A 60,948-nucleotide genomic window follows, 5' to 3' on the forward strand; every position below is an offset into this window, starting at 1 on the left:
CGAATATCGAGGGTTAATTAACCCTCGATATTCGACCCTTAGTATCTACATTGGTGGACAGTGGAAAATACATACAGATGGAGTGCTTCTACTTGCGCTCGTGACTCTTGTTCTCCTGCTGGCGCTGCTTACTAATGAGCAATATGTCAGGGCTGACGCTGACAACCTTACTAATATGGCACCTGCGATGCGCACAAAGACAGTTATTACACAAGATTTGACTGAGGTACTGGCATTTTTAATATAGTGTTTTAGGAGGTCTGGCGGGGTACAATAAAAGGAGCATGGTATTGTTTTTTTCCTTTCCTTCTCCTTTAATGTTAATAGCAGGTTTAAGGCAGTAACATACATTGTCTGTTCTATGTTTGTAGTTACTTTTGTTGTATACTGACTATTAACCCTTGTCAGCCATTGCCTTGGCTCTCCAATAGAACTGGGCTTAAAAATATTCACAAACATTAGTCTTCTCATTACTTGATAGCTTTGTGCCTGTAGGGACACTTTGCTCCTGCTTTCTTTAGTTTAGCATTGCAAATCTGCTGTTTCTCTTATATACAACATCTGCAGATTGCATGTGGCTCTTCTCATGTGACCTATTGTCATGTTTTTTGCATACTTCTACAATTCAAATGCTATGTTGGCACACACCTCTGACTTTGGCATTGCAAATGTGTGCTCTTCTCTGTGTGAGGTAGAGTTACATAGTTTGGACTTAATTATGCGCCAGGGACATGGATAAATTTTATTGTCAAATCTTTTAATACATGTTCTACACCATTAAGATTTTGTTTTTCAATCATCTGGTATATCTGTAAGAATATTAACTTTTAGAGTTTTCCTTCTAGAGAATGAAAGATTATTCCTGCAAAAAACAAGACATTTTCATGTTTGAGCAACCAGCTAGTGAGGTATGACTATCTGGCACAGAAAAAAACCATAATGTTAATTTTACAACTTTTAGACAAATGTGATTCCTTACCTGCTACGTTTTTGACTGTAAACAACACCAACTCGGATAGATTCCAAATTCATAGGGGCACCCGTCAGGGATGCCCACTATCGCCCCTCCTCTTTAATGTAGCGCTTGACCCATTGTTAAAACACTTAATACAGCATCAAGACTTGCATGGTATCCAAATAGGCCAATCCAAACTGAAGGTCACGGCGTTTGCCGACGACATTTTAATGTTCCTTGGACGACCTAAGACAGATATCCCTATAATTCTACAATTAATCAAAGGATTTGGCAATATTGCGGGATTTCAGATTAATTTAGATAAAACCGAAACGCTGCAATTACATCATTCGGACCCGGCGGATTGGCTTCCTCACTTCCCCTTTAAAAAAACCACGTACAGCATTAAGTACTTAGGAATTAGTTTGCCATCTCACCACAAAGACACCAATTCCCTAAACATACGGAGGACCATAGATACGATTTTACGGGAAATACATCAATGGAGACATACCAACCTATCATTCCTAGGCAGGATACATTTTATCAAAATGTTCCTTTTTCCCAAAATGTTGTATCCATTGCAGATGTTACCTTATTACATAAAGATATCCGATTATAAGAAGTTGAATCAAGCTTTTCGTCTGTTCATCTGGAACAAAAAACGCTCGAGGATTAGCCTCTTCAAATTACAGCAACCCAAACATTTAGGTGGGGCCAACTTCCCGAACATCAGGGAGTATAATGAAGCGGCGCTCCTTCGTTATGCCGGAGACTGGGTTTTACACAGAGATCTATATACGACAACAACACTTGATTCTTACACAGCAGATAATCACTCCCTTAGCTACGCTCTTCATTCCCCACTTCACAACATCCCGCCTTCCTTACGCGACAATCCCTTATTTATAGACACATACAAAGCTTGGCATGCGGTTAGGAAAAAACAAAAGTTATCTCCGTCTGTTTCTCCATACTTGTCGTGGTTGAACAATGAAAATTTCCCTATAGGTGTACGTAATCCTATTTTGTCACAATGGAGAGATAAAGGGCTCCAAAACTTACATGATGTACTAAATGCAGACAACACTGTCTTCTCCCCTGCTAAACTACTGGACAAATTTCCATTCACGGCGGGCCATGTCTTCCTGACCTTACAACTTCTCCATTTCGCGGCGACTGTGATCAAAAACATGTCGGACGTTGATAAAACAAACCCGTTCAATCTACTCTGGAAAAATAGACGAGTGAGACAAACTACATCAAAACTATATCAAATGATCAGAACACTGATAGACTTAGATGACACCCAAAGGCCGGGCTTTGCTTGGACCTTAGAAATTCCGAATTCTACACCCTCTGCTATCTTTCAACACCACACGAAAATAATGCAGCTACTTCCAGTCAGTAGGTACCAGGAAATGTCTCTACAAATATTGCATAACGTTTACCTGACTCCAATCAGAAGATGCAAAATGGGTTTTCTGCCCTCTGACAACTGCCTTAGATGCCAATCCCCCGAAGCAGATCTATTACATTGTCTGTGGTTTTGCCCCTCTCTCCAATCTTTTTGGAAGGAGGTTGCTAGCTATGGTGCTCAGATAACTGGTACACCCATTCAAGAACATTTGGAATGGGCACTGTTTAGTGATGTTACTACTTTGACACGTCTCTCGAAATCTGATAAGAATTTTATGGGAAAACTAGCTGCTGCAGCCCGAAAAACAATTCTGCAACAATGGCTCAATACTGATTCACCCGCCTTGGCAGTAGTCAAACAAAAATTACACTTTATCTTTCACATGGACTGGTTGGAAACATCAATAAAAAGAGAACAAAACACTGCTAAATTTTTTGCGACCTGGTCAACGTATATTGAATCCTTACCAATATTGCTTAGACACCTTACAATACATACGTTCCGTTATACGACATGGTATGATACAGCGATACTTACGGAACATCCACTGGTTCTGGAGTCGTCCCAGTATCTCAGAGACCAACGTCTAGACCACCTACGTTCAAGTCCGACGTCCCCCGGGACCCATCTCACCAACAGGTTATTAAGTTCTTACTTAACGAACCCTATATAGGGAATTTTCCTTTCCTTTTTTTTTGGTCCTTCTCTCTTTTACCTTTCTCGGTCCTTTGTTTGAGCTATTTGTTTATCTTATGATTACTGTTCTTGATAATTTGTGTTCAATGCATACACATATTGTTACAAAACTATTCTGAACATTTTCTTCCTTGGTTTTGACTTTGTAACTACTATGTGCTGATCTTTAATAAAAACAAGTTTAAAAAAAAAAAAATGTGATTCCTTAACACAATTTTATGCATGTTGTGGCTCTGCTGTCCCTCAATTTAAAATTCTTTAATCACATTAATTCTCATTTGCACCTTTGCCACTAATCCCCCCTTTTTTCACGTTCTCCATCAGCCACACTCCCGAAGTGTGACATCTTTCACGCTAACAGGATTGTTTTTTTTTATTTGAAAAAAATTATATCAACCAATAAAGTATAATAGGGCTTTCCTCCCACCCCCTAAAAATGTTGAAAAATGTTTTTGTATGTTTTCTTAAAGGACTAATGATGTTGTTTGGGTGGAGAAGATATGCCCAAAAAAAAATTGTGGTTTGTTGAATAAATAGGTTGAAGTTACATTAGGATGATCAACAATCCTCATTATTGTTAGTTGCAGTTAGGATTGTAATTCTTTTGGGGTGGCAGGGGCATTTTCAATCCTCATCGCTGTGTCCCTCTAAGTGCTGTTTAGAAAATCATTAAACTGTAAAATCATGCACAACGTATTATGATATTAAACTTTATGATATAAAACTTTATTTCCTCCTTTTTTTTAAAAGAGCAATTTCAATATGCATTCCTGTGTAATTCTTTTTTTTTTTAACAATTTTTTTATTGTACAAGCAGTCATCAAAATAACATTGCTGTTACAATTTACATTGCTTCATATCAAACAGGATTATTAATTTTTATCAAACAAAACATCTAAAGAATCAAAATTGGTGTCTTTGTGTTGCAATTCTTTTCTAGAGAGCAGTACCACCTTTACCCTCAACATCAAATGCGTATATTTCCACAGTATCTAAACCTACAAAATCCAATACTGCCAAAATGGACCATCTAACTTGCACAGTGTCTGTTATTATATGAGATGGGGGGAGAGCCCCAGCCTAATTATTCCTAGTTATTTAGAAGTGCACAGGTGGATCTATGTCTGGGTCATCATCTGTCCACAGGCCCCGTACCTTATTAAATTTCTCTGGGCAACCCCTTCTCATGTAGCGGGGTTTGTACAGCGGTATATATTTTTCTATTTACTGTTCCCACTTCTGCACTGTGGGCCCCTGACTTGACTTCCAGTTCATAGCAATCAGTTTCTTGGCATACATACATAGTATGGACAACAGTGTACGCTGTGCCCTCGTTGGGCATGGTTCAATAACAATACATTTGGTTCCATTGGAAGGAAAACGTCTGGTTTTACCTGAATGAGGAGTGTGACTTCCCACCAAAATGTGGAAAACCCCAGCCAGGGAGTGTGACACCTAGGGCACTCGGGGCTGATTGTGGAGTGAGATATACTCTATGCAGATAATGTATTTGCGTCATCCTATCGTTGCTACTAATTGTAGCATCAAAAGTGGAGTCATGAATATCAACCAAGCTTTCTGCTGTGACACCAGGAATGTCCTGTTGCCACTTAGCTTGTTATTTGTTCAATTAAATGCTACAGGCTTGCAACATCAATGCATATAAGTGTGACAACGATTTACTTAGTATTAGTCTATGTACCCCCTCTTCTAGACTTTTTGGTGTGACTTCTAGTGATTCACAACTAAATTGAGTCTCTAAGGCACGTCTAAGTTGTAGGAACCTGAATAGCATTACATTCGGAAGTGCATTCAATTCTTGGAACCCTAATAATTTGCCGTCTGCAAAGACATCGGCTATATATTTTATATCGTACCTTGCCCAAATTTGTGGGTCTGGGATTCCCTCTAGGTGTTTCAGGTGAGGGTTACACCATAGTGGGGTAAAGCCAGAGCAATGATTTTGTAGTTTGGGATAAAACTTCAGCGCGGATTGCCAAATTGTTACTGCGGCTTTCATCAGTGGGGAAAGTTTGGTCACATAGTTACACCCTCTATAAGGAAGGTTCCTCAGACCTTCAAAGGATCCCACCAGCTTTGCCTCTAAGATTGTTGCTGCATTAGTATTATCTGAGGTAGCCCAGTTTCTCACTGCTTCTTATAAATGCTAATTGATTTTTAATAAATTTTTATTTCTTACCCAAAGGCGTTCTCAGAAAGGTAATTATTACAAAAATTAATGGATTTATTACATTTCTTCATTCCTACTATGCTACATTATTGTATTTTGGTAGCCAGAGATCTGTAGGGTATAATTGAGCTTTATTAGCAGGTTCATGCAGCCATTACTAGCACTTTTAGAAGCCTAGAAAGTACTATGCAGGTACAGTATTAGTATGCACAGTGAGACATACTGGCCATTTGCATAAACACCACAATTATCGATTTTATATGCTCTCAAATATATTCAGTTATGATATTTGAAAACTTTACATAAGTGTTGTATTATATAGAATATTTCACCTATACAAGATACAAAGCTTGTCTTGATAACAATAATATAACATTCATATATTTTTTTTTAAAAGTATGTATGTTACACTACTTTCTGGGGCAGATTTGTCAAAGGTCAAATTTACACTTTTATATAATTAGATTTTTTAAAAATTATGTTTATTATTATTTATTAAGTTTTTGATTTGAATCACAATTTAATTGATCTGATATTTAGTCTACTTTAATTTAATGTCAGCATTATACTTGATGATGAACTGACAGTCTATATTTTTGTAAAATGTATATTTTACAATATGTTAATTAGAATTTAGTTTACCATTTTGATAACATATTTTTGTTTAATTTCTTTTAAAATGAATGTATCTTATCCTTAGTTATCCTACCCTTTCTTATTTCATGACATTGGTTATTATTTAATAATGTGGCCTGTATTTATCATTTCTATTAAAATTGTATAGTATAAAACCATACATTTTCTTTTTTAAAGGATATAACATCTTAGAAGAATGTCTAGAAGATCATTCCACTCCACCTATTCTTACAAAATCATTAGGTAATGTATCTTTAAATTAGTATTAGTACTATAATTAAAAAAAAACATTGAAAGTTTAAAATGATTTATGTTGTTCCTTTTTAACTGCACTGTCATTTTAAAAATGCAGTAGGGATTTACATTTTCTTATCGTCCTTCAGGCAGCACACTTGAGAATAGCTCATATCCAATCCCCTGGTAGGACAGAAAAAATATCACAACCAATTAAAACAGCCTATATTAACCCCCTCCTTACATCTCCCAGTAGTGTTTTTTTCTGTCCTTTCCAGTGTAGGATGTAAAGGGACTTAAGGTCTGAAGATCCAGACAGGTGGCTGTCTGAAGGCCATGTAAATAATCACCTTAGGGTGGATTATTCTGAGGGACTGTTCCCTTTAGGCATACCTGGCGAGTAGTGGAAGCAATCCCTGTATCTCCAGTGGGGATAGAGTTGATGCGCTGTGATGGAGGATTCGGCTCGCCATGGTTCAGCGTGTTCTCGCAATCGCATTGCGTTTAGTGAGCCGGCGCTTGGTGATGACATCATCGGCGGCGCCAAATTCAAATCGGTTGGTGAGTACTGAATATATGGAATTGTGGAGGAAATTAGCAGCGTTTTCATCAAGTACATATACCTGCTGGTAGGCCAGTACTGATTGCTGCTTCCTGTTGTAGTTCCTGCAGATCCGTGCTGTCAGGCTGCAAGCTTGTGTGAGGCTGCATAAGGTACAATAATGCTAACCTGTTCAGCCGGTTCACATGTGGATTTTGACTTTTTTTCATTTAAAGTACATTATCTCCCTTCTTTTTCTTCCAGATGTCTGTTCCTACTGGATCTGGGAAAAGAAGGAGAAAGTCAAAACATGCTCTGTGTGCTCAATGTGAGCAGCCATTACCAGAGGATTATAGGCATGCAAAATGTGAACTATGTTTAAATCCTTGTCCAAAAGAACCTGTGATAGATCACAACTTTGTCTCCTGGTTCAAGAATTTTTTGTCGGACACGTTGTCAGAAATAAAAAGTTCATCTGCAACGACTCCGGTGACCATGAGTGAAAATGTACAGTCATCAGATACTGAGTTACATTCTATTAGTTCAGATGACATGGATTCTTCCTCATCTTCAACCTCAAAAAATAGGAAAGATGAACTTTTTCTTTTTCCTGTGGAGAAAGTCTCAAAGTTGATAGAGGAAGTTAAAAAAGTCGTTGGTCAAAAAGATGCAACGTCTGGAATTGGCCAACAACTTCCTTTTTTTGGGGAGAAAAAGTCTGTGGGGTTTCCAGTACATGACTCAATAAAGAAATTATTGGAACAAGAATGGCAAGGCCCAGGGAAAAAAACAGATTTTTCCAAGAGGTTTAAGCTCATGTTTCCGTCAAAAAATACTACGATTCCGGTCGAGGAGTCAAGAATGAAAGATCAGATGGATCGAAGGGCTGAATGCTCTCTTCGTAGGACTTATGTGACTGGGTCTAACACATGTCAACCTGCGATTGCAGCCATTTCGGTTTCAAGATCGTTAAAATTTTGGCTTAATTCTCTTGAGGAGGAAATAGATGCAGGAACATCAAGGGATGATATTCTTGATATGTTATATCCCATTAAGATGGCATCGGATTTCTTGTGTGATGTGGCTGTTGATGTGTTGAAACTGGGAGCAAGAACTATGTCGCTTTCTACCGCTGGAAGAAGGGCCTTATGGCTGAAGGCATGGGCTGCAGATACAGCTTCAAAGAATAGCCTTATTGCTATGCCTTTTGAACCTGGTCGACTTTTTGGCAGCCAAAAATTGCTGGAATATTTGGAATCAGGAAAAGTGAAAATTCTTCCACAGGATAGACCCAAAAGTCAGAGAAAACATTTTTTTCGTGCCTCATCAAAGAAGTCTCCACCCAGATCATCCTATTTCAGAAGATCTTTCAGATATAATGGCAGACGGAGAGACAGTGGATTCAGAAATAATCCTTTCAGACCCCGTAATGAGTCAAAAGACTCGTTCCAAAAGAAGGATAACTCTCAGAACAAAGGCTCACGTTTCTGACGCCAGAAGTCAAGAAGTGGGCGGGAGAATCGCTTATTTTCTTCCTGTTTGGGAAAACACCACATCGGATTCATGGGTCATTTCGATAGTGAGAGAAGGTTACTATATAGTCTTCCATACTCTGCCAAAACAAAAATTTTGTATAACTCAGAAAAAAAGGGACATTATACAACAAGAAGCCCTAGAAAAGGCCATATCAGATTTCATCGATATGAAAGTCTTAGAGCCAGTTCCACCATCAGAAATTCGGGAAGGAATTTACTCACACGTTTTTCTGGTTCCAAAACCAGGAGGGAAATTCAAGCTTGTGATAGACTTAAAATACCTCAATCAGTATGTGAAGAAAGAAAAATTCAGGATGGAGACAATTCGGTCAACTATCAGTATTCTTCAAGAAAAAGATGTCATGATCTCAATAGATCTAAAAGATGCTTATCTCCATATTCCTGTTCATCCATCCAGCAGAAGATTTCTTCGAATTGCAGTGTATCAGAAATCAATCCTATATCACTTCCAATTCAAAGTTCTTCCATTTGGGATCACTTCAGCTCCGAGAGTCTTCGCAAAAGTGGTGATAGTGTTGGCAGCCACACTCAGAAAACAAGGCATATACCTAGTTCCTTATCTAGATGATTGGCTTGTAAAAGCAGCTTCCAGAGTCTAAGATCTTATTCTTCATCGGGATCTGACATTGAAATTTTTAAAAGACCATGGTTGGATTATAAACGAACAAAAATCAAACTTGCAGCCAACCACCTCAACAAGATTCTTGGGTCTGGTGTTAGACACTGTCAGAATGAAGGTATTTCTTCCTCTGGACAAAGTGAAATCCCTTTATATGTCGATACAGGAACTCAGACATTCTCATATTGTCTCCTTTCGGAAAGCAATGAGAGTTCTGGGCTTGATGACAGCGTCAATAGAAGCCATTCCCTGGGCGAAAGCACATATTAGTCCTCTTCAACAAGAGATTCTACAGAAGTGGGATCGGTCAATATCTTCATTGGACAAAACATTCAAAGTGTCGGTCAACTTGAAGAGGAAACTGAGTTGGTGGTGCAACACCAAGATGCTATCCAAGGGGAAGTCGTTCGGGAATCCAACGTTCATTTCACTAACAACGGATGCATCTGCCTTGGGATGGGGAGCTCATGAAACAGACAAAATTGTACAAGAGAAATGGTCCCTGTGGGAGAGAACTCATTCATCCAATTTCAAAGAGTTGAAGGCTGTCAGACTTGCACTGATGAGATTCAAAAGTCAACTCAGGAACCAGCATGTTTTGGTCCATTCGGACAACAGAGTGGTGGTTTCGTACCTCAACAGACAGGGGGGTACCAGAGTTCCACTGTTAATGAGGGAGTGCCAGAGAATTATGAACTGGGCAGAATGGAATCTTCTCTCCATCAAAGCAGTACACATAAAAGGTGTAGACAATGTGTTGGCAGACTCTCTAAACAGAAAATCCATGAGTCAGGGGGATTAGGAACTCAACGACCAAGTTTTTCATCAGATAGTGAAGAAATGGGGTTGGCCTCAGATAGATCTGATGGCGTCGGCAAAGAACAGGAAACTCCCTCTATTTTGTTCACTGAAAAGGTCGGACAACCCGACGTTTGTGGATGCAATGTCGATTCTGTGGACATTCGACCTGGCATACATATTTCCCCCATTACCCATGATTCAGAGAGTATTACAGAAAGTCAGACAAGACCAGGCATCAGTAATCCTGATAGCTCCATTCTGGCCCAGGAGAGTTTGGTTTCCGGATCTGTTGTACCTTTCCAAAGGGGAATATTGGAGGATTCCATCGAAGGAAGATCTTCTGTTCCAGGCACGGATAAAACATCCGGATCCATCCAGATGGAATGTAACAGCATGGAGGTTGAGAGGGAATTATTGACAGATCAAGGTCTTTCGGCTGAAGTTATAGATACTTTGATTCTTTCTCAAAAACCATCCACAACTCAGGTGTACAGAAGGGTCTGGAGAGTTTTTTCCTTGTGGTGTTCTATGAAGAAAATCCCACCTAAGGATTCTTCTACATCAGCAATTCTTCAATTTTTACAAGATGGCTTTTCAAAGGGGTTAAAACACAATACTTTAAAAGTTCAAGTATCCGCGCTGTCTTATTATTTATCAAAAAATTTGACTCTAGAACCTTTGATCAAGAGATTTTAGAAAGCAGTCTCAAAAATTAGACCAAGAATCCGTTCAACGATTCCTCCATGGGATTTGAACTTGGTTTTATCCTGTTTGGCTGAAGCTCTGTTTGAACCTTTACAGTCTATTACTCTAAAACACTTATCTTGGAAAACTGCTTTTCTTATAGCATTTGCATCTGCAAGGAGGATTAGTGAATTACAAGCTTTGGCGGCAGTCCCCCCTTATACTGTTTTCTTCCAAGATAAAGTAATATTGAAAACTTTACTTTTTTCACTCCAAAAGTGCCTTCCATTTCTAATATGAATGCTCAAATAATTTTACCTGCATTCTGTCAACAACCGGAGAATTCTACCCAGAGAAAACTGAATACTTTAGATGTACACAGATGTCTATCTGAGTACATAGACAAGACAAAGCCATTCAGATCCACAGATCATCTGTTTGTGTTATTTGTACGTAAGAGAAAAGGAGAAAAAGCTGTTAAATCTACCATTGCCTCGTGGGTAAAGAATACAATATCTTTTGCCTATAAGGAAGCAGGAAAAGAACCTCCTTCACAATTAAAGGCTCATTCTACCAGAGCTGTCTCCACATCATGGGCAGAGAAATCATCTCTCAATATCGAGGAGATTTGTCGAGCAGCCTCCTGGAGCAATGTTCATATCTTTATCAAGCATTACAGGTTAGACGTTGCAGCCTCACAAGATACAGCCTTTGGTAGCAGAATATTGGAAGCAGCTGTTCAACCATAGAAATGTTCCCTCCCATGATAGCTTGCTAAGTCTCAAGTGTGCTGCCTGAAGGACGATAAGAAAACTGAAAATTTGTCTTACCTGAAATTTTCCTTTTGAGTCCGTAAGGCAGCACAATTTATCCCTCCCTATTAAAAATTATTGCATCAAATGATTGTGTGCTTGTTCCTTTGGGGTAGCTTGAAAATTAACACTACTGGGAGATGTAAGGAGGGGGTTAATATAGGCTGTTTTAATTGGTTGTGATATTTTTTCTGTCCTACCAGGGGATTGGATATGAGCTATTCTCAAGTGTGCTGCCTTACGGACTCAAGAAAAGGAAAATTTCAGGTAAGACAAATTTTCAGTTTATTGTGGGTGTTCTCTAATACTAAGTATAATAAATAAGTAAATAAGTAATTTTGATGAGCAAATTTGACCAGTTTCACCTTGTCAAAATTGGTGCAAAAAAAAAAAAAAAGCTATTGAATTCTATGGGCGACAGATTTTTTAGGAGCAGGCCAATATAAAGTGTATGGGTTTCTTTTTCTCAATGAAAGCTGGCAAATAATTTTGTTCATCAATACAACACTATAGTCAAAATAAACTTTGTCATCTCAGCAGTATACGAATACACAGTGAGACGAGACGACGTGGCTCCAACTAGTACATATCAGAAAAAGGCACTTTAAATACACAATAATATGTAAACATTTGAAATGTGCAATATATTGGCAGAATTGTGCAAATAAATTAACAGTTCACAAAGTTAAATTCACAGTTCAGGTGTGTCTGGAATGTAGTGGGAGGGCAGGCAGTGAGTTGAGGAGTCTGATCGATTGTGGATAAAAGCTTTTGAGCAGCCTGGTTTTTCGGGCTTTAATACTGCGGAAGCTCATACCGTATAGGAGCAGTATGAACAGTCCGTGTGAGGGGTGTGTGGAGTCCAGTGCAATGCAGGAGGCCTTTATATACATTTAAATAAATAACTTCAATCTAAAATGTTGGAAACATTTATACATGTACAATAGAAGGCCTGGTCTAACTAGCAGAAAAGTTAACTAAGCGTGATAATAAATTGATACTTTACTAATCATACTGTTAAATTTTTTTAAGAATATCTTATATTTTGATGAACAATCATAATATTAATTTTGTCTTTTCTGTGTGTATTGATATTATGCAGCATTCAATCATGTCAGGACTGCCAGAAGTACCCGACGGCGCTGTTTACATTCTCGGCGGTCAGTGAAGATCCAAGATGGCTCCGCCCATGCTGAACACATGGCTGCAGCGTCGCTGCATGATGATGTCATCACTGGTGCCGGGATCTCGTCATAAAAGGGCACCCAAAACACTGTGACGGCGCCCAAGAATAGGATTCAAACCACTATTGATCCTGGGTTCCTGTCCTGCTTGCTCCCAGTCTGTGATTCTTGTTACCTGCCTGTGTTATTGAACTTTGCCTGGACTTTGGACTTTTGCATCTGATCTGCCTGCCCTCGTTAACTCCTGCCTGTGACCACTACTACTGATTCTGCTTAACCCTTCGGATACCACGACCTTGCTCCCACTAGAGGGCTTCCTCCTTGATCCTGACTAACTCCCTGGAGGGAGCTCCCGGGTCCCTGACAAATAACCGGTTGCCATTTGTAGCAGTAGAAAAAATAAAATATTCGGAAAACATAATTCTTGGGAGAGGAAATTATGGTACCGTTTATAAAGGTTACTTTCTTGATACTCCAGCGGCTATAAAAATAATTCAGAGCGTTCAAAGTATCGATCATATTCAAGAGATTAAAGTATGTCTGTAAGTATAACTGAATGAGAAAAATTATATTATTTGTTTTCTGTAATAGAACCGAAATGTTGGATTTAATAAACCTGCTTTGCAATAACTGCTAATCAGAGCATTTTGAGTCTTTCTTAATAATGTTTCTGATTACTTTAAAATTTAGAAAAATGTCACACCCTAACATTGTTAGATTAATGGCAGTCGGAAAAGACAGAACGACATATTACTGGCTAATGCGTTCATTCAGGGCGACAATTTACAGAAAGTAATCCATTCTCCTAAATGCCCAATTAAGGTAATTATCATTTTCAAATATCAGATGATGTTAACTTTTATAATGCCTTGTTACATAGGATACAAAGTAAAGGTGATGGTGGAAAAAACTAGTACAGGTGATTAAAAATAATCCTACCACGTCCTATCATAGAAAACATTATACAATACAATACTCGTTTGAGTTACCTTTAGGGTATCCTAAAGTCTGTATTTTGCTAATGAGCAGAGTGGCCGTTGATAATTAATTTTAATTACCCAATAACTTAATTTAAAGTAATACTGACACTTAGAAATTATTATTAAAATTGAATGTACATCAAAAGTGAACTATAGCTCATGTTTACCTATTTCACTCATAGTTTTGCCAACCGGACTGTGCCTTCTCAATGTGCCCGTTCGTTTCTAATGCTAAAATACTGCTGAAGATCAAATATGGCAGCCCCTTCACAGACAAATATGGGGATGAGATGGTTAAAAGAATCTGCAAATCCTTTTATGGCAAAATTATCGATAGCATGAATAGACAATATTATGATACATGTTAAAAAGGTTCAATTTCTGGTGTCTGTACCTCTTTAACTGTCAAATGAATAACCAAATATGTTGGTGGTTATTCCATGAATTAAAGTTAAAGCTTGATACGTTTGATATGATCTTTGGACAGTCCAAGGGGTATAAATTCACTTTTGGCTTGCTATTATTGCAGTCCGGACACTTCAATAAACTGAATAAATAGATTAAGGACAGATTTATCAGGGGTCAAATTTCAAGTTGATGGGAGTAATTTAAAACTCACATCAACTGGAAATTCAATTAAAAAAAGAACAACCAACATTTGTTATATGATTTTTTTTTACTTTACTTACTTTTAATTTGATCAAAATTTGAATCTATTAATTCAAATTTAAGAAAATTTATTTTTTGTTTTAAATCCACCAAATGACTCCGAAATGGTTCTATGGCGTCCCGCATAGGCGAATAAAAAATTCGGCAGGTTTTAAAAGGTGAATAGTAGAATTTTTATTTGTAGAGAGTACATGATAAATTTAGAAATTTTAATCTGAATATATTTCAAATTGAATTTGTATTTTCCCTAGTCAAATTACAATAAAATAAACGAGAAAATTGAATAAAAAGAATATAAATTTCAATTCAAACCTTGTTAAATCTGTTCCTTAGTAATATTGTCAGTCTCAAGGGGACACAGGAAACTCAAGGGGTTACTCTCTAACCTTAAGGAGGTGGGACATGATTAAAGGGGAGTGGCAGGTTCACTCAGACTTTACCCCTTCACTTTACCCTTTCAAATCTTTTTTCAAGTGTCCTGCTTCTAGTCATCTGAGGTCACAGGACTGACTCCCATGGTGCTACCAGCAGCTGATTTACTGGTCTCAGAGGGTTATCTCTCTATGTTGGAAAGCCTACAGGGGTTATCTGTGGTTTTAATCAAGATTACTTGTGACAAGCCTTACTAGTTAATTTTTCTATTTAGTTTACATAACATGATTATATCTATACATACAGGTAAATATATAAATGACACACATTGTAAATATTTATGATGTTTGACTTGTTTTGTTTTTGAAGCTAACCTTTGAAGAAAAAGCCTTTGTTAACATCGATATGTCTTAAACTATACAGTATATACATGACTAAAAAATTATACACCAAGACATTAAACCAGCAAATGTTATGGTAAGCCAACACAACAGAACAGTGAAATTTTCATGCATATTTATTATTACATTTGTCTTGCCAACAATATTTATTAAAAAGGTTGTTTACTTTCTGGCTCACTTTTTAGTATATGATAGAATGGACATTAATAATCAACTTTTTATCAATTTGAATTATTATTGGCATTCTTTGACTATTTACTGCTTTCCTAAGGGGACTTTACACAAAGAAAAGTTATAGTTCCTGATTATTTCCTGTCCTTCTGTTCCTGTCGTCTTGGGGCTTCCCTGGTTACGCCTGCATAACCCTATCATTGGGAAAGTTTGTGGTCGTGTACCTTGATGACATCCTGATTTTCTCCAAGGACCTAGCAAGCCATCGCTCCCAGGTGAAGGAAGAACTCCCTCTTTGCCAAGCTGGAGAAATGCGTGTTTGAAGTGTCCAAGATTCCTTTTCTGGGCTATATCATCTCCCCAGAGGGTTTCGAGATGGATCCTGTGAAAGTGTCTGCAATCCAAGAGTGGTCCCTACCGCTGAGCACCAAGGCAATCCAGAGATTCATTGGTTTTGCCAATTACTACCAGCAATTCATTAAGGGGTTCTCTTCTTGTACTGCTCCTATCCTGGACCTCTTTCGAAAAGGGGGTAAACCCAGCTCATGGCCCCCGCCTGCTATTGAAGTTTTTCAATCCTTGAAGGATGCCTTCACTTCTGCTTCGGTTCTCCGCCATCCTGATCCGGAGTTACCTTTATTCATCGAGGTGGATGCTTCTGAAGTTTGAGCTGGAGCTATCCTGTCCCAAAGACATCCCTCTGATGGAAAGTTGAATCCATGTGCGTATTTCTCTAAGAAGTTCTATCCTGCTGAACAAAATTATGATGTAGGAAATCGAGAACTCCTGGCTGTCAAGCTTGCCTTAGAAGAGTGGCGTCACCTCCTACACAGATCATAAGAATCTTGAATTCATTCAATCTCTCAAGAGGCTGAATCCCAGACAAGCAAGGTGGGCTCTCTTCTTCTCTCGATTTAACTTTGTCTTGACTTATCGCCCTGGCTCCAAGAATCAGAAAGCCGATGCTCTGTCTCGAAGTTTCACTCCGGTGGATCGTACTCCTGAAAGACAAGAGCCAATTATTCCTGCTGTCAAGATCATCGCTTCTTTGTACCCTCAATTTGCTGATCAAATTCTGGCTGGTCAATCTTCTGCCCCTCCTGATACTCCCATTGGAATGGCATTCGTGCCTCCTGAACTTCGTCTGCCTATCCTGCAACAGACTCATAGCTCCAAGCAAGCGGGACATCCTGGTCCTGCTAAGACTCTAGAACTTTTACGACGTCTAGTCTGTTGGCCGACTATTCGTAAAGATGTCAAAGACTTTGTTGCTGCTTGTACTGTTTGTGTCACTTCCAAGCCTAGCCATTCTCGCCCTAGCGGGTTACTACAGCCATTGCCTGTCCCCTCTCGTCCTTGGACACATTTGGCAATGGACTTCATAGTCGAACTTCCTCCCTCCAGTGGCAACACCGTGATCTGGGTCGTCATAGATCGTTTTAGCAAGATGGCCCACTTCATCCCTTTACGGAAGCTTCCATCTGCAGTGGAGTTGTCGCAGTTGTTTATTCAATTCATTTTCCGCCTGCATGGCTTCCCGGCGGAGATTGTCTCTGACAGAGGTTCCCAGTTCACCGCGAAGTTTTGGTGTTCCTTATGCAAGGTCTTGGGTATTGCTCTCCAGTTCTCCTCTGCCTATCATCCCCAAACGAATGGGGCAGCAGAGCGAGTGAATCAAGCCTTAGAACAATTTCTGAGAAATCATGTCTCCCTCTGCCAAGATGATTGGTCTGACCTTCTCCCGTGGGCGGAATTTGCCCATAACAACGCCTGTCATTCATCCACTGGAAGATCTCCATTCATGTCTGTGTATGGCCAACATCCCCAAGCCTTTCCGCAAGACTTTGTTTTGTCTGATGTCCCAGCTGCTGATGACCATGCGGCCCATATGTCCGCTATTTGGGCTGCAACCAAATCTAATTTGGAGAAGAGTGCTCTTGTGCACAAGACCTTCGCTGATCGGAGAAGTAGGTCCTCTCCTCTCTTCAAGGTTGGTGATAAAGTTTGGCTTTCTTCCCAAAACATTCGTCTGAAGGTGCCATCTCCCAAGTTGGGTCCGAAGTTTGTGGGTCCATTTCCCATCTTGGAGATTATCAATCCTGTGGCTGTCAGACTTCAGCTTCCCCCTGAGATGCGAATCCCCAACGTGTTTCATGTCTCCTTGGTGAAACCTGCTACCTCCAACCGCTTTTCTGTTGACCAGTCTCCCCCTCCTACTATCTCTGTGGATGGTCAACAAGAATATGAGGTGGAAAAGATCCTTGACTCCAGAATCTCCAGGGGTTCTCTTCAGTACCTAATCAAGTGGAAGGGCTTTGGCCCTGAAGAATGCTCCTGGGAAGGACACTCTGATGTTCATGCTCCTCGTCTTGTGAGGGATTTCTACACTAAGTTTCCCCAAAAGCCTTGTCCTGGTGGTCCAGTGGCCCCCCGTGGGGGAGGGGGTACTGTCAGGACTGCCAGAAGTACCCACCTGACGGCGCTGTTTACATTCTCGGCGGTCAGTGAAGATCCAAGATGGCGGCGCCCATGCTGAACACATGGCTGCAGCTTCGCTGCATGATGATGTCATCACTGGTGCCGGGATCTCGTCATAAAAGGGCGCCCAAAACACTGTGACGGCGCCCAAGAATAGGATTCAAACCACTATTGATCCTGGGTTCCTGTCCTGCTTGCTCCCAGCCTTGATTCCTGCTCCCCGTCTGTGATTCTTGTTACCTGCCTGTGTTATTGAACTTTGCCTGGACTTTGGACTTTTGCATCTGATCTGCCTGCCCTCGTTAACTCCTGCCTGTGACCACTACTACTGATTCTGCTTAACCCTTCGGATACCGCGACCTTGCTCCCACTAGAGGGCTTCCTCCTTGATCCTGACTACCTCCCTGGAGGGAGCTCCCTGACAAATCACCGGTTGCCATTTGTAGCAGTAGAAAAAATAAAATATTCGGAAAACAATTCTTGGGAGAGGAAATTATGGTACTTTCTTGATACTCCAGCGGCTATAAAAATAATTCAGAGTGTTCAAAGTATCGATCATATTCAAAAGATTAAAGTATGTCTGTAAGTATAACTGAATGAGAACAATTATAGTATTTGTTTTCTGTAATAGAACCGAAATGTTGGATTTAATAAACTTGCTTTAATTTAGCTTTTTTTGTTTTATTCATCATTCTTGGAGTGCTGTCACTGGAGGACTTGCATATTGCTTACATTAAACAGACTGGCACCCAGACTTTGATTGAACTTTTGGTTGTGCGCTCCACTGTGGGACTATCGATATATCTATGTATATATAGATATATAGATATGAGAGAGATTTATTTGAAAGGTGGTGTTACAAATTGTCTTTGCAATAACTGCTAATCAGAACATTTTGAGTCTTTGTTAATAATGCTTCTGATTCCTTTAAAATTTAGAAAAATGTCACACCCTAACATTGTTAGATTAATGGCGGTCGGAAAAGACAGAACGACATATTACTGGCTAATGAGTTCATTCACGGAGACACCCTACCGAAAGTAATCCATTCTCCTAAATGCCCAATTAAGGTAATCATCATTTTCAAATATCAGATGATGTTAACTGTAATAATGCCTTGTTACATAGGATACAAAGTAAAGGTGATGGTGGAAAAAACTAGTACAGGTGATTAAAAATAATCCTACCATGTCCTATCATAGAAAACATTATACAATACAATACTCGTTGAGTTACCTTTAGAGTATCCTAAAGTCTGTATTTTGATAATGAGCAGATTGGCCCTTAATAATTAATTTTAATTACCCAATAACTTAACTTAAAGTAATACTGACACTAAGAAATTATTATTAAGATTGAATGTACATCAAAAGTGAACTATAGCTCATGTTTACCTATTTCACTCACCAAAATATGTTGGTTATTATGCCATGAATTAAATTAAAGCTTGATAGGTTTGATATGATCTTTGGACAGTCCAAGGGGTATAAATTCACTTTTGGCTTGCTATTATTGCAATCCGGACATTTCAGTGAACTGATTAAATAGATTAAGGACAGATTTATCAGGGGTCAAATTTCAAGTTGATGGGAGTAATTTAAAACTCACATCAACTGGAAATTCAATTAAAAAAAGAACAACCAACATTTGTTATATGATTTTTTTTTACTTTACTTACTTTTAATTTGATCAAAATTTGAATCTATTAATTCAAATTTAAGAAAATTTATTTTTTGTTTTAAATCCACCAAATGACTCCAAAATGGTTCTATGGCGTCCCCCATGGGCGAATAAAAAATTCGGCAGGTTTTAGAAGGTGAATAGTAGAATTTTTATTTGTAGAGAGAACATGATAAATTTAGAAATTTTAATCTGAATATATTTCAAATTGAATTTGTATTATTCCCTAGTCAAATTACAATAAAATAAACGAGAAAATTGAATAAAAAGAATATACATTTCAATTCAAACCTTGTTAAATCTGTTCCTTAGTAATATTGTCAGTCTCAAGGGGACACAGGAAACTCAAGGGGTTACTCTCTAACCTTAAGGAGGTGGGACATGATTAAAGGGGAGTGGCAGGTTCACTCAGACTTTACCCCTTCACTTTACCCTTTCAAATCTTTTTTCAAGTGTCCTGCTTCTAGTCATCTGAGGTCACAGGACTGACTCCCATGGTGCTACCAGCAGCTGATTTACTGGTCTCAGAGGGTTATCTCTCTATGTTGGAAAGCCTACAGGGGTTATCTGTGGTTTTAATCAAGATTACTTGTGACAAGCCTTACTAGTTAATTTTTCTATTTAGTTTACATAACATGATTATATCTATACATACAGGTAAATATATAAATTACACACATTGTAAATATTTATGATGTTTGACTTGTTTTGTTTTTAAAGCTAACCTTTGAAGAAAAAGCCTTTAACATCTATATGTCTTAAACTATACAGTATATACATGACTGAAAAATTATACACCAAGACATTAAACCAGCAAATGTTATGGTAAGCCAACACAACAGAACAGTGAAATTTTCATGCATATTTATTATTACATTTGTAATATTTATTAAAAAGGTTGTTTACTTTCTGGCTCACTTTTTAGTATATGATAGAATGGACATTAATAATCAACTTTTTATCAATTTGAATTATTATTGGCATTCTTTGACTATTTACTGCTTTCCTAAGGGGACTTTACACAAAGAAAAGTTATCGTTCCTGATTATTTCCTGTCCTTCTGTTCCTGTCGTCTTGGGGCTTCCCTGGTTACGCCTGCATAACCCTATCATTGGGAAAGTTTGTGGTCGTGTACCTTGATGACATCCTGATTTTCTCCAAGGACCTAGCAAGCCATCGCTCCCAGGTGAAGGAAGTACTCTCTCGTTTGAGGAAGAACTCCCTCTTTGCCAAGCTGGAGAAATGCGTGTTTGAAGTGTCCAAGATTCCTTTTCTGGGCTATATCATCTCCCCAGAGGGTTTCGAGATGGATCCTGTGAAAGTGTCTGCAATCCAAGAGTGGTCCCTACCGCTGAGCACCAAGGCAATCCAGAGATTCATTGGTTTTGCCAATTACTACCGGCAATTCATTAAGGGGTTCTCTTCTCGTACTGCTCCTATCCTGGCCCTCATCCGAAAAGGGGGTAAACCCAGCTCATGCCCCCCGCCTGCTATTGAAGTTTTTCAATCCTTGAAGGATACCTTCACTTCTGCTTCGGTTCTCCGCCATCCTGATCCGGAGTTACCTTTCTTCATCGAGGTGGATACTTCTGAAGTTTGAGCTGGAGCTATCCTGTCCCAAAGACATCCCTCTGATGGAAAGTTGAACCCATGTGCGTATTTCTCTAAGAAGTTCTATCCTGCTGAACAAAATTATGATGTAGGAAATCGAGAACTCCTGGCTGTCAAGCTTGCCTTAGAAGAGTGGCGTCACCTCCTACACAGATCATAAGAATCTTGAATTCATTCAATCTCTTAAGAGGCTGAATCCCAGACAAGCAAGGTGGGCTCTCTTCTTCTCTCGATTTAACTTTGTCTTGACTTATCGCCCTGGCTCCAAGAATCAGAAAGCCGATACTCTGTCTCGAAGTATCACTCCGGTGGATCGTACTCCTGAAAGACAAGAGCCAATTATTCCTCCTGTCAAGATCATCGCTTCTTTGTACCCTCAATTTGCTGATCAAATTCTGGCTGGTCAATCTTCTGCCCCTCCTGATACTCCCATCGGAATGGCATTCATGCCTCCTGAACTTCGTCTGCCTATCCTGCAACAGACTCATAGCTCCAAGCAAGCGGGACATCCTGGTCCTGCTAAGACTCTAGAACTTTTACGACGTCTAGTCTGGTGGCCGACTATTCGTAAAGATGTCAAAGACGTTGTTGCTGCTTGTACTGTTTGTGCCACTTCCAAGCCTAGCCATTCTCGCCCTAGCGGGTTACTACAGCCATTGCCTGTCCCCTCTCGTCCTTGGACGCATTTGGCAATGGACTTCATAGTCGAACTTCCTCCCTCCAGTGGGAACACCGTGATCTGGGTCGTCATAGATCGTTTTAGCAAGATGGCCCACTTCATCCCTTTACGGAAGCTTCCATCTGCAGTGGAGTTGTCGCAGTTGTTTATTCAATTCATTTTCCGCCTGCATGGCTTCCCGGCGGAGATTGTCTCTGACAGAGGTTCCCAGTTCACCGCGAAGTTTTGGCGTTCCTTATGCAAGGTCTTGGGTATTGCTCTCCAGTTCTCCTCTGCCTCTCATCCCCAAACGAATGGGGCAGCAGAGCGAGTGAATCAAGCCTTAGAACAATTTCTGAGAAATCATGTCTCCCTCTGCCAAGATGATTGGTCTGACCTTCTCCCGTGGGCGGAATTTGCCCATAACAACGCCTGTCATTCATCCACTGGAAGATCTCCATTCATGTCTGTGTATGGCCAACATCCCCAAGCCTTTCCGCAAGACTTTGTTTTGTCTGATGTCCCAGCTGCTGATGACCATGCGGCCCATATGTCCGCTATTTGGGCTGCAACCAAATCTAATTTGGAGAAGAGTGCTCTTGTGCACAAGACCTTCGCTGATCGGAGACGTAGGTCCTCTCCTCTCTTCAAGGTTGGTGATAAAGTTTGGCTTTCTTCCCGAAACATTCGTCTGAAGGTGGCATCTCCCAAGTTGGGTCCGAAGTTTGTGGGTCCATTTCCCATCTTGGAGATTATCAATCCTGTGGCTGTCAGACTTCAGCTTCCCCCTGAGATGCGAATCCCCAACATGTTTCATGTCTCCTTGGTGAAACCTGCTACCTCCAACCGCTTTTCTGTTGACCAGTCTCCCCCTCCTACTACCTCTGTGGATGGTCAACAAGAATATGAGGTGGAAAAGATCCTTGACTCCAGAATCTCCAGGGGTTCTCTTCAGTACCTAATCAAGTGGAAGGGCTTTGGCCCTGAAGAATGCTCCTGGGAAGGACACTCTGATGTTCATGCTCCTCGTCTTGTGAGGGATTTCCACACTAAGTTTCCCCAAAAGCCTTTCTCCTGGTGGTCCAGTGGCCCCCCGTGGGGGAGGGGGTACTGTCAGGACTGCCAGAAGTACCCGACGGCGCTGTTTACATTCTCGGCGGTCAGTGAAGATCCAAGATGGTGGCGCCCATGCTGAACACATGGCTGCAGCTTCGCTGCATGATGATGTCATCACTGGTGCCGGGATCTCGTCATAAAAGAATAGGATTCAAACCACTATTGATCCTGGGTTCCTGTCCTGCTTGCTCCCAGCCTTGATTCCTGCTTGCTCCCAGCCTTGATTCCTGCTCCCAGCCTTGATTCCTGCTCCCCGTCTGTGATTCTTGTTACCTGCTTGTGTTATTGAACTTTGCCTGGACTTTTGCATCTGATCTGCCTGCCCTCGTTAACTCCTGCCTGTGACCACTACTACTGATTCTGCTTAACCCTTCGGATACCGCGACCTTGCTCCCACTAGAGGGCTTCCTCCTTGATCCTGACTACCTCCCTGGAGGGAGCTCCCTGACAAATCACCGGTTGCCATTTGTAGCAGTAGAAAAAATAAAATATTCGGAAAACAGTTCTTGGGAGAGGAAATTATGGTACCGTTTATAAAGGTTACTTTCTTGATACTCCAGCGGCTATAAAAATAATTCAGAGTGTTCAAAGTATCGATCATATTCAAAAGATTAAAGTATGTCTGTAAGTATAACTGAATGAGAACAATTATATTATTTGTTTTCTGTAATAGAACCGAAATGTTGGATTTAATAAACCTGCTTTAATTTAGCTTTTTTTGTTTTATTCATCATTCTTGGAGTGCTGTCACTGGAGGACTTGCATATTGCTTACATTAAACAGACTGGCACCCAGACTTTGATTGAACTTTTGGTTGTGCGCTCCACTGTGGGACTATCTATATATATATATATATATATATATATATATATATATATATATATATATATATATATATATATATATATATATATATATATAGATATGAGAGAGATTTATTTGAAAGGTGGTGTTACAAATTGTCTTTGCAATAACTGCTAATCAGAACATTTTGAGTCTTTGTTAATAATGCTTCTGATTCCTTTAAAATTTAGAAAAATGTCACACCCTAACATTGTTAGATTAATGGCGGTCGGAAAAGACAGAACGACATATTACTGGCTAATGAGTTCATTCATGGAGACACCCTACCGAAAGTAATCCATTCTCCTAAATGCCCAATTAAGGTAATCATCATTTTCAAATATCAGATGATGTTAACTGTTATAATGCCTTGTTACATAGGATACAAAGTAAAGGTGATGGTGGAAAAAACTAGTACAGGTGATTAAAAATAATCCTACCATGTCCTATCATAGAAAACATTATACAATACAATACAATACTCGTTGAGTTACCTTTAGAGTAGCCTAAAGTCTGTATTTTGCTAATGAGCAGATTGGCCCTTAATAATTAATTTTAATTACCCAATAACTTAACTTAAAGTAATACTGACACTAAGAAATTATTATTAAGATTGAATGTACATCAAAAGTGAACTATAGCTCATGTTTACCTATTTCCCTCACCAAAATATGTTGGTTTTCATGCCATGAATTAAAATTAAAGCTTGATACGTTTGATATGATCTTTGGACAGTCCAAGGGGTATAAATTCACTTTTGGCTTGCTATTATTGCAGTCCGGACATTTCAGTGAACTGAAGGACAGATTTATCAGGGGTCAAATTTCAAGTTGATGGGAGTAATTTAAAACTTACATCAACTGAAAATTCAATTAAAAAAACAACCAACATTTGTTATATGATTTTTTTTTACTTTACTTACTTTTAATTTGATCAAAATTTGAATCTATTAATTCAAATTTAAGAAAATTTATTTTTTTGTTTTAAATCCACCAAATTACTCCGAAATGGTTCAATGGCGTCCCCCATAGGCGAATAAAAAATTCGTCATGTTTTAGAATGTGAATAGTAGAATTTTTATTTGTAGAGAGTACATGATAAATTTAGAAATTTTAATCTGAATATATTTCAAATTGAATTTGTATTATTCCCTAGTCAAATTACAATAAAATAAACGAGAAAATTGAATAAAAAGAATATACATTTCAATTCAAACCTTGTTAAATCTGTTCCTTAGTAATATTGTCAGTCTCAAGGGGACACAGGAAACTCAAGGGGTTACTCTCTAACCTTAAGGAGGTGGGACATGATTAAAGGGGAGTGGCAGGTTCACTCAGACTTTACCCCTTCACTTTACCCTTTCAAATCTTTTTCAAGTGTCCTGCTTCTAGTCATCTGTGGTCACAGGACTGACTCCCATGGTGCTACCAGCAGCTGATTTACTGGTCTCAGAGGGTTATCTCTCTATGTTGGAAAGCCTACAGGGGTTATCTGTGGTTTTAATCAAGATTACTTGTGACAAGCCTTACTAGATAATTTTTCTATTTAGTTTACATAACATGATTATATCTATACATACAGGTAAATATATAAATGACACACATTGTAAATATTTATGATGTTTGACTTGTTTTGTTTTTGAAGCTAACCTTTGAAGAAAAAGCCTTTGTTAACATCGATATTGTCTTAAGCTATACAGTATATACATGACTGAAAAATTATACACCAAGACATTAAACCAGCAAATGTTATGGTAAGCCAACACAACAGAACAGTGAAATTTTCATGCATATTTATTATTACATTTGTAATATTTATTAAAAAGGTTGTTTACTTTCTGGCTTACTTTTTAGTATATGATAGAATGGACATTAATAATCAACTTTTTATCAATTTGAATTATTATTGGCATTCTTTGACTATTTACTGCTTTCCTAAGTGGGTTACTGACCCTATCTAAAATGCTCTGTAAGACTGCAAACGTATTATTATTATTACTACTTTTTAGTACACCTCTTTATATTCAGTCCATCTCCCTATTCATAATCCAGAAAAATTAGAAAATGAAAAAACACGAAATATTAAAAAATGAAAAAACAATTGGGAATTGACTTCAATTATCACTATGCTTGAAGAGAGATGAAGATGTTCAGGTAAATAGAAGAATACATTTTTTTTTACATAAAAAAGGAGGTTTATGTACTTAACCATTAAAACCTTTTCTTTTCAGTCGTAAGGGGGACACCGGGACTGTGGGGTAAAAGGTCCCTCCCATCAGGAGGAAGGACACTGAGCAAATTTTCTGAGCTGAAGCCCTCCTGCTCCTCCTTTATCCCCTGTTCATCTGGAAGGGTGCCAGTTTGTAACTGATAACTTAACTGCAAGACAACTCACACAATGTCAGAATAACAGTTGAACTAAAGTTCAGGGGGGGAAGCCTTGTGTCCCCCTTACGACTGGAGAGAAAAGGTTTCCTAAAAGTAGTAATTCCCCTGAATATTCTGAAAGCAAAAGTCCTAACGACACCCTAACACTGAAGTCAGAAGACTTAATTGTGCATCCATTTTACAACACCCTTTTAGGAAATCTTGTTAATTGTAGGAACAATTACAGAAAAAAATGTATCTGCTGGAACTGTAATAAACCAGGGCATTTTTTCAGAGAATGTCGTAAGTATAAACGCAAGTTCAATACTAACTCTAATTCCCACAATTCTCAGTTGCACAATATTTCCAATGCTTAACTTTTCTCACTGCTTTGTAACTTCCTGCCTGCCAATCGGCTGGGTCAGGATCTTTTAACGAAAGCTAATGTTATTTTTGACTTTGCCGTTTCATATTCATCTGTATTTTTGTTTCTGGATCTCCTGACTCTGGAACTTTTGACCCACATGAAGGTAAACGTGATGCAGTTTGGACCCATACTCATCAAGAGGGGAGTATTGTATTGTGGGTTCTGTTGTTACTATTTTTTGAAATAAAGAAAGAGCTGGCAGCACTTGGTTGGATTTACTCCCAGCTGCCCTGTCAATTCTCCGCAAAAATCCTATCAGGTATTGTGGATTTGAATGAACCACAAGAAAACAAACATCCTTCACCCATATCATAAATACACAACCACTTCACATTAGTGACAGTTCATACAGTTTCATTAGAAATCTTTAGCTGGCACACTAGATTACTCAGGTCAGTACTTCAAGAGCACCAGATATTTTCAAACTTTTTCTTTATTTCCAGGTTGGATATCTGATTTACAAGCAAAACTCCATCATTAGCTGTTGAGATTATCCACTATATTCCAATCCTTTTCAGAAAGAACAACTATCATTAATCAAAGCCCTCAGTGAAGGAAATTCTGCTTGCGTACAAAGAGCATTTGGCCATTCATATCTGTGATACTTTTGCCGATCCTAATATTGGATTCATGGACTGATTATGAATTCTTAAGCCTGTACAAGACTACTGCATTAACTGAAAACCAAAGTGACTGTTGAGTATTTCTTCATATGTCTATTCTCAACCATGATGTCTCTCTGATTGGAGTTTTCCTTATAATGAACTGATGGACTGATACTGAAGCTGGTTATTTTTAGTTTTAGATTCATACAGTATTGAATATGATATAGTTAAATTGTGTGAAAGTGACAAAAATGTGATAATGAAGCAGATTCTCTGTATGTTTAGTTATAGATTAGTTATGAAAACAACAAAGGTAAAATTGTTTCTAACTCCCTTAGGATTGGTGTGCCCCTCCACAGAGCAGTTTCTCCTTTTGACCAAAAATGACTGGGATCCAATCAAATCATTGATCCAAAATCTGCAAAAAGTTAATTGAAAGAATTTGTAGGTTATTCCTGAGCTGAAATTAAAAAAAAAAATGAAAGCAAGGAGGTCACTCAAAGCAATAACCCATGCATTCATCTTCCTTCTTGTCATCATCCTTGGTCATCCTGTCAAAGAACAGGTTTCTGGAAGAACAAAGGGCACTAGAAGGGTGAAGAAAGGGAACTATACCTGAAATGTATTCATCAACCCTTCCAGTGAAATCTTATACCCACAGCTCTATCCAAACTCTTCCCAAAATTCCTGCTCTCATGCTTTGTGTCCCCTAGCTTCTACAAAGGTGCCAACTTGCCTAACCCTACCGTAGTACTGAATTCAGAATGCTGGGTAGCAAAATAGAAAGGAAAATACTAAGATAACATACTTATATAAAACATTCCCAAGGTGTAGGGGAGCTGCTAAGGATTCACCCTGCTTTATGCTAATATGCAAAATTTGTTATCTTGAGATATCTTGTCTGCCTGATAAACTATATGGAGAAAATAAGGCAAAAGTCTGTATGCTATACTGTTTGGAGACAATAAGGCAAAACTGATGCTACAGGCCCGGTTGTTACATTCTTATATATATCGCACTGGTTTATAAGTAGTGATGGGCAAATTTATTCGCCAGGCGTGAATTTGTGGCGAATTCCTGCGAATGGATGAAGAGGAGAACTATGAGTACAAGTTGCCTGGAGACATCTTATGCAGATTTACAGACATGCAGTGTCACCTTGTGGTCAATTTATATAATGTTTCATTTGTTTTAATTGCTCCAGAAGATTTATGTGTGAGCTTGAAGCCCTTTAACCAAAGTTCCTCTGAGATGAAAAGATATGGGCGAAAACTATATTGTTCATAATAATAGAATGCACATGTTTTGTGTGTTCCATACACTGTTTGTTACAGGACTTGCACATTTATCTGGATACTAACAACTCTGGCTAGTCTTCCAGCACTTTGTAAGTGTTGTAGATAGAGGAGGTAATCAGTGTTCCTCCCTAATTCATGGACAGGACAACCAGGAGTAAAATGTGTTTAGCTATAGACATTGAGTGCTGTGCTAATGAAGAGAAAGTTATAGTCTGCAGTGATATTTAAAATACTTTGTTTTATAATCTGTTGTGGTCACTGGATATTTTATCCCACTCTGTGTGACAGGTATGGAAATCTCAGTCAACAGAGATCTCCAAATTATATCAAATCATGGTTTCAGCGGTCCTGGTCTACTTCATAAAATGGACACCGCTGATCACTACTGTCAAGACCTGCCAGTAATCAAACTCTGGGCAATGTGATAACTTGACAGCACATTAACTCCTGGAGACACTGGAGATCTTTGGGCTTTAGCTTTGCAACATTAAGGTATTGCGGTCAGTGAAGATCCAAGATGGCGGCGCCCATGCTGAACACATGGCTGCAGCGTCGCTGCATGATGATGTCATCACTGGTGCCGGGATCTCGTCGTAAAAGGGCGCCCAAAACACTGTGACGGCACCCAAGAATAGGATTCAAACCACTATTGATCCTGGGTTCCTGTCCTGCTTGCTCCCAGCCTTGATTCCTGCTCCCAGTCTGTGATTCTTGTTACCTGCCTGTGTTATTGAACTTTGCCTGGACTTTGGACTTTTGCATCTGATCTGCCTGCCCTCGTTAACTCCTGCCTGTGACCACTACTACTGATTCTGCTTAACCCTTCGGATACCGCGACCTTGCTCCCACTAGAGGGCTTCCTACTTGATCCTGACTACCTCCCTGGAGGGAGCTCCCGGCTCCCTGACAAATAACCGGTTGCCATTTGTAGCAGTAGAAAAAATAAAATATTTGGAAAACATAATTCTTGGGAGAGGAAATTATGGTACCGTTTATAAAGGTTACTTTCTTGATACTCCAGCGGCTATATAAATAATTCAGAGCGTTCAAAGTATCGATCATATTCAAGAGATTAAAGTATGTCTGTAAGTATAACTGAATGAGAAAAATTATATTATTTGTTTTGTTTAATAGATCCGAAATGTTGGATTTAATAAACCTGCTTCATAAAATGGACACCGCTGATCACTACTGTCAAGACCTGCCAGTAATCAAACTCTGGGCAATGTGATAACTTGACAGCACATTAACTCCTGGAGACACTGGAGATCTTTGGGCTTTAGCTTTGCAACGTTAAGGTATTGCTGTCTTATGCTCATCTCTGCCTCCCTCATTATCTCCAGGTAGTTTCAATATGTAGTAAAGCAGCTTTTTAAGTCTGCTTCTTGCAACCACAGGAGCTTGATCATTAAAGCCTCATAGCCAGTTCCTGTGATTCCCATGCCTGATTACTACCTGTGTTTCCCGAGTCCATGCCTGGTTCCCTGTTACTGCCTGTGTCCAACCTAGTTCTGTGCTCTGTGTCTATGTTCCTCCTCTCCAGTTCCCCTTGCCTGGTTTCTATTGGATCCCTTGTATTTGACCTTGGCCTAGTTCTCTGGCCATTCTCTGTCTTGCCTGACCTTGGCCTGTTTACCGGACTCTCCTTATTTGCCAACAGTCTTGACCTTCTGCCAGTTAATAGAATTCTTCTGCCTCTGACTATTGGCCTGGTAAATGACTTGTGTATCTCTTTATTATTACATCATAACTGCTTAATATTTATATATGCTTTACAAGTCTTTTTTTAATTACAAATTGGAAGACACTAGGTTCCATTTTAAAAGACAAGAACCTGGGAAGCAGAAAAAACATGGTGGTGATTTACAAAGAACATTAGACAAGAATTTTCGTCAAAAACATTCAATCTATTGAACAAATTGTGGTGCACACCATACAAGTCTGTAGTGTAATAATTGCCAGTTGCGAACTGAATTGTTCTTAATCGTGCATTTATTTTATTTTTACAACCTGTATTACATTTCCCCATAATGTTGTATCTATTCCAACCCACCTACTACCATGTGCACACAGTACATTACAGGAACGCTAACACCAAAAAATGTAAGTGTTTTAAATGGACAGTATTCCCTTTTGGTTTGATTACTAGGGCTTGCCTATTGTTTTAAGTATGAGATATCAATTGTTTTTGTTGTTTCTTGTTCTTAACAGGGAACAAATTTAAAATAAAAGTCACATTCTACTTCCTGATCCCAAAGAGTAGGCAAACAAACCAGCAGCCACTGAGGAAACTCTATATATATATATACCCCATTCCAAATCTTTTGAGGTACAGAGCAGCTCATTATAAATAGGATTTATATTTTAAGGAGAGCCATTGAGGTCCAGTTATAAATGGTTTAAAGAATTTCATTATCGGTTTTCCCATGTCCATTCAGCTCCTTCATTGTCATTCTTTTGTACTTATAGTGTGCATTTGCCCCAAACAGGAGGTAGTGCTGAAAGGTTAAAACACAACATCATAGTTAAACAATGATATAAGAATTATAATAAATAAAAGTGAAGGAACAGGAAATTGCATTGTAACAATTTGAATCTGTATTTCAAGGGGTGGGTTTTACAGGAAGGGTATTTTACACTCTTCAATAACACAGATACTGCCGTTATTTCATATTTCCTTGGGTGTTCAACAATAACAGAAACGTAGATATCATATTTCCTTGGGTGTACAACAATAACAGAAACGTGGATAGATGATGACATTCTTTCTGGTATCCCTGGGCTGATTCATACCAAACAGAGACAGATCTATTTTCTGTAGCCACCATGGTTTATTGGGTTTATTAGATATTCAAAGGGCTTCCATTGTACAATTAAGAGGCTAATAGTTAACTGTCAATGGCTGTTTATGCAGCTGAAAGAAAAACATGTACTGACCTCATATGTTTGCATCACAAAATCAGTGAGTTGTATGTGATCAATTGTGGGTAGTGGGAATCCATTGTTCAAGATCTCTGGAGGAATAAAACATTTGGCTACATGAGGACCATCTATATAAAAAAACATGCATGCTTTGAGTATGATTGAAATACAGAAAACATATATATTGCCCATCATTTCTGGAATTTGTTTAAAAAATAGGGATTTGCATCTGGATTTTGTACTATATTCATAAATGAACCACATTATCTTGCTACATACCATTAACACGAGGAAGAAGGATTTTCGAAGCAAAATAGTTCACAGCCTCACTTATTGCCAAAACCTGGAGAGCAATACAAACAGATTACTATCTCTACAATATGATGGTGCAACATGACTCTCACATGTCTTACTAACCTTGATCGACATGGGGCATTATCTGTGATTAGTAGAAAGCATTTATGCCAAGAGGCAATACACAGCTTTTTCACTAAGATGCGCATGGGCCTCTTTATCAGTACATAGATATTTTGGATAAATTGGTCTCAAATGGATTTGACAGGTAGGTTTAAAACTGACAGTAATTTTGACAACTATTTTAATTGTGGCATACACTATGAGGGGTTATTTACTAAGCTCCGAATACATGAAATTCCCTGAAATCAGAAAAATCACGAAATTTTTATTAAACCCGAGGGCTAAAAAGCCCGAATAGTCCTCGACCATTGATTTTTGGTTATGTCGGGGGTTTCAGGCAATTTCACGTTTTCGGAGATTTCGGGGAAAATTCACGAAAAAATTGTGAAAATCAGAGTTTTTCTCAGGAAAATGTAATAATAAATAAGCGTTAAAAACCCGAGCGGGTTAGATAGGAGTTTGTAGTAGCTGATATTGAGATAAATCCGGACCTTGATAAATAATCCCTATGTTTTAGCCCCCTGGGGAAGGCACATTGCCTAGGTCTTAACACTTCTTGCATTGCTATTAGTATTTTGCAGCTTCTTGGAAATGAAGCAGGGAGGCAAAGTAAACTCTACTGTCTATTTTGAACAACAGAAAAATAATTAAATTGGTCATGCTTTTAATATTGTAAGCATTTGTCGTGTTGCCTTGTCTCAGTTAAAGGAACTTGTCTTGATCTTTTAGCCAAATAATTATGGTTCATGGTTAATAGATCAGCACTCACTGAAAAAGGTCCAACATCAGAGTGAGCAAGAGTTATTTCCACCCTAGAAAACAAAATAAATTAGAATATATAAGAATATTTTTGATAACACAAAGCATTTTGATATGAAAATGATGTATGAAGGCAGGAAGATATCCAGTTTTCATTTCTTTTTGTATTTGCACTGGTAGATGTGGTTTTTACAAGCTCTGATAGATAAGGAGCACCATCATAAATACCTCTGCTTTTATAAAAAATACAGTTTGTCAGTAGAATGTATTTTTGTATTAAACGATTTTGTCATTATTTCAAAAGTTTCATTGAATGTGTAAAGTTATAAATTGAATGTGTATGCCAAAGATATACATGTTGGTATAAAAAATATATATAGTGGAATAATAATTTAACTTGAAAAAAGCTAAAGGGACTTCTCTGCATATCATGCCTATTTTATTCCCTGAATAAATTGTCCTGGGGTGACTACTTTTTAATGTAACCAAAGCCACATCTAGTTCTTTTGCTTGGATCGCCAATCATAGAAGCCCCTGTCTGCCAACAATGCTGCTGACCTTTGATTTTGTTCTGTATACAAGGGTGCAGTAGGAATGTTTACATTCACAATGATGCAGTTGAGGTGGAAACCTAGGGGCTTCCTATTTCCCCCTAAAGAAAATGTTGGTTTTCTTAGTATCTGGAATTTAAGTTGCTGGTGCAAAATGTGTTATTTAAAGTAAAGCAAAGCTAACCACAACCGGTTTTAGTCCAAAATACGGGTGAAAAGGTGCAGTTTTATTGTTCAATTTCTTGAGAGACAGATTTATAAAAGTGTTGTAAATAAAATTCTGTCATAACAAGCACTACTCACAAAAGTTCCAAATTTAGTTCTGAGAAAGTTCAATTAAAAGGGATCCAGGAAATTCTGCACGAAAAGTAGATTTTATAGATTAAATTAAATTTTTTTAATGCAAAATTACTCACTTGGCAGGCTCAAGAAAGCCTACTATTCTCCCAGAATTCACTGCTACCTTTGCCTGGACATTTGTTTTCTGCAGATTAAAGATGTCTGTGTTAGTCAAGGTTTGTGAGCTCATTTGTATCTACAGATTAAGGCTAGAGACACGCAAGGGGGGTTAAGTTTATCAAAGTCCGATTTTATCTCAACATTTTCTGCTACAAACTCCGATCAAATCTGCTCGGTTTTTTATGCTTATTTATTATTACATTTTCCTGAAAATTTGCTTGTCGGGAAAAAAATCTGATTTTCACGATTTTTTCAAATTTTTTACCCGAAAACTCCGATTTCTTATGCTTTTTCCTGAAAACTTCGGGGTATTGCACGAAACACAGCACACAAAATCATTAGGACTTCTCCCATTGACTCAAATCTGAGATGCTGGATTTTCTGATTCAGACTTTTCCATCCTCGGGGTATAATAAATTCCGAAAAATTCATGATTTTTAAAAAGTCTGATTTTATACAAAAAAAATCACCAATTTTTTGGGATTTTTGCATTCAGAGATTAGTAAATAACCCCCAAGGTGTTTTCTCCACCTTCGTCTAACCCACTCCCCATGGATGCAAAAGTATGCATTTTCACGCCTAAAGGTGGCCATACACGGAGATATCCACTCGTTTGGTGATGTCGCCAAACGAACAAATCTCTCTCCGATTTGCCCACCTTGAGGGAAACAAGAAAACAAGCAAAACTCAATTCGGATGTATAATAAGCAGTAATTGATTGAGAAATCTAGTGCTTGATATTTGCCTCTCTCTATCTATAAAACATGTTTTAATAAATATTTTACACTTCAGAAAAAGCAGAAGACTCACCAGCTGTAGGAGAAAAAGAGGAGCCAGGGAGGAGTTGGGCAGAATGGCATAAGCCTGGATGTTTCCCACTGGCAAAAGAGTCAGATTTCCGGGTTTAATATTCAGAGCCGGTGCTGAGGCAGTTGACATCTTTAGCTTCATGAGCATATTTGGGTACATCTTGGAAAGCTTTAGATACATGTATCAAATACTTAGAATATAGTCACTAAAAAGATGTCATTTAAATAGGTAAAAAGGAAGATAGCTTACAGTACCAAGGGTATTAGAATTCCAAATGAGGAAGTGTTTAGGCGCACAATGGATTCCTTAGGGATCTAGAGCAATAAAGAGAAATATATTTGCCTCTTATTATACCAAGCAGTTGAAAGCCGGGTAGACAGATTAATAAAATTGGCAAACTATTACTATAAAGATGCAGAACCTTTAGGTCAATTCAATAAGTTAATTATGTAAGAAAGCTGTTTTTAAAAAAAAAAATGCATGTCTAGCCATAATCATTTTTAGGGTTTAGTTTAGTTACATCTTGATAAATCTTAAGACCAGGTTTCTGATTGATTGAGTTTAGGGGCCAAAGCTTCTCAGAAAGGGTAAGGGTTTTGGGGACTCTTGCAGTAAGGCAGAACAAAAGGCAATGTTAAAGGAACATTCCTTTTATTTCTGCATAATGCAATGGAAAATACTTATTTTTTTTACAATATATGTCCCCTTTAGCAAGTACTGTTTATGGGATGTACTAATGGTAATAATATTCAGAGATACTGAAAGCAATGATTTAACAATACCCACCCCAAATAAAAATACACACATTAATAGAATATATCAACAAAATGGCAGATCTTACAGGTGATTTTTATCTTTACCATATCATCAGTCAAATTGAAGACAAGAACCCCAGCATTCTGATAAACAAAACCAGCCGTGTTGAGCAAGTATTCAGAGACAGCAAAGTAAACCATGAGATCCTGTTCTGGAGGCAAAGACATCACCGGCGGAGAGAAGGGTGGAGTTGTACGGTGTGAGATATCAAAGAATTCCCCCTTTAAGAAGAAGATTGTAGGTGGTTAAAAGCTGGTTTTACTTCAGAAATAATGTCTATTAAATCTGTACTAAACCAGATTGATAAGGCAGAATCAAGTATGCAATATTTGTTACTATATAGTAATGAGCAAAACTTTCACCAGGTTTTGCCACAAAAAACACCCATAGACTCAAAAAAATATTGTTGCCCTCAAAGCAATAGGCTAATGTTTCACGGTTTTGCAGTGAAGCGAAAAAGGTCAGATCCGCCCATCACTACATGATTATATTTAAGCTTACAGGCATGTCATTTTTTAAAACTATACCTTTAACAATACGTCAACCCAATTTCCCATCACAGACGGAGATCCAGTCAGTGAGTAATCAATAGCGGATATGAAGTCAATTTCTGTAATCACTATAAAACAGGGACATTAAAAATGAATTAATTTGATTCATAAAAGATAAAATTGCTGATTTTATTTCCTTAATTATACAGGTTTTTTTTTTATTTTTATAAAGTACATGCTATATTTTTACAATGAAAACTCCTGAGCAATTTAAGACGGGAAAAAAAATATTCTCTCACCACTGCATTTAAATCACATATCCAAAATTACTTGGTAGTTTAACTATATTTTTAGAAAATAGAATCCTTTAAGGAATGGAATCCATTCTTTTAGCACACCATTGTGGGTAAGTGGTTGATTACCTGGTAAAGTCTGCAGAAGGGGTAACAGTTCAGAACTAATGGATTGAGTAACCTCTGGGCAGATCTAAAGAGAAAAGAGAAGGTTTAACATCCTAATTTTTGAAGAAGGGAAGATGGTGGTTTCAAGGACCATTGTAGTTACCCATCCGACATGAGCTTTGATCATTCTGCCTACACTAGATACAATCTGATTGGTTCTGTTGGTTTTGGGCTCAATAGTTTTTAGGCCAGATCATATAACACCCCTTGGTTTTATACTTTATATTAGTCATCAGCTGTAAGCAGGTTCGGACTGAGAATTAAAATAGGCCCAGCCCCAGCCATTTCATTTACACAGGGGCCCAATTAACCCACACAGAGGCCCAAACAACCCCCACCAGCCCAGTAAAGAGTGACTTTCTATGGCACCTTATAGCAGCCCCTCTGGCATTTGCCAGAACCCACAGATTGCCAGTCCGGGCCTGGCTGTAAGTATATTGATACCAGTCTGCCTTAAAAAAATAGTAAAACCAAAATATGATAACTTTAAAGTAATTAAAATATAATGCGCTATTACCATTTATATAAATAAGCTATGGTCGAACAATGGAAATAGGGCTAAACAGCAGAGATCACATACCGGATAAAAGATAAGCTCTTTAGAATACAATGGAGATAGTTCCTACACATGAAGGTCAAATGCAAGTCATGACTTTTTACAGGACAACAGAAAGAAAACCCACTTCATATAAATTAGGACACCAAAATATAACAAAACTACAATATTGATAGGTACTGGATCTACGGACACAAACTTTTGATTAAAAAAAACAATATTTGAAGCTGTCCCCATTACTATTGTTTAAAAAGAATTAAATCCAAATTCAGAAATTCAAATGTATAATAAAGCACTACAATAATGAAATTAATATAGCTGCTTAAAAATTTCCATATACACAGATGCCTATTTACAAAATGTATAAAATCCTTGTTAACTCCAAATTGTTTAGTCTTTTCCAAGCAAAAAAATGTCTTAAAATACTAAAACCTTGAAGTAACTTTATCGTTTACAATTTGATAAGGACAGTTTCCATTTGACATCTATATGACTTTGACAGCTTTTAGATGGTTTTACATTAGATTGTTCATGGTTTTTACAATTAATAAATAACAAAAAAAAAACGGTATTTTAAAACTATCCTTAAGATGCAATATTTTAAGCGCTAAAGAGCTTGAATCATGAAAAAAAATACAAATGTTAATAAATTAGCCCCTTACACTGGCTTCGTCACACCAACCCCTATGTTCAGTCAACCATGTGGACTAAAGAGAAATTTATTTTTAGGATTAATAATCAGCTGTGATTCTATCCCTACCTTTGCCTTTACCAGTTCAACAACTAATACAAAAAATGGTAAAGATAGTCCTGTCTGTGTCAGATATCTGACGCCAGATTTAGACTTTGTGTAAAAAGCAGGTTATTTCTTCTTATATAGTGGGTGTCATCCCTACGTCCATATTCACACTACTGGATTTATACTAGGAAGATTCACCTAACAAGTCAAAAGGTGAATCGGTGTTGTCGGTTTTGCCTGAAAGCGCTGGGGGGCTTTGTTATGGCCTTGATATAGTCTGCTATATTACTGGGCAAAATGTCTGTTGGTGTTTCACATTTTCCTTATTTGCCAGTTTATTTTGTGCCATTTCCGCCATTTCCCTACATGAACAAACTTTAGACAAATTCTCTTCCTTAGTGAACGTTTGGCACCGGTATTTGGTACTCAGCACCCTACCCTACAACTTTGCACAAAAAAGATCAAATTTTATACTGCAGTTTCTAAGTTACAGGTACCTTTTTCTCCAAAGTATTTCTCATTTCTGATTCAATGTTCTCATGGAAAAGATCAACCAGCCAACTGCAATATAATGAAACATGCTGGTTATTTACATACCATTGCTTTATACTATGGCTCTCCACAAACACCAGAGTTTGATGCCAGGTCAATGACTGCAAGGAGTTTGTATGTTCGCCCTATGATTGCAAAGGGTATCTCCTACAAAAATGTAGGGTAATTTGAGACCACAAAGGCCAAAGCCAAGTTGGTTCAAATTAAGGGGCGGCATGCCACCTAGTCGACCTGCACAGGAGCACTGGGGTCAAAGATCTCCTGCCGGTGTTTTTGCTGGTAAGATAAAATGTGCTTGCGCACAATTTGAACGGGATGGGTGTTGAAAAATGCGAATAAATCTGGCCCTGAAACTAACCATAGTGTGTGATGTAGATGGCTTTGATAGTAAGTTCTACTGATTTGAATAATGAATAAATGCTGTGGAATATCTTGGGAGTAGAAAATTAAAGAATAATCATTTATTATATGAGCCTATAACATTGTTTTAAAATAAGCACAATATAACTTGGCCCCAATCCAGCAGACGTGTCCCTTAAACTATCATCAACTCACAATATTAATTACAGTCTTTCCAAGAAAATTACAGTCTTTAAAAAAAACTCATAAATACTTCTACACTGTATTTAGCACAGCTGTCTCTCTTCCAAATTGCTATATATAGTAATTGTGGAAGTTCCCTAACCAGATTGGATTCTTTGCCCTATTTCCTGCTAACTCTCTATATAACTACTCAATTTGAACCATCAGAAACAAACAAAGTAATCCAGAACAACCAGGTTTATAGTTAGGGAAATATTTTAACACCTGCCAACCAATTCTGTAGGAATCTGTACAATTTTTGACATAATATAATCATAATATGTAAAATCACAGTTTGAACGGAGTCACACTACAGTTTAACTCCAATCAATATATAAAGTGCTTAAAAATCTTTTAAATACCTAAAATCTTTTAAATACCTAATATGTTAGAGACTTACCCTAAAGGTCCAGACATTTGCACCTTAACATTGGAAATATGGGCGCTGCAGTCTGATGGGGAAATTGTTGGCCTACCGGTTTCATCACTCCCCAAAATAAGTCCAATGGAAATGCTGAGCCCCATGACTTTCACATTAAAGCTGCCGTCTTCATTTCTACCAATAAAAACAGGACTGAGAAGTAGTCATACCATAACAAAAGTAGCCTCTGCAAACCATGCATATAAGTTTAGGTAGGTGCCCATTCTGATGACTTTAGTGAGGTGGTCTAATTTTTCGTCACTCCAGGCCGTTATAGTAGGTAACAGTTATAATCCTGCTTCTAAATAACACAGGATTGCACTTAGGTGATAAAGAACAATATTCAGTTCTGATTCAATTTGTCATTCTGGATCTATAAGGTTGCTATCAGGCTTTCCCTAGTGTAAAAAAAACAATATAATATGCAACGTTATTGTAGTACAGGTATGTCTTACATAGGTTGAGCATGAACATTCCATTGTCCATCAAATTCGATAAAAGCCCCAGAGATAGATAACTTCAGACCAGAATTTGGAATTGGACTAACTTGGAAACTGGGCAGCTGGACTGTTCTTATAGCCATGCTGCAAAGAATGAATATTTTATTATTATTAACATGTATTTATATAGCGCCAACATATTGCGTAGCACTGTAAAGTAAATGTGATTATACAACTAAATCACATGAATTATATACATAGAACATATGGAGTTACATATATCACAATCAAAACTAGTACAAAAGGTGAGTTAGGCCCTATGCAGAAAGAGCTTACACTCTAAAGGGAAGGGACTAATACACAAGGCGTGGGAGTGGGCAAGATCAAATTACGTGGGTGAGAAATGTGGTACTGTATGTGGTGTTGCATTTGGAAGTTAAGCAGTTACTATAAAAATTTTATTGAAATAGCCAATAACCCTAGATTAAGCACAGGAGATACTGTGTCAGGGCTGCTTTAATAAATAGGCAAAGGGGGTATATAGCCAGTGCCCAGCAGGATACTCATATTATATGTAATAACTTTTTAGTACAGCATTCTACCGAAACTGAAAACCACTCATTATAATCAGCTGGAATACAGCTACTATTGTACCAATATTATTTTCTGTTTTTTATTTTTAATCATTTTTGCTTTTTAAAAAAAATAATTGGAATATTTTCTCTGGGCCCACCACTACTTTAAAGTGACTTTAAAGTATGTATGAAAAGCAGTTTAACTAATGTTACCCAAATGTGACATATTGCTGTCCACATGTGGAGGTCTATTTATCAACAGTCTCAGTGCCGGACTGGGAGTTTAAAGCAGCCCACATGCATGATGTACTTAGTGTCTATACATAAGTGCCCATATATGAGTTTCAATAGTAATAAACTGTATGCATTGAGACTTTACTTACACAGTATACAGTCAGATAAGCATTATTATACATGTGGATCAACAAAATATAGAGCTCAAGAATGCACTCATGGGGCCTTGCAAAGCTGTATGGCACACTGTGAAATATGCCTTCACTGCACACCTGCTCATAAAAGTATTTATTATGGGGAATTAATATAATTATTAGATCAGAGGTCTGTATGTGCAATTTCTCTAAATAGCTAAATGGCTTAAAAACCGAGGTCTTGAATTCACATGAAATAGACAGACATTGTAACAAAAGGTATGTGCTTTTAACCATTACAGAGATACCAAACTTTTTAAAACTTTTTTTTACATCATTTAATGCTATTTATACTTTTGCCATAAAAGGATTTCCCTTATGTTTTTATATTACCTTTCTTACCCCCATGTTCCCCTATGAGGGGGCTGCCATGTTTGTGCAGCAGGAGTAGTGATGGGTGAATTTGCGGCGAATTTGCACGATTCTCCGCCGGCAAATAAATTCATGAAATGGGCGTGAAAATTCGCCGGCGTCAAATAACGGACGCTGGCGTCAAAAATGGGCACCGTTTCGCAATTTTTTTGGCGAAACAGTGCAAATTTGCCCATCACTAAGCAGGAGTCCGTTAGCATTAGAAACTTTAACTGACAGGCTGAGAAGGGACAGTTGGGCTGGCAAAAGTCAGGATTAGGAACTTCAAGTACCAATTACTTACAAAAGCAGCAAAAAACAATCAATATGATCTATAGGTAACTTTTAATGTAGATTCATATTTTGAAAATACATTTTTTAGTGTCAGTATCATTTTAAGAGGCAGATTTATTAATGGTCGAAGTGAAAATTTGATATTTTTTGTGTACTTCGACTAGGTAATAGTCCTAATTCGATTTGAATTTGAAAAAAAAAATTTGAAAATTCAAATTTCGAAATGTATTATGTACAGGGGATTATTTATAAACATCAGATGATTGCTTTCAGTGTTCAACCTACAGCTGGCTGAAAAAAAGCTCATCACTGATTGGTTACTGCCCAGGTGCAAATTTGCTCAGTGTTTACAAATGAGGCCCACTGTCTCTTTAAAAATTCAACTTCGACCATTCGCCATCTAAAACCTGCTGAATTGCTGTTTTAGCCTATGAAGTCAATTGGTGGACTTTGAAAAATCAAAGTATTTTTTTTTTTAAAAAAAAACTTCGAATTGAATTAGTTCAAATAGGATGTTACTTCGATTCGTACGATTTGAATTCAAACTAAAATGGCCTATGCATCTAAAAAGAAACTTCGATTTTCTAAATACATTTTGGTTGGTCTTTTTTATTTGAATTTTGACTTTTTTAATCGAAATTCGACCCTTGATAAATCTGCCCCTAAGTCTTCATTATCTCCCTGCAAAAATGACTATATAGACAGTAGATCCTTGTAGGGTCCCTTGTTGAGATCCTTTTAAAAACTGACAAAAGTGACCTATTGTGAATTTTCGAAGTTAAAAAAGTTCGAATTTCGAAGTAATCGACCATCGAATAGGCTACTACGATTTTGACTTTGAATTCGATTCGAAGTAAAATCGTTCGAATATTCGAACATTCGATAATCGAAGTACTGTCTCTTTAAAAAAAACTTTGACTTCAATACTTTGCCAAATTAAACCCTGCTATGTGGGACCTTCTAAACCATTTTTCTAAGTCTTTACACATCAAAGTAAAATTGTTCAATCGTACACTAAAATCGTTCGAATCATTTGATTCAAACGATTGAATAGTTCTCGATTGAACCATTTTACTTTGATCGTACGATGGCCAAATTCGGCGAAAAATACTTCGACTTCGATATTCGAAGTCGAAGTATTTCAATTCGAGGGTCGAATTTCGAAATATTTATCACTTCGAGATTCGACCCTTGATAAATCTGCCCCTGTAAGTTCGAATTGATTAAAACCAGTCCAATGGGGTCAGGACAGCACCCATTGACTTCTATAGGACCTAACTCGACAACTTTTATCTGGCGAATTTTTGTATAAGAGTTTTTCGTGGTTTTTATATGTCTTGATTTTTTAAAAGTTTTTAAGAACAATAAGAAAACCACAAATTTTAGAGATTTGTGGAAAAAATAGAAATTTGATCGTTAGTAAATCGGCCCCATAATCTCCTCCAGTGTGGATGTTAAAAAATCCATGTATAACTTGCTACCGTAAATAATATGTCATCATTAGTAAAAAATGTGCATCATGTTGTAGCCCGAAGTTGACTCTCGGTTGTGGTGGATGAGCTTAATTACAGGCAACAAACGTATACCAATTCATTTAATTTCAACTATAAATGAGAGAGTTCTAAGAGAATTGTTGAGTTTTCAAATGTAGGTAAATTATTACATCATTTCTGTACCACTAAAAGGATAGTTGCTCCACATCTATGTATTGCTGCTTTGCATTTTGTTGCTTTGGTCCTGCATGGAGTTCTATTTTTTTACCTATGTAGACAAGAGTCTTCTTCTACTCACCTAAAAAATCTGTAGTCCACTTTTCCCAGGGGCTCAAATTCATAGGTGCCTGAGAAATCTGGCAGATGAATCTTATATAATTGCTGTTGCAGTGCAATCATACCTCCCTGAAGGGCTGTAGTGGAGATAATGTATTTATTCTGTTAGTAAGCCATGTCATGTAGTGGGAAATGTTGTCATGGGGTATTTATTTACAACAATAAATGCAATGATATCATACATAGCCTGTTTCATTAATTGCTACACTATAGATACAAGGTTGCTATCTCAATATAAGCTCAATATGAATGGCTAGTTTTCTCAGAAAGTAGCCTTAAATTCATTACTCATATTCTCTTAGTTATCAAGCCCTTACAAAAGAAGCTGCATTAAAGTTAACGAAAAACTGTCACAAATACAACATCCCAAAAATGCAGCTCGGATGTGGGTAACTGTAATGGCATTAGCCTAAAGATACTAAAGGTTGCCATACATAGAGGGATCCGCTCATTTGATGATGTTGCGAAAGAAGCAGATCTCTCCTCTATATGCCCACCTTGAGGCGGGTGATATCAGATCCAATCATGGGCCCTAGAGCCCAACGATCTGATCATAATGCAAGGAGTAAGGGCGGTTGGATTGCGGGACCGTTTCAATAAACTCAGTCTGTCGGCAGCTTTTATAGGTCTATGTATGACCAACTTAAGGAACCGCAATTTCTGGTGGGTAAGACCATATGACATAGTTGCACAAGCAAACAGCAGCTGTAAAAGATGGATAGAAGCTCCAAAAAAAAAGCAAGAATCAGCAACAAGACCAAACAGGTCAAAAATATATTGTGCAGCACAAAACAAGGCATAAACAGAAAGAGAAGTAAGAAAAACAGTGCATATCGAAAATGAAGAATTCATAAATAATTTAGTTAGCCAAAAATGTAATCTATAAAGGCTGGAGTGAGTAGATGTGTAACATAATAACTAGAACCCAACTTCATGCTTTACATCTAACTCGACTTATATAGTCGGCCACATGTTACATAACTAGCAACCCTCAAGTCACTGCGCAAATTCACCAGTGGGACATCATTTTGTTACTTCGCTGATTTACTAACTGGTGCTGGCGTAAATTCACTAGCGAAGTGGACCTACTCTAGCGCTACTTTGCACCCTTACGCCAGGCGAAGTTGCGCTAGGGATGTAACTACGCTAATTCACGCATTTTTACTGAACGTTACCTCTTGCGCCAGACTTGCCTTCGCCATCTCAGACCAGGTGAAGTGCAATAGAGTAGATAGGGCTTGCTTCAAAAAAAATTTAAATTTTTTCTAAGTCCCAAAAATCGCTGGTGTCTTTAACTTTTTTAAGGGTGATAGGCTGAAAAAGATCGTAAATTTTTTTGGGGGTATCCTCCCCCCCCCTATCTACATTTCCTAACATATGGCACCTAAACTTTACAGTGGGCACATTTATAGGACAAAATAACAACTCTATTTTATTTTATGAAGCTTTCCCTGGCTTGTGTAGTGTAATGCATTTGCTGCTACATATACATCCATTGGCGCCGTATGCAAATTAGGCATCGCTAGCGTAACTTCGCTTTGCTTGATGAATTAACACTAGAGCAACTTCGTTACCTTTCGCCTCCCTGAGCGCAACTTCGGATTTTAGTGAATTAGCGGCGCCCTGGCGAAGTGCGGTGAGGGCGTCGCTAGTGTATTTTCAGTGCTTAGTGAATTTTCCCCTATGACTTCATCCAAAATTTAAAAAACTTGCAGCAGGTTTATTGGCTCCTGGTGCAGCTGACACTAGTGCACATGCACTCACTCTGTTAATGTAAACGTGAATGTTAACTGTTGCCACTATATATATAGTACACAATAGGATCATATAAATACAGTCTAAATAATTGAATTTGTCCTGTTAGTAACATAAATCAAATTGGTGGGGCCTATTAATCAAAATTTAAATTAGATATAGATTTTTTTTTTTTACTTCCAATAATTCAATTGTTTACATATTTATTAAAAGATCCATACATAAAAAACATTAACAAAATCATGAAAAATAACTCAAATACCTTGAATTTGTACATATATTCAATGGGTCGAAAAATGCATTAAAAAAGACTTTCAACTTGCCATTGACCCCCATTGACTTGTACCTTAATGTGGCTGCTTTTAGGTGCCAAAGTGTTACATTCACATTTTTGAGCTTAATAAATAGTTTTTGAAATAATTCAAATTTGAGAGTTGGGGAGTCCCTTTAAACACATTTGAATTTTTGGCATTCGGACTTCAACCCACTTAGTGTCAGAAATTTCTATTTGCAGCAAATGAATGAACGTTGATGAATCACCCCATTGTGTTTGAAAAGATAAGTATTGTATCTACAATGAACCAAGTACATATACACAGCCTGCAGTTAAAGCAATGTATAGGCATTGGGAAGATATGAAAATCAGTATATATCCCAAGCATCTAATTATTTGGTTTCCTCTTTTTGATGGAATATGTCACTTACCATAGTCCAGTCCTTTCTGAGTGAATCTCACCACTAACCCTGGGTTCCCTGCATCCACTGCTCCCACAAAGGCAGTCATAGAAAACAAAAAAGTTAATCTGTAGGCAAAGTCCATGTCTGGGGCATGTAAAGCTCCTGGCACACACTAATAATATCTTTAGTGTGTGTAGAGTTCATTCTATATGTACTTGCAGCCAAGGCAATTTATAGGCTTAACAAGGATGGGAAGAGGAATGAGGAAGTGGAGCCATTCTGGTTTAACTGGTTTTACTTGGTGCTACAAGTTTTGCTTTATATTTTTACTTTCCAATATTTAGAGGGTTATTTACTAAACTCTGAATGCAAAAATCACGAAAAAATTCGTGATTTTTTTTAATAAAATCGGACTTTTGAAAAATCACAAATTTTTCGGAGTTTATTAAACCTGAAGGATGGAAAAGTCCAAATCAGAAAATCCGGCATCTCGGACATATCGAGGTTGCATATAAGTCAATGGGAGAAGTCCAAGTGATTTTATGATTTGCGCTGGGTTTCGTGCAATACCCCGTAGTTTTCTGAGTTTTTGGATGAAAAATCTGAAAAAAATCTTTAAAAAAATAGATTTTTTTTCCCGCAAAGCAAATTTTGAGGAAAATGTAATAAATACGTACAAAAAACACGAGCGGATTTGTTCGGAGTTTGTAGCAGAAAATATTGAGATAAATTCAGACTTTTATTAATAACCACCTTAATGTTTTGAGATTGGATGTCAGAGACATGCAAAGGGACAGAAGAGTAAATAAAATGACAAGAAGGATCAGATAGATCCGAAACATGTAGTGCTACCAAATAAAGAATCACTTGATTGATGATACTGGTTCTCCAGAGTGGTGATTTGGATTTATGAAGATAAGGAGAAGTGGCGGCTCCTATGCTCTGTTGGAGGAACCTAACACAATAAGGACAAAAAGAGGGCCTTTTACCTACACCTGATCTAACTATTTTAAATAAAATGACAAATTCAGATTTTGAAAAGGTGTACTTCCTGCTACTTCTTTATGTGGCTGTATCGCATGTGTGTGTATTTCTATAAAGGTGATACAGACTGTACAACCTCTTCTCATAGTGTAAATCTTAAGAACAGAAAATGGAACAATAATAAATGATAGCGAAAGAGAACCACTAGCGTTGAGGAAGACAACCCTTACAGCCCTTCCTCCAGTACACCCTCGCCCCGTGGAGTGCTTTCAGTGCCGGGTCTTGTGGCTGTAGATGAGTACAAGGAAAGGTACGATTAGCGGTGGAAGCAACAATGGCAACGGGAACTGTAGACACCGGAAAGTTTCAGCAATCACCTTAGTGTCAGCCGCTAGCAGACCTTGGAGCGTGGGCTGATGGAACTGAAGACCAGCACCGATAATAAGGAGCAGCCACGTATCTCAGCAACACAAGAAAGCCAGGCTGGTGTCCATGTAGACAACAGAAGGTTATAGGAAACAGAATCCTCAAGGGTTAATCCAGGATGTAGTCAATAGACAAGCAGAGTCGGCAGTGTCGGACTGGGGGGCCCGGGGCCCACTGGGACTGCTGTCCAGGGCCCCCTGCCCCCCTTGCTGCACTGCACCGTGTGCTTCCTTCTTTGTGTTCCACGCTGGCGCGCATGTTCAGACGCTGCGGTGGTGGCGCTCATCCGCAAACAGCGTGGCGCTCCAGCTTTTTTTTTTTTTTTTTTTAAATACCACGATTGGGGCTCTGACCTGGAGGGGGGCCCACCGGGTTTTTTCCCAGTTTCCCGCCGGGCCAGTCCGACCCTGAGAGTCGGCAACAATAATCAAAGTCCGTCCAAGGTACCAGGGGTTGAATCGAGAGCGTAGTCAGTGGCAAGCAGAGTTGGCAACAGAGAATCAAGTCCAAGCAGAAGTTCCAAGGGTTAATACAAGAGAGTAGTCAAAAGGCAATAGCAGAGTCAAACCAGGTTCAAGTAGAATCAAAAGTTACTTAAAGTTTAGCCAGGAAAACGATGTTCGAGCACTGAGGGAACTTCTGCGCCGAATTAAGTAGTGTCGCTGGCGTCATCACGCTGCGCCATCCGAAACCCCAGCACTGGCACTGAGGGAACGACCCGTCGTGACGCCACTAGAATGCAGGGAGCGTACCACGCCGTCACCCTGGAGCCGAGGACTGGGCACCTGAGCACCGGTAAGCTCCTGACACTCTGTCCCCATGGGATAACAAATACAGGTATCATCATCCACTGCTTAACTTGGAGCTACATTGATTTAAGTTTCTATTTATTTTCTTAAGTTTAACTGTAATCATCCAAGTTCCTTTTGTTTTATTATTATATTATTATTATACATCAATCTGTATGCTCAAGGAGACAATTTTTCTATGCATTATCTTCCTATAATAAAGCCTGTTCACTGTACAGCTGCCAGAAATAACGTATAAAAAAGAATGTGTACCCGTGTACCCTAATGTCTTTTTTCAAATAATGTTTTAAAATGTACCCAATACAGAATAGGTTACTCACACATAATTTAAAGCACTTTAAAGCTCTTTTTAAAATATAAAAATATTAATGGGGTTTCAGCATGTAACGGCAAATTATGTTGGTTCGAAATTATTTATTAATGTATAATTAATACATTATTAAAACAGAGATTATTGTGTACAGTAACTAAAGGCTGTTCTTATTGTTATTTGTAAGATGAAGACTCCCATTAAAAACATACAAAATATTTTGTTAAATGCAGTTTTTCTATATTCTCAGAAGCAGTGTAATTGAATTTTCGTCAACAAAAATATGTGTGGATCAATACTGCAAAGAGAAAGTCATTAAAATTAAAAGTTTGATCTAACCATGAAATGCATGGTAAGACCTGACTAAACCTCACAATTATATATACAGTATATATGTGCATCGCCTTCCACTCCGGTTCCTTTTTTTAGGAGCAGAGACCGGCGCAAAGGATCCAAGCAAACCACCCGCAGGGGGGGGGGGCGCAAGCACACCGGCAAAAACACACGCACAGCCGCAGACAAGGCAGAGAATGAAGCGGACTCGATCTTTAACTTGTCCACATACACATCAGCAGAGATGGCTCTACTGCGGAGGGGATTATCCATCGTTCCCATGGTGAGTAATCATCCTTTCGAACATGTTGTAGAGAACTATAAGTTTACACGTCAGCTAAGACTGCGGGAGCATTTTGGGACTGTGGATGGAACTAATGGGACTGAGATTCACAATCAGGGGGAGGGGGAAAGAGGGGTTATCCCAGGTAACCCAATGCATGTCAGACCCTATGATAATGCGCTCAGACCCAAAAGCACATACGACCCCCCAAGCAGTAATGCCTCGGTTAAGATTTTTCCTCGGTTATTAAACAATCATTCCCTGTCGGCATATCAGAGTAAAAGAAAATGGAAAGGGAATTTGAGTCCAACTGAAAAGGATGCTATGATATAATCATTAAAAATGCTGATAAGGGAGGTGCTATTGTAATTATGGACTATAGCTATTACAGAACTATTGTCTCAACTGTCCAACACTACCAATTATGGTAAGCTCACTTTTGATCCCATTGTCAAATTTAAAGGGCAATTTAAGTCTTTAATTAACCTGGGTATATCACATGGTTGGTTATCAAAAGAGTTGGGTGAGTGCTTGATTCCCAATAGTCCAGTCCTTCCCGCAATATATACGTTACCAAAAATACATAAGAATTTGGAAAGACCCCCTGGGAGACCAATTATAGCATCCACGGGCTCACCTAATGAAAAGGTTGCACCGTTTTTGGATATGTTATTGCAGCCATGCATCACCTCCATCAGCAGTTTTTTGCAAGATACTTTTTGAACGTTATAAGGAGTATTGATATACCTTTGGATAACTTACTGTTGGTTACGATGGATGTCCAGAGCTTGTATACATGTATACCACATGATGCAGGTTTGGAGGCAGTAAAGCAGTTGATTACACACAATTCCAGTTACAATGGCCCACCGGTAGAATATACCTTGCAACTCTTAGAGTTTGTACTACAGAAAAACTACTTTAAATTTGAAAAATAATTTTATTTGCAATGAACCGGGACCGCCATGGGTTCGAAAGTAGCGCCTGCCTACGCTAACGCATTTATGTATGACTTTGAGATGAAATATATCTATAGTCATGAATCTTTTAAGGAGCACGGTAGCTTCTATAGGCGCTACATCGATAAATTGTTCTTTCTGTGGACTGGGTCTCCAGAGCAATTGGAATTGTATGTGGACAAGCTCAATAATTTGGATACACCTGTCAAGCTTACTTTAAACTAAAACTCACATGAGATTAGTTTCTTGGATGTCCAGGTTTATAAATCTAAAGGGGATTTGCATACATGCATTTATACTAAGGCTACCGACAGGAATACATTGCTACATTATACTAGTCACCACCCCAGGCATCTCCTTGACTCGCTCCCTAAGTCCCAAATGACGCCGGTGGCCCGAATAGATAGTGATCCCGAACAGAAAAAAATGGATCTGGACAGAATGGGCCAGAAAATCTTAGAGAGGGTTTATCCGAAAACATTGATTAAACAAACCATGGACACTATGGAGTCCATGGATCGTGAACAATTATTAAAGAAAAATGCATTCCAAGTGCGGGATAGAGATGTGAGCAATATGTACTATGTCAGTAAATTTAATCCTCATAGCAGGGATACCTGGGGGATACCGAAAATTCCGCGCTTCACCTGCATCCTCGGTGGATCGGAGCCTAGGGGGCACCTCGGATGGCGGATCTATCTCACCCGCATCTTCACAAGCCTCTGCGGTTCCTTTTTTGGAGAGAGGCCGCACAGGACATGGCGGCGGACAAGGAGGGGAAAGCGCAAGTCAACCTACGAAGCGTCCGTACAGAAGCAAGCGATACCATCGCAGGTAAACAATGTTTTTAATCTTTCTGATTACGAGCTTAGCGCACCTGAACTGTCTGTTTTAGATAAAGGACTTGGCTTTGTCCCCTCCTTTACGGCTCCTGCATTTACAGGCACGGTGGACTTATTCAAGTTTATTAGGTCGTTGAAACTCAAAGCATTTTTCTGCGAGAAACAGGGCACTAACACTATAGACCCAGTCTCTTCAGTCCTCAAAAATAAATTGGGTATTAACAGCAAATTCGTTCCTGTAGGTAATTTTTCCAGCATTGAGGCTTTTGAGGCTATAGTGTCATTGGAAATGAACAAATTGTTTTTTTCACAGCCCAAACCCAAGTACAAAAGCAAAAACATTTCTTTGACTGAAAAAGCTGCATTAGTGTCATTACAGGCGAACAATTCAGTAATTATTACTAAGGCTGACAAGGGGGGTGGGATTGTCATTCAAAATACCACTGATTACGTCATGGAGGCCAAACGACAATTGGATAATACTTTACACTATAAAAAATTAAGTGGGGACCCCATGTTTAAAGGAAAACTATACCCCCCAAACAATGTAGGTCTCTATTAAAAGATACTGAGTAAAACAGCTCATGTGTAAAACCCTGCTTCATGTAAATGAACCATTATCATAATAATATACTTTTCTAGTAGTATGTGCCATTGGGTAATCATAAATAGAAAATTGCCATTTTAAAAAATAAGGGCTGCCCCCTGAGATCGTAAGATTCACTGTGCACACATACAAACCACATGTAAGGTCACATGAGCCAATTAACAGACAGAGTTGTGCCTTTTGCTTCCTCACTTCTTCCTGTTACAGTTAGTGTTGTAGTATTTCTGGTCAGGTGATCTCTGAGGCAGCACAGATAGAGTCACGAAATGGTGGTTCAAGGCAAGAGATGTAAAAGGGCAATATTTATGTAAATATATATTCCAGTTTGGTAAGATTCTTTGATATGTCATTCAATTTGATTTAAACTATCTGTTGCTTAAGTATTCATTTTGGGGGTATAGTTTTCCTTTAAATATAAAAACGAATTAAACATTTTAATTAACTCTGCTATTATGGAGGGCCTTATTACTGACGAAGTGGGACAACTATTGATCAATGAACACCCAAAAACTCCTCAGATTTACTTTCTTCCCAAAATTCACAAGCGGCTTGTTAACCCGCCAGGACGTCCTATAGTTTCCAATGTTGGTTCTATCTGGCAGCCATTGGCAATATACATAGATACGTATTTACAGGAGGTTCTGTCTTGTTTGAAACCCTGCTTAATTGACACCACGGAATTTTTCAATCGATTACAGAGTTTAGCCATTCCTACAGGTAATATACTGTTATGCTCCCTCGATGTGAAGGACTTGTATACCTCAATACCACATGACGAAGGGATCGAGAGTACTAGGATGTATCTGTCACAAGGGAATTTACCCAACCACATGATTCATTTTATATGCAATTTGCTGGAAAATGTCTTAACTAAAAATTATTTCCAATTCAAAGAGGATTACTATTTACAATTGCAAGGCTGTGCCATGGGTGCCAACATGGCGCCCGCGTATGCAAATATTTTTATGGACAATTTCGAGCAAACTTGGATTTTTTCTAACATACATTTTGCAAAGTTCATTCAGGGGTACATGTGCTATGTAGACGATACATTTTTTCTATGGTCCGGCACACAGGATGATCTACAAGAATTTTTGGTATATTTGAATCAGGTACACTCCACAATTAAATTCACCTTGGAGTTCAGTCCTACTGAGATACATTTTCTGGACGTAAATATTTTGTTCACAGGTACATCTTTTACTACCTCATTGTACATTAAACCAACGGATAGAAACAATTTTTTAAGACCCACTTCCTATCATCCTCCAGGGTTATGCAAAGGTTTGCCCAAAAGTCAGCTACTTAGGGTGCGGCGGATAACTTCCACAGATGCCCTGTATGATAAAGCATCAAATGATATGGTGAACAAGTTTTCAGAAAAGGGTTATGATAAAAATAACCTGGAGACCAGTAGGTTGAGTGTACGAGCCATTCCCAGGAAGGAAGTGCTTTCTAAAAAACCTACAAATCGTACTAAGTCTCAGAGAATTCCTTTCATTTCAACTTTTGATAGTAATTCAAGAGCTTTTCGTAAGATAGTACTTAAATATTGGCCCATTGTGAGTACTGACCCTAAATATGGCCATTTATTCCAGGCACCACCGTTGTATTCATACAGACGTGGCAGAAATATTGGCGATCTTATTAAAACTAGATCGGTAGATCGGCGGAAATGCCAGGCTCTGACCACCTCTAACGGAACTTTTCCCTGCAGAAACTGTGGCCACTGTAATGGAATAATACCTGGTAACATGGTCCCACACCCCCTACATGGTTCTAAACACACCATAAAAGGATTTTTCACATGTGACACCAGTGATGTAGTTTACTGTATTAAATGCCCATGTGGGTTGGCATACGTGGGACAAACCTCTAGACCCATAAAAGTGAGATTAAATGAACATAAATCTACAATAAGAAATTACCAACCGTCACCCATACCAATGGAACCTATGGCAAATAAGGAAAACAAGGGAAAGGAAAAATTTAAAAAAGAGACTTTATTAGCAAAACATTTCCATACACATGGACACCGGGTTGCACAATTACGTTGGCAAATCCTGGAAAAAGTGATGGTAACACAAGGTCAGGACAAAAAATGTCGACTTCATCAACGGGAGTGTTTTTGGATTTGGCTACTCCAATCTAGGTGTCCTAAAGGTCTCAATGAGGAATATAACTTATCTTGCTTTTTATAAAATTATTCTGTAAATTATTCCTATTAATATTTATCTGCTAGCTAATTATGCTTTTTTCCTTTTTAACAGATAAGAAAACCTTTCTGAGTACCACCCAGGGCTAGATAATTATTCCCTTTCCCATACATGCAGGGTGAGTTATTTTGCAACTTTTCGTAACCACTAATTGCCATTTTGTTTCTAGTTCTACTGACTGCTACTTTGTGAGTTCTTTCTTCTCAAGAAATTGTTACTGCGTCAAAATGTTGCACTGTATGTTTATACTATTGATTTTGCAAACAGACTTCATCACATTTTTTAAGGCTTTCTAATTTTTTATTGGAATCCGGATCTTTTCACCAATTATGGACATTATCTGGTTTTATCACCACGTGCACAGGAAAGGCGAGATGTGGACTGCTACTGTTTTAATGTGTATGCACTTTTGTATTTTGATTCACTTTTAAAAGAAAACATTTTTTCTAATTATGTAAATCTAATTATGATGCAAATTTTTTAATTGTTTTACCTATATATACCTTGTTCACTAATGATTCCGTATGCTTGAGAAAGGGGCGTGTCCCAGAAAAGTTGCACTTCCGCACTTTTGAATTAAAGCAAGGGTTTCCCTGCAAGCAAGCCTTGTGTGCCGGTATCTTTGTTTCTAGGGATACCAAGAAGGCCATACTTAACTACTGGGAAGTAGTGGCCAAAGATGACACCATGGGGCCAAGAGTCCCAGACAACCCCAGGTTCAGCTACTCCAGAAACACCAGCCTCAAGGAACACCTAAGTCCCTCTGACCCAGTAGGGAAATACACCCAACCCCCATTGCAACAATTTCTCACATCACGCCCAGGGATATACAAATGCACTGGATGTGTTGTGTGCAACACGTTAATTTTGGGAACAGAATTCAGGGACCCAAGAACTGGTAAAGGTTACAAAATTCGGCACAGGATGATGCACCACAACTATGGTGGATATATGTAATAAAATGCCCATGCGTACTCATTTATTGTGGGAAAACCGTTAGACAGCTTAAAGAAAGAATCAATATGCACAGGGCGAGCATCAGGGCAGCATTGGACACAGATAGGCGAGTGGATCCTAACAAACAGGATATTGCTCAGCAACCGGTGGCCAAGCATTGGCGAGATGCCAGACATGACCCAGCCCAGTTCAAATGCATGCCCATTGAACATATTCCTAAACCCTCTAGGGGTGGGGATACTGAGAAGCTGTTACTGAAAAGGGAGGACTTTTGGATTTTTGAACTAGATTGTGTTACCCCTAAAGGGTTAAATGGACAATTACAGTTGAATTGTTTCCTGACCTAATTTGATTTTATCATGTTGACAGGTCCTGTACCTTCCATTCCATATGAGATTAAACTTAAGATCTATGTGAGAAAGAATTATCTTGCAATTATGTAAGTAAAATCAGTTTCTTTATTGTTTGTATGCAAAAGATACAGTTTTTTCCTTTTTTTAAATTTTTTGTTACAATGTTTCAAATACATGGACACGAATACATGCACAACAAGCATTATGCTGACACCTGGTGTTGTGAAGAAGTTTTGCACTTGCTGCCTGTAAAAGGCAGAGAAGATTAAGGTTGAACTGGCACTCCATATATGGACTTATGACATCACTTTTGGCTCCCAAAATTCACTCATGGGGTTGGGTATTTATTTGTAACACTCATACTGCACTGTATCCTTGCGAAAGGTCCCCACGTGGGACCGAAACGTCGGATAACTTGTAAAAGTGCGTGAATAAATTGACACGTTTTTTCACCAAACCATACAGAGAGTGCTGGTCTTCTATTCATATACTACTACAGCTTTGATTGTGCACCTCTGGCTTCGTCTTGGATTGAGTGCGGGCACTGCCGGATACTATATATATATATATATATATATATATATATATATATATATATATATATATATATATATATATATATATATATATATATATATATAGCAGGATGATGGCTTACGTGATTAGCCAAACGTCGAAATAAAACACCAGTTTGGTTTGCACCAATAAGAAGACCTGTAAGTGCGCTTTTTTGTTGCTATATATATGTTATATGATCGATTTTGACCAGCACCAAGGCAGTACTTTGAATGTGAGTTCAAAAAAATGACAGCAGAAAAAAGGCTCCTTCATTCTACTGTCTAGAAAGAAGTCAATACAATACAATAGAATAGAAGTCAATACAATAGAAAACAATGCATTATCTTTTATCTCATTTAGGCTGATTTTTTTTTTTTAAAACTGCAATTTTAGTCTCACTTCAAAAGAATATCATATTAGTCTCACTCTAAGCAAAATCTCTTTGGAAGAATGAAAAATGTTGTGCAAAATATGCCAATGTATTAATTCCCACTGACAATATGGTCAAAATCATGACATTTTAGAATTTATATTTTCATTACTACTTTGACAACTCTTTGGATTAAAATTGAGCTCTAACATTTCTGTACCCATAATTTATCTCTCTATTTATCAATTTAAATATAAAATAACATAAAATGGGTAGCAGTAATGCAAAAGAATCACACAGCTGTCCAACTAAGTTCCAGTAATGATAACAATAGAGGATATACTGGGCATCTCACTCAAGCAACATTGATGGCAATTATGACAAAAATATTAACGGGGTCATATACTAACAATCTCTAGAAATTTGTGGTTTTCTAATTTTTTAAAAAAGCTCTAAAAATTGGAGATTTATTAACTGTAAAAAACAAGAAAAAAACATGTTGAGGTACTACAGAAGTCAGTGGGAGCTGTGCTGATCCTATTGGATCACTTTAAATCAATTCAGACTTTTAGAGGTTTTCCTTTTTTTTTTTTGTACTAGGAATTGTCAAAAAACCTTGAATTTTTAATAAATTATGAGTTTAGTCGTAGATTCATAAACCTCTAAAACCACTAAAATCTTTGATAAATCAGCCCCCACATGTTATAAAAGCATGACTATACCAGACCAGCCCATAGGAATTGTGTTATCCTTTTTATATTTGTCCCAAAAGTGACCAAGTTTCATTGGAAGAGTCTAAAGTGTCTTCCAACCAGGCAGTCAGATGGTACATATTTTGTTTATAATTGAGCCTCTGTAATTGTTGAAGTGAAAGTTTGGGCGAGCCATTTTAGAGCAATTATCCACCAAGCAGCAGTAAGTATCTGAGATAATAATAGATTGTAAGCTTGCATAATATTTTTACTGGGGAGGTACAATAAAGCTTCTGGTATGGCTAATTGAAACACTTGTATCCTGAAGTTCTTGTCTATGGGGCATGGTCACAAAGACAAGGTACCTGAGTCTCCACATACCGTATATACTCGAGTATAAGCCGACCCGAGTATAAGCCGAGGTACCTAACTTTACCTACGAAAACTGGGAAAACTTATTGACTCGAGTATAAGCCTAGACACAACTAAGACCGTTAGACAAGCAAAACGGTACCTTCAGCACTAGACTGCCAGTTGGTGCCTGAGGCTCAACAAAGACTGACAGGCAGGCATTTTACTTATTTACAAAGGCTTTGTATTACAGGTTATGATGCAGAATCGACCAAACCTATCCCTTTGTAATCAGGTTGTAGGTCAAGTACACACCTATCATGATCCAGTAGCTTCTTTCACATCAAGTCCTGAGAAATCCCAAAACAGGAGCTAGTTCAACTACAACTCTCACATATAGCATGGCAGCCGAGTTGCAGATCAACAATAGCTGGAGAAGCATTCCGATCTCCCCGGTAATAGGGCACCGTATAGGGTACAGTGCTCCCAATTTTGAAGTTATACACGGCCCCCTGTCTCCCAGCAGCGCACATTCTGCCAAAGCGAATGGTGACAGAGAATTGCCAAATGGAACGCATTACCGTGTGCATTGTCCCACTGCCATGTGCTCCAGCGCAATTATACCCCAGCCATCAACTACATCCATGCAAACGTCTAACAAGAAAATGCAAAGCAATCAGGCCGACTTTGCACAGGTCCAATAAAGTCGGCTCTTCAATTTGCCGCGGCTTAAGTGTTAACAAAGTGCTGAGAGTTGTGCAGCAATCCCTATTCCCTCACACAATTGTTACAGCGGCGCTAGCAGCAAACACTGTACCGCTATATGCAGAAGCCATTACCGTATGTTCTCACAGTTACCGTCCATGGTGTCAGAGCAGCAGGAGGCCTCCTGGGCGGGCCATTCATTCCTTCTCTCTTTTTTCACAGCGCACTTGCCAAATGGGTTGCCCTTGACAACCAGAGCCAGCTCTGATGTCAGCAGCCCTGTGCACAAGCTGTCAGTGAAGGCTAGCACAGGGAGAGAGTATATCCGCTGCTAGGTTATGAAAGAGTAAGCCCGGCTTGCTGCTGCTGCACGCGAATCACTGGGAGTTCATAGAGAGAGCCACAAGAATTATGCTAACATTCGGTAGCAGAAGGGGATGCACAGGGCCTTTATTTATGCTTGCGCATGTTCCTTATTCTGATTACGGTAACCAATATAATAATTAGCTCCGCTAAATAGTCGCTCAATAACTTTGTTTATACAGTATGTCGTTTCCTGGACTTGGTTCTCCTGGAGGAACAGCGCTGGGGTGCAGGGGCGCGGGACTCCTGTCAGTAGCCCAGCCACTGGTATACTGACTCGAGTATAAGCCGAGGTAGACTTTTTCAGCACATTTTGGATGCTGAAAAACTCGAGTATATACGGTAATCTGACGCATAGTCTTTGGAGCAATATCATGTTTATGTTGGGGAAGGGGGTAATCTACCATCATAACAGCACTTTATAAGCTGTTTCTTTAATGCTGACCATTTAGGGGATACTTTATATATAGCCACCCAAATTGTGGGCCATAAATTCAGTGCATCTTGGAGTTGTAAAACCACAAGATGGAGCAAGTTTTGGATGATGTATGAAAGCAGGCTCTTTCAATTGGTGACCCTTCAAGTGTAGCTAAATTTGGGGCTTGTGAATGTAAAACAATGTAAATTTGGTTGTAACGAAACCACTCAGTATTTTGGTGTCATTTTGCAAAGTCTGAAAGTACTTAAGGCCACAACAGTGTAAGAAGTTATACAATACAATATCTATTCACAGATGACCAGGAGAACTAAATTGGTGAGGTCCAGGGGCAAAGTACAGATTACCAACAATAGACTGAATAACTGTTCGATTCATTTTGAATTCGTTTAAGATTAACTGGGTGCCAGAACCGTAGGTGAAATGCTATTATGAGCTGAAGGGAAGCTTTACCCAAAATAAGGACAGTACTCATATGATATTAACTAATCAGCTCTTGAATAGAATTTTATTATACATATTTTCATGACTCAGATTTTTTAATAACTTAAAGATGGAAAATGTTTCTATTTCCCAGTGTAGAACTCTCCAAGACTACATAAATAACAATACAAAACTTCCCCTTTAACAGTAATTATAATGATTATATATGCAAAGCAATGGAAAACCCCCAGCATTTATAAATTAAATTGAATGTACATAATTAAAAAATACTTTGGATTGCAAGAAGTAATAGCAGGATTAAAATCAGGTAGGATCAGTAGTTTGAAATGCAGCTCATAACATTATAAATAAAAGGAATATAATCCGTGAAATTTACAGTCTTATATTTTTAATAGGAACACTATGTTACAAATGTTCAGTAGCGGACATAATGTATACAGGGTGAAATTACCAATGAAACCATGGAAATGCTAGTGCTGCATCATGAAGAACTTAACCTGTTTGTTCACACAGTCTGAGGGCGTAATTGTGTTTTGTAGAATTATTTATGGTAAAAGAGACGAGGCAAGAAATTTTCTCAAGGCAGAAGTAATATGATTTTTCAAGGCATTGTAGATTTATTATGTGGCATATTTTTATTCAGAGAGAGATCCAGAAAGAGTGTATTATCATAAGATAAGAGCATGAGTTCAATTTTCATCCTTTGATGATGGAGGAGGCATTTTGGGGCACATACATCACATGAATCCAACAACCCTATGCTTTATATAACATAAAATTACATATGGAATGTACTGTATTTCCCTTTAATGATTTTATGATCAACTTAGCAAACAGATGTGTGAAAACATACAGTAGAAGGCTCTTAATGGCAACCAGCTCCACCTAGGAGAAACAGTCAGGGGTTTAGTATAGAGGAAGCAGTGGGGTGCTGATTGATAAATTGCATAATCTATGTTTATTGTCTTATTCCCAATGTTTAGGGGGGCCTAAAATGATTTAGCTGCGAGGCCCAGTAACGTATAGTTATACCAGTGGACAAAGCAGTGCAATTAAAACAATCTTGTTATATAGATTTGTTACATCATATAAGAAACATAGTGGAGTACACCATCACTAATAAGAATTGTTGGAGTGCTTATCTTCTTTATATATATACATATATTTACAAAACATAAATGCCTTTCTATTTTAAGTCTGTAGTATTGATAACTTACTGGAGCTTTTGAAAGTTGTCTGCCTGTTGTTCAAGAATGAGTGCAGGCAACTACCTCCCTGCTGTGGGAGGCAGCCTTGAAGTGCGTAGATAACAACTTATGTTCCATGCGCATGTCTTAAGGGGCGCTGCTTTCTCTATCAGTTGATGACCCACAAGCTGTGCGAGCTGCTTAGTAGGAATGAGCGCAACGTCATCAGTCACGTGCTCCTACGGTAGATAGTTCAGGAGCGTCGACAGATTCAGATCCAGGTAACCAAGTAGGTCGAACAACATCTTTTTTAGGAAGTACCCCTTTCATCCCGAACACCCATGAAGGGGGTGGAGAAAGAGGATTAGGAGGGGAGGGAAGAAGAACCGAGAAACCCCCACGGAGAGGGAGGAGCAGGACCTAGTCGTGAATCTTTCTAAACACACATTGACCACGGGTGAGGCAAAACTATTGAACAGAGGACTAAAATTTGTCCCCACAAACTACTTTGAACCCTTTGAGACATTTAAAGACGCACATAGATTCAAACGCCATTTGAAATTAAAAGACTATTACAAGGACACACCCCCAGGAGTTCCGACTATCTTTAAAGCCAAAAGTTCGAACCACAAAACACTGCCCCTCAATCTCTACTTTCACACAATTGTTAGGGTAAGATATATTAAATTATATTAAATTTTAAGGAGGATGAGACTTTTAAGAAGCAAGAGGAAGACTTGCAGTTTAACATTAACAAACTAGCAAAAGAGCTCAAGTCTAGAAAGTGGAAGAAATTTTGTAGAGATAAAGGCGATTTTGCTACAGGCAATATATATCTTAGAGAATCTGTTCCGTTGATAAAGTCTCAAGTCTACCTCAATGAGTGGGTCAGATTTCAATATAGATACGTCTGACAATGAAGGCAGTGACTCCACTTCTTCTATCCCTAGGACAACCAACAAGAATAGAACTAAGTATAGAGGCACTGTTCCAAGAAAACAATCTCCTTTTTTAGGGGTTCCCCATCAGGGACAACGGGACATGGACAGATTGAGGGACAGACAAAAATGGGGTTATTGGATGAACAAATAAAAAATACTGAATCTAAGTTTTCAATCTATCCACATTAACACTCAATAATCACCAACTCAAAGCACTACATAAAGGGCTATCCTTTGCTCCAACTGACACATTTAGAATATTCAGTTGGATCAAAGACTTACACCTTTTTGGCAGAAAATTATTGCTCCATAAACATTTTGCTAAAAACACCATTCAATCTGAATGGACAGTGGAGGAGAGTAGGGCATTGGAAAACCTATGCCAATTATTGGATGAGAATGAAACTAGCAAGGACCAGTTTGAGGGACCATTCACTAACTTAAAACTGAAAAGTAAATTTAAACCCCCCCAATTCCTTGTGTCCGAGGGTGGAAATCTACATCGAAGCATGTATACGGGACTTGAGGGAGTTAGATAAAAAAAATCAAAAAGATCTATATACAATGACAGTAACCTATCAAGAAAGGAAAGAAATTGTTTGAGAAAATTACAGTCCAATAATGACATCATTATTAAACCAAGTGACAAACGGGGCAACATTGTCATCCAAAATAAAACAGCTTATGTCAACGAATGTAGACGTCTATTAAGCAACAAAGGTTGCTATATACAATTACCAGGTGACCCAACAAAAGCCTTTCAATTGGCCTTATCATCCATTCTTAAAAAAGGTCTGGACAATCGAACAATCAATCAAGACGAGTTTGACTTTATGACCGTAAAACTCCAATCATTCCGACGTTCTATACTATCCCAAAAATTCATAAAAACATCCACCGGGACATCCAATTGTCTCTGGAATAGGGAGCCT

General features: G+C 38.3%; 1 protein-coding gene across 1 annotated transcript; it reads right to left on the reverse strand.

The window, feature by feature from the left end:
• Positions 1-29,978: 29,978 nt before the first annotated feature.
• Positions 29,979-45,099, reverse strand: LOC108704600 (bactericidal permeability-increasing protein). Its single transcript, XM_018241219.2, has 15 exons — positions 44,918-45,099; positions 42,420-42,534; positions 38,996-39,124; positions 38,520-38,675; positions 37,483-37,546; positions 35,652-35,715; positions 35,266-35,357; positions 34,783-34,959; positions 34,177-34,236; positions 33,923-34,090; positions 33,070-33,137; positions 32,113-32,155; positions 31,206-31,269; positions 30,942-31,018; positions 29,979-30,502 (listed from the first exon to the last, which is right to left on the reverse strand). The coding sequence occupies exons 1-15, from the start codon at positions 45,030-45,032 to the stop codon at positions 30,404-30,406; spliced, it is 1,491 nt and encodes a 496-aa protein (XP_018096708.1). The 5' UTR covers positions 45,033-45,099; the 3' UTR covers positions 29,979-30,403.
• Between the last annotated feature and the right edge of the window lie 15,849 nt (positions 45,100-60,948).

Source organism: Xenopus laevis, chromosome 9_10L (assembly GCF_017654675.1).
Source record: "Xenopus laevis strain J_2021 chromosome 9_10L, Xenopus_laevis_v10.1, whole genome shotgun sequence".
Lineage (NCBI taxonomy): Eukaryota > Metazoa > Chordata > Amphibia > Anura > Pipidae > Xenopus > Xenopus laevis.

What these genes read in the sequence shown, in the direction of transcription:
- LOC108704600 (XM_018241219.2), bottom strand. Translation starts at nt 45,032, where the DNA reads ATGGACTTTGCCTACAGATTAACTTTTTTGTTTTCTATGACTGCCTTT. An exon ending in AATGTTCATGCTCAACCTAT is followed by an intron (nt 38,676 to 38,995) that starts GTAAGACATACC and finishes TTTTATTGGTAG; the next exon opens with AAATGAAGACGGCAGCTTTA. An exon ending in GAAATACTTTGGAGAAAAAG is followed by an intron (nt 35,716 to 37,482) that starts GTACCTGTAACT and finishes TTTTCTCTTTAG; the next exon opens with ATCTGCCCAGAGGTTACTCA.